The sequence below is a fragment of the Notothenia rossii genome (assembly GCF_949606895.1).
Source record: "Notothenia rossii genome assembly, chromosome: 6".
Classification (NCBI taxonomy): domain Eukaryota; kingdom Metazoa; phylum Chordata; class Actinopteri; order Perciformes; family Nototheniidae; genus Notothenia; species Notothenia rossii.
Genome location: NC_136909.1, coordinates 43,759,519 through 43,831,607, shown reverse-complemented (window position 1 = coordinate 43,831,607; position 72,089 = coordinate 43,759,519). Strand labels below are relative to the sequence as shown.

The window sequence follows — 72,089 nt, the reverse complement described above, 5'->3', positions numbered from 1 at the left end:
GTGGATTTGAAGGCATCTCCCATTGACTTCAATGTTAAAAAAAGAGTTTAAAAAGCTGAATATTTAAAAAGGTGTGAAATATTTTGAAAAAGTTGAAAGTTTCCAATCAATTGCTGAAAAGGCTGAATAGTTTAATAGTTGAATGGTTTCTGTAGCTGAAAGTAAGCTGAAGTTATGGAGAGCTAAAGTATTGGCTGATTTGAAGGTTCTTTCCATTGACTTCAATGTTAGAAAAAATGGTTTAAAAAGCTGAATATTTCAAAAAGTATAAAATATTTTGAAAAAGTTGAAGGTTTCCCATCGATTCCTGAACAGGCTGAATAGTTTAATATTTGAATGGTTTCTGTAGCTGAAAATAAGCTGAAGTTATGGAGAGCCAAAGTATTGGCTGAAATAATAATAATAAGGGGAACCAGAAAATGCATTTCCTGCAGAAAATGCGTGTGAATGCTGTAAACTGTGAACATTTATGGCTGAATTTAGCTGAAAATGCAGAAAAAGCTGAATATATTATTAGCTGAATGGTAGCTGCTTTTAGCTACAAAAATGCAGAAAAAGCTTCATATTTAAAAGAAAAGGTTTAAAAAAAGGTATAAACAACAACACTTATAGCCTTGATGTCCTGAAATAGCTGAATAATGTAATAGTTGAATGGTTTCTGCAGCTGAAAATAGGCTGAAGGAGTTAAATATCAAATGTAAGTAGTAGTGAATGAATTTGTATTAAGATGAGAAAAGAAAGTAAAAAGGCTTGGGCAAGCAGCAGAATATTTTGACTGCAAACTTTTCGACTAAAACCATACGTCAAAAATAATGTATAAAATATGTGGAACCTGTTGAAGTCTGTATGAAGTCTCCATCAGACAGAAAATAATAGGCTGAGACAGTCTGTTAAAGTCCAGTCTGTCAGTGTTTGTTTCTATTCCTGAGCACCTACTCATAACACCCAATCATAACACCTGTGTGTGTGTCCAGAGATCAAAGACAACCAACTGCAGCACTGCGTCCCATAAGAATGCGTTGAGTTGTATATCTGACTAAAACTATGGAGAGAGAGAGAGAGTCTGTGCGAGAGAGAGAGTCTGTGTGTGTGTGTCTGTGTCTGTGTGTGTGTTTGAGAGTGTGTCTGTCTGTCTGTCTGTCTGTCTGTCTGTCTGTCTGTCTGTCTGTCTGTCTGTCTGTCTGTCTGTCTGTCTGTCTGTCTGTCTGTCTGTCTGTCTGTCTGTCTGTCTGTCTGTCTGTCTGTCTGTCTGTCTGAGAGAGAGAGAGAGAGAGAGAGAGAGAGAGAGAGAGAGAGAGAGAGAGAGAGAGAGAGAGAGAGAGAGAGAGAGAGAGAGAGAGAGAGAGAGAGAGAGAGAGAGAGAGAGAGAGAGAGAGAGAGAATATTTGGAAAAAGTAAAAAGTTTCCCATCATGTGCTGAAAAGGCTGAATAGTTTGATATTTGAATGGTTCCTGCAGCTGTAATTAGGCTGAAGGAGTTAAATAAAGATATCAAATGTAAGTAGTAGTGATTGAATGTTTACAAACATCTGTGTGTGTAAACCCGGAGATCAAAGGGTTCCATGGTGTCTGCCCTGATTGGATGATGACTCACGTGTGGGTGTGTTTAGTTTAGTTTTTATTAGGATCCCCATTAGCACTAGCATGAGCATTGGCTATTCTTCCTGGGGTCCTCACCCACACAAAACATACATAATACAAACCAGAACGGAACAACTCATCATTTCATGAAAAGTGCATGGTAAGGAAGTGAAAGCAAAAACAAAACAGAAAAAAATAGTCATCACATTTTAACCATCATCAAGTCAAAACCTAAACAAAATTTTACCAACAATATAATTTACATGATAATACTAATTACTAATTACTAATTGACCCACAAGTACAGTTCAAATTTAATTTGTAGTTCTCAGATATTGTTTTAGCAAATGTTTGAAATGTATGTTTGAGTTGTCTTGAATGATATGGACCGGTAACGAATTCCAGCTGACCATTGCTCTGTATAGTACTGTTTTCTGTCTAATATTTGATCTTGATTTGGGTAAAATGAACCTTTTTTCTATTGCATGTCTGGTTTGATAGTTATGTGTAGAGTACTGTGCTATGAACTTTTGTGACAATATATGTGGTAAGTGTGTCACTGTAATATTCTTTACAAAATTTAACAGAGAATAAATGGACCTCTGTCTAACACTCATCCATTTCAGTGTCTCCAGCATTTCAGTCACTCTGGTTCTGTAGGAGCACTGCAGAACACATCGTGCTGCCTTATTCTGTGCTACTTGTAGTTTATTTAAATCGTTTTCTGAAGCACTAGACCAAACAACAAAACAGTAATCAAGCTGTGATAGCACCAAAGCATCCAAGACTTGTCTCCTGACATCTATTGGCAAATGTTTTACAATTCTTTTAACGAGTGACACACCCCTTCCCATTTTACACACAACATTATCAATTTGTTTAGACCAAGACAGTGTTTGATCTAGAGTTATCCCTAACAACTTAGTTTCCTTGACTTGTTTAATGTCAATATGGTTTAAATGTAACTGCAATTTAGGTTCACATTTTAACTGATGATTTGACCCAATTATTAAAGATTTAGTTTTTCCTGCATTAAGTACCAACTTATTATTTATTACCCACTCTGAAATCATTTGTAGATCCTTATTTATACAGTGACTCAGCTCCCTTGTAGATGAACCTGCTCCATATATTGTCGAGTCATCTGCATACATAACAATTTTGGATTCCTGTAAGACCAATGGTAGATCATTTGTGAAAATAGAAAATAAAAGTGGTCCCAAACAACTCCCCTGAGGAACTCCACAACTGACTTTCTTAATAGTTGACAGACTTCCATTGAAAAAAACAGTTTGACATCGATTGGTCAAATAACTTTCTATCCACCTCAGTGCATTCAGATGAAAACCATATTGCTCTAGCTTGTTCAACAACAATGGATGATCGATGACATCAAAGGCAGAACTAAAATCAAGTAGTACCGTTCCCACTAACTTCCTATTATCTACCTCCACCTTCCAGTCATCGGTCATTTGTGTTAAAGCAGTGCATGTGGAATGGCCCGGTCTGTAGGCATGTTGATAAGCAGTATTAAGATTGTTACCTTCAAAGTATTTCTGTATTTGATTAAACATTATTCTCTCCATTATCTTTCCTAACGCTGGTAATAAACTTATCGGGCGACTATTTGTTCCAGAAAATGATCCAGCTGGATTTTTTGCAAGTGGAATAATTTTTGCTATTTTCCATGCCTGTGGGCAAATACACTTTTCAATACTTACATTGATGATATGGCATATAGGCTCCGCAACCAAATTAGCAACATATCTAAGAAATTTACCATCTAGATTATCAACACCCGGTGGTTTATCATTACATTTACCTAGTAGACATTCAACATCTGCAATTGACACTTTCTCTATTTTAAATTTACAATTCTTATTTTCCATGATTAAATCATTTATTAGAAAAGTGGAGTTCCTGTTAATAGGTTGCTTCATATCTCTCCTCAAAGTATCCACTTTATCAAGAAAATAATCATTTAAATAATTAGCAATTTGTACCGGTTTAGTCAAAAATGTCCCTTCCACTTCAAGATATGTTGAGGTGGATTTGGGCTTACGGCCCATCATGCCATTGACTAAATCCCACATCTTCTTCTTATCATCATTAATAGCTTTAATTTTATTTCCATAATACACTCGTTTTTTCTTTTTATTTAATGCTGTAACATAATTCCTCAATTTTCTATAAATGTGCCCGTCTGACTCATAACTTGATGAGATAGCTACAAGTTTTGCATCATCTCTTTGTTTCATTAGTTCTCTTAGCTCATCATCTAACCAGGGCGTTCTAAGGTTCCTTACAGTCTGCTTTCTAAGTGGTGCATGTTTATCAATCACTTGCTTGAATAAGAAATTAAAGCCATCAAGAGCATCATCTGGGTTTAGTTTCTCAAGAACTTGTTTCCAACATATCTTTTGAACATCCTTTATAAATGACTCTTCACAAAAATAGTTCATTGATCTTCTAACTATTACTTTTGGTCCTGGTTTTGGCACCTTTGTCTTTCTCACAATGATGATTAGATTATGATCAGTGCACCCTACCGGGATTGAAATTGCTTGTGAACATAAATGGCTGAAATTAGTAAATATATGATCAATACAAGTTGCACTATTTGATCCATCTTTCTTTCTAATTATCCTAGTAGGTTTACTCACCATTTGTACTAAGTTACATGTGTTAGTAATTGTCAGCAACTTATTTTTTAGGGCACAGTGCGACATATTCCAGTCTATGTTTAAATCACCTGTAAAATAAATCTCTCTATCAAGATCACAAACTTTATCTAACATTTGACATACTGTTTCTAAATAAGCAAGGTTAGCATTAGGAGGTCTGTAACAGCATCCCACCAACAAAGGTCTTAAGTGTGGCAAATGAATTTGCAACCAAAGTACTTCAATATCAGGAGACATTAAATCGTATCTCACTTTAGCTGGTATTTGCTTTTGAATATACACTGCCACCCCACCTCCATGTGCATTCCTGTCTTTTCTAAATATACTATAACCCTGAATGTCAACTGCTGCGTCATTAAATGTGTCATCTAAGTGAGTTTCTGATATAGCTAAACAATGAATACCCGATGATAGTATTTCCTCTATCTCAGTAACTTTATTCCTTAAACTACAAATATTGATATGAGCCAATTTAAACCCTTTCTTTGGTAACTTATTTGACATTAAGATGGCAATTTAAAATGTGTTTCTCTTTCACTACTTTTTAAATTGAGAGCTGAACCAAAACACACATGTAACACAACTAAAACCACACATACAACCCACCACCTAACTGCACATAAAGGATTACTATCCCTGTGCATACTCACTCACTCAATCACCTATACGAGCAGCATGTAGCTCCCAAACATTTTAGATCGTTGTCAATGTGTTAGATACATTCATGGTAATGTCTATTACACACGATCTTATTTATGAATCAATAAATCAAAAAAAATGAATAAATCAAAATGACATTTTAGGAGGAATGAACAACCCCAGAGACCAGTAAGAATTGGTCTCTATTCAACATCTTTAAACAAAAAAACAAACACCTTATATAGCCCAATAATAGCAATAAACTCATAATCGCAGTTGATGAAATAACTAATTTAAAATAAAATAGTAGATAACTCATAGACCAGAGGATATTGGTCTAAGAGAACAATCAAAAACACAATTCAACAAACCTGCAGCAATTCCCTTTGTATAATATAATTAATTTCAACTCCTAATGGGCTATAATAATCACAATAAACTCATAATCACAGTTGATGAAGTAAATCATTTTAAATAAAAAGTAGATCACTCATAGACCAATGGATATTGGTCTAAGAGAACAATCAAAAACACAATTCATCAAACCTGCAGCAATTCCCTTTGTATAATATAATTAATTTCATCTCCTAATGGGCTATAATAATCACAATAAACTCATAATCACAGTTGATAAGTAAATAATTTTAAATAAAAAGTAGATCACTCATAGGCCAGTGGATATTGGCCTAAAAGAAAACAATCAAATACACAATTCACCACAACTGCAGCAATTCCCTTTGCATAATATAATTAATTTCATCTCCTAATATTCATAACCATACCATCTGATACGTCATGTCCATCAGTCCTTTCCCACCTTCATTTCAGATCTTAGTTGAACTCGGGCTTATCACTGTTTTATAGAAATGTTCAGCTTCACTACAGTCCCGATACAGTTTTGTCTGTCCATTGAAGGTTACAATAAGTGTTGCGGGGAACAGTAGTCCATGCCTCACCTCAGCCTTACGCAGCTTCATCCTGAGTTCATTGAATAGGGCTCTCCTCGTGGCAATATCCGCAGTGATATCAGGAAATATCTTCAGTCGCATGTCTCGGAACATGATCTCTCCCTTGCTTCTTGCCAACTTCAAGATAGCTTCCTTTGCTTGATATCTCTGCATTATGACGATCATAGGTCTGGGTCTCAAATCAGTCCCCTGGCCAATCCTGTAGGCAATCTCTACTGCCGGCTCACACGAGAGCGCATTTCCGAATACCTCCTTTAAAAGGTTTGTCATAAAGGCAATGGGATCGCTCTTCTCTATATCCCGTCTCAGTCCAAAGACACGTAGATTACATTTTCTGGTTTGAATCTCCATCCTCTCCATTTTGTCTTTAATGTCTTTGTTTTCCTTCATTAGATTTTGGTTTGCAGTTTCGAGTATAGCAACCTTAGAATCCACATCAGTCAGTCCCACCTCCATATCACCGATCCTCTGACAACATGAGTCGAGTTCTCCCTTTAAAGTATCAAGCTGCGGCTGGAATCTCTCAAAAGCAGCCCCTATCTCCTCTCTCATTATGGAGCGTATTAGTGCCGACAGCTCCGAGTGGCTCACCTGTGAGGACCCGCTGTCCATGGCGCTCTCATCAGCTGTTTGTGTTTCATCCACTCCAGACAGATCGCTGCTCTCATTTAACGCCACTTTAGCCTTTCTTCTTGATTTCTTCGACGGCATTACATTCCCCACATTATACTCTCCTGTGGACTTTGACTGAACAACTTGATCATCCGTTCATAACCAGATTTTTTCAAAAAGTTTGAGACGGGAGCTACACGCTTTCAAAATTCACACACTACTTCCGCGCATGCGCATCAGGACAATTGTGTGTGTGGCTCCAATCTGCTCAGCAACACCATGACAACCAACTGCAGCACTGAGTCCCATAAGAATGCATTGAGGAGTATATCTGACAATTTTGCCACCTGTTCAAAAAATATGGCTCCTATCAAAAAATTACCAGGCTTTGAGCATCAGGGAACCCCAACGAACTGAAATATGTTTTTTTTTAGGGTTTTGTGTGGTAAATGTGAAGAGGAGAGCAGTTTGTCTAAAGTGCACTTCACTCTGTTCTGAAGAAAGATCTGGATGTTCTTAACATGGGAATCAATTGGGAGCTAGCTGGACTTTTTGTCTCTTCATGCCCTCAAGACGCATTTTGTTTAATTATTTTTCTAAATCTTTTTTTATTTTACAACCTAGGAGAGGTTTTCCTAAGTTTTTCATGAAAAAATATGTCTGAGGAGTGTAGGGTTTGGGAATTATGGCAAGTTTAAAACTTTTTTGGGGGAGAATTTTAAGCACTGCTCCACTCTGTTTTGAGATCAAAGCAATCTAGCTGCTCCATCCACTGTAATGTTAAAATCTGAAAAAGGCCTCTCTACCAAGCTCCAAACAAAATTCAATATCTCAAAAGATTTAAAATATATCAAAAATCTGAATAAGAATTTAATAGCTGAAGGTGTTGTGATCATTTGAAAGTTGGAATGAAGTGTCTAGCTGAAAGTATGTGGAAGGAGTAGCATTTGGCGCAAATTGTAGGAAAAGTGGATTTGAAGGCATCTCCCATTGACTTCAATGTTAAAAAAAAAAGAGTTTAAAAAGCTGAATATTTCAAAAAGTATGAAATATTTTGAAAAAGTTGAAAGTTTCCCATCGATTGCTGAAAAGGCTGAATAGTTTAATATTTGAATGGTTTCTGTAGCTGAAAGTAAACTGAAGATATGGAGAGCCAAAGTATTGGCTGAAATAATAATAATAATAATAATAATAATAATAATAAGGGGAAGAATAAAGATTTGAAGGACTATAGTGGAATGCTGTAAACAGCATTCGCACTAATAAAGATTTGAAGAACTATAGTGGAATGCGGTAAACAGCATTCGCACTAATAACTCTCAGAATAACGTTATTAGCACATCATTACAACTTGAGGAACGAATGTTGTCAATAAGGACTAAACAAGTGTTCATACTGGGTAGTTTATTTAGTTTAAAAAAAAATATCCAACGATTTACAGACCACTCTTTCCCCATGTAAGTCAATGGGAAAAAGTGTTTCCGGGCCTGGCAACCAAATGGAAGTGTAGTACCGCCATTTGGCCACCACGAATATTTTCATCTGAGTACGGCGCACTTCCTTGCCTCCTGCCACCGAGTTGAAAGTTCCAGAGCTAGCTGAAGCTACCAAGCTAAGCTAACATGCTCCCCATCTGCACACTGCCGTCGCATTTAACATTTCTAACGTAAGCGGACATTAAACTATTCAGCAAAACTATAAATAATAATCTAAGTTATTGAGTTTTTAGCATAATATTTCAGAATCTTAAAATCCCTGAACGTTTGTATGCAATTGTGCTAAATTCAACACTGGAATCAAGCAAATATTAATATGTTTGCATGACATTAATTATTTATATTTTGCTATCACTTAACTATAGGTTGTGGTGACACCATGTTGGACCATAATTCACCTTTCTTATTGTGTTGCCACACGGACCCTTTGGTGGGAACACGAGTAGCTTTAGCTGCCATTCCCGTTAGCTTGTTATACAGAGCAGTTCATGTACTAACCTCTTGGAGATTAATGGATAATAAAGATTGGAACTCCATTCATAATACACCGCATCCGACTCCCTTTCTTCGGCACCACAATGGTTACCCCGACGGCTTCGAGAAAGTTTCCGAAGTCTCAATGAACATGGCTAATTGCGATTTTTTCGTAAAGCTGCCGGAGTTTTGGGAGAATGTCGCGGCGGCGTGGTTTGCACATGTGGAGGCGTACTTCGCCTGCCGGCAGGTCCGTGACAGGGACCTGAAATACTACCATGTTATAGCAGCGCTGGGAAGCTCCACATCGTCCAGGTTGGTTGGATTTATCACAGACCCCCCACGCCATGGCAAATATGAGGCGATTAAGGCCCTTCTCCTTAAGACATTTAGCTTATCTGCTAAGGAGAGGGCCTGTCAGATACTTGACATTCAAGGCCTAGGAGACAGCAAGCCATCTCAGCTAATGGAGAAGATAATAAATCTGCTAATTTTATTCACAGAGATTTTCCTGCGTCACTTACCTTCCCGGGTCCAGACGGCGCTGGCCAACACGCCTGTCACGGAGCCCCGTGCCTTGGCTGAGGAAGCGGATCGTTTTTTCCTGGCTACACAACAGCCCGGTGCAGAAACGTTAGCCGCGACGCTCAGTGGCCCATCTGCAGGCAAGAAAGCATGGCGGAGGCCGAACACGGCAGTTTCGAGCCGGCGTGTGGACACCGGAGAGTGCTTTTACCACGCACGTTTCGGGACAATGGCTAAGAAATGCATCGCTCCGTGCAGCTACAAACCCCCCGGGAAACGGAGGGGCCGGCACTTAGTAGTGGCCCTGAGCGTCAGCAGCACGGGCAGGCTCCCCTTCGTCAGCGACAGCGTTTTGGGGGGCCTGTTTCTGTGTGACACGGGCGCTCAACGGAGCGTAGTTCCCGCGTCGAGTGAAGACATCGCCCGTGGTGGGCACGGACCGCGATTGACGACGGCTAACGGCGGTCCCATTCAGACGTACGGCGTGAGGCCTATGTGTTTGTGCATCGGAGGACAGCATTTCAGCTGGGATTTGTGACAACGGACATTTATTTTCCCCTCCTCGGAGCGAATTTTTGGTGTGCTCATGGACTCTTAGTGGACGTTAAGAATAGGCGTTTGGTTGATGCCTTAACATTTTCTTCCCTCGTGTGCACACTTGGCAGCGCAGCGTATGACGGGCTGTCGGGCTCGCTGTCGGGGGCAGACACGTTTCTCAGACTGTGGGCCGAGTTTCCAGACCTGTCGCTGCCCACCTTCTCTGCGCTTTCCACTAAGCATGGCGTGGAGCACCACGTCACTACCGAGGGGCCTCCTGTCTACGCCAGGGCCTGGCGGTTGAACCCTTCTAAGCTGGCTGTGGCAAGGGCGGAGTTCGTAATCATGGAGCGCCTGGGTATTGTCCGCCGCTCCGACAGTCCTTGGGCTTCCCCCCTGCACGTCGTCCCCAAACCGAACAGCGGGTTCCGCCCGTGCGGGGATTACCGCCGACTCAACGACGCCACTACGCCTGACCGCTATCCGGTGCCGCACATTCAGGATTTTTTGGCGCATCTGGTCGGTACGGTGGTGTTTTCCAAGGTGGACCTGGTGCGTGGATCGCACCAGGTGCCCATGCACCCCCTGGACATTCCCAAGACAGCGGTGATAACACCTTTTGGACTTTTTGAGTTCCTGCGGATGCCTTTTGGGCTCAAGAATGCCGCTCAGATGTTCCAGCGCCTGATGGATTCGGTGCTGCAGAACCTGCCGTTTCTGTTTGTCTACCTCGACGACATACTCGTCGCCAGCGTTTCAGTGCAGGAGCACCTGTCCCACCTCCGAGCCCTTTTCATGTGGCTCAACGAACACGGATTAATCATCAATCCTGCAAAGTGCCAGTTCGGGGTGTTTGACATTGATTTCCTGGGGCACCGCGTCACCAAGGGCGGTGCGACACCTCTGCCAGCGAAGGTGGAGGCTGTTGCGGCTTTTCCTCGCCCGCTCACAGCCCGGTCGCTCCGTGAGTTTCTGGGGATGGTGACCTTCTACCACCGTTTCATTGCCCGGGCCGCGCACATCATGCGGCCGCTGTATGAAGCGTTGAAAGGCAAGACCCCCGTCCACGCGATCGACTGGACAGCAGAGGCGGACGTCGCTTTTACCGGGGTCAAGACTGCGTTGGTTCAGGCGGCTTTGCTGGCACACCCATCATCTACGGCTCCCATCTCCATCACCACGGACGCGTCGGACTACACGGTCGGCGCAGTGCATGAGCAGTGGGTGGAGGGCGCTTGGCAGCCGCTCGCCTTTTTCAGCAGCCAGCTGACGCCCAGAGAACGCAGGTATAGTGCTTTTGACCGTGAGCTCCTGGGTCTTTATTTGGCCGTGCGGCACTTCCGTTTCATGCTGGAAGGCCGGGAGTTTACGGCGTTTGTCGACCACAAGCCGCTCACTTTCGCCATGTCTAAAGTGGCGGAGCCTTGGTCGGCGCGTCAGCAGCGGCAGCTTTCCTACATCTCTGAGTTCACCACAGACATTAAGCACGTGGCTGGCAAGTCGAACCTGTTTGCTGATTGCCTCTCCAGAGTCGTAATCGTTGCCGTCCAGCTGGGCCTGGACTATACTCGCATGGCGACGGACCAGGTCACAGACCCCGGCGTCCAGGCTTTGAAGGTGGAGGGCGTGGGGCTGCGCTTGGAGGACGTGGTGTTCGGCGACACGGGCGTTACCCTCCTGTGTGACGTCTCCACGGGCCTGTCGCGGCCAGTCGTTCCCGCCAGCTGGAGGCGTCCTGTGTTCGAGGCTGTGCACGGACTGTCACACCCCGGCGTTAAGCCTTCGGTGCACTTGGTGGCCGCGAAGTTCGTTTGGCATGGGCTGAAAAAGTACGTGAGGACTTGGGCTGGTGAGTGCGTGGCTTGTCAGCGCGCTAAGCTGCACCGGCACACGAAGGCCCCTTTGGAGCGTTTCCTGGTGCCTGAGAGGAGGTTTGACCACGTTAACATCGACCTGGTTGGTCCATTGCCCTCCTCTCAGGGCTTTTCCTACCTCCTCACCATGGTGGATAGGACGACCCGTTGGCCGGAGGCGGTCCCGCTCGTTTCGACATCGGCCGCAGATGTTGCCCGGGCCTTCATTGCAACGTGGGTGTGTCGTTTTGGCACCCCGTCGGACATTTCCTCAGAGAGGGGCTCTCAGTTCACGTCCAAACTCTGGAAGGCCTTGGCAGGCGGTTTGGGGGTTAAGCTGCACAGGACTACTGCTTACCACCCTCAGGCTAACGGCCTCTGCGAGCGCTTCCATCGCTCCATGAAGGTGGCCCTCAAGGCCGGACTTACGGATGGTAACTGGGTCGACAAGCTGCCCTGGGTGATGCTGGGCCTGAGGACCGCACCTAAGGAGGATCTGCAGTGCTCTAGAGCGGAGATGGTCTATGGTCAGCCGTTGAGAGTTCCAGGTGATTTCCTCCCAAACGCATCAGCTCCTTGGTCTGCCACGGCCCAGCGGGTTTTCCTATAGGACACGGCGGAGGCTTTCGCACCGGTTCCTACCACTCAGCACGGTGCGCCAAGGTCTCAAGTTCCCGCGGAGCTACGCTCTGCTGGGCACGTTTTCGTGCGTCACGACGCACACAGAGGCCCCCTGCAGCCCCCTTACGATGGACCTTTCCGGGTCTTGGAGCACGGTGACAAGCACCTGGTGCTCGACATGGGCGGCAAGGCTGAGCACATCTCGGTTGACCGGGTGAAGGCTGCTCACTTGGACGTGGACCAGCCGGTGGTGCTGGCTCGACCGCCGAGACGGGGCCGCCCCCCGGCTTTGATTCCTGTCAGCGAGTGCGAACCTGTTGTTCCGGTCCCTCCTCTGACGGGGTCTGCACAGGCGGACGTCGCTGTACCGGCTCCGTTGCGCAGGACACGTGGGGGTAGGCGTGTTAATCCTCCCTGCCATACGGATTTTGTTTATGAGTGAATTCTGGGGGGGCTTGTGTGGTGACACCATGTTGGACCATAATTCATCTTTCTTATTGTGTTGCCACACGGACCCTTTAGTGGGAACACGAGTAGCTTTAGCTGCCATTCCTGCTAGCTTGTTATACAGAGCAGTTCATGTACTAACCTCTTGGAGATTAATGGATAATAAAGATTGGAACTCCATTCTTAATACACCGCCTCCGACTCCCTTTCTTCTGCACCACAACGTTTAATACATTTAAGTCAAGCTAAGATACATGTGATGGTAGCTAGTTAGTGCTCTTACCTGTGAGGCCTCCTCCAAACAGCATAATAACCAGACTTTATAATTAAAACTAAGTACCAGTTCTAGATCCTTGACTTTAGACAAACAATTCAAAAGACAAAATGTATTTAAAGACCAATCTTTATTTGAATGTCCCTCTTAACCTGATATATTAGTTGTACAGTAATAGTATTGACAATCTAAAAAAACTGAGCAACTCAACAGTCAACTTTATATTTCTTATTGTCTAAAGCATTTGTTATTTTCATTTTTCCCCTCTCATATTCAGTGTGAACGGATTAAGACAGTGTGGTGTCCAGAGAGCTGCAGAGACTTCAGGGAGAAACCTCCGTGTGATGGACGTCCTGTCTGTTGGTTTGGCCGGAGTGGACTGAGGGTCATTCCTCTGCGAGGAGGACCAGGCCTGATGGAGGAGCCCATGCTGGGCAAAGCTGATACCAACTGCACAGGCCTAGTCTGTGTGCCTACTTTATTTGACTAAATGTGTTTACTTATACATTTAATAGGTTTACACCTTCTGTCCATATGTGCTTTTTATTGAAAACATTTTTGATTAACTTTTGGTTCACATTTCAATAAATTGTATTTGTATCTGCACTCCTTTTGTCCATTATTCTTACTAAAAATGTTAGATTACACATTCACATCTGACTGAAGATTGGCCCCATTTATTTGTGACGTTGCAAACTCTGCGGTACAAGGCACAAGTGATGTGAAGCTCATAAAGTGAGGCAAATAGAAATAATCAGCGGATGGAGTGTAGATGTGGAAATAGGTGCATTCGATCAGCTGACTGTGTTTTCACAATAAAAGTCGTTTCTTCGTGAATGTCCTGTACTGGTCTTAAAATCTCATAACATCAGCTTTTAATGTTCCTCTTGGATGTTCTACTTGACCCTCAGAGAAGGAGAAAATGTTGACTCGTGCCTTTCAGGCATGTCCTTGCCTAACAAAAATTACAGGAAACATAAAACATATTATTGCAGAACAAGTGTGTTATTTATGAAAGCGGTGTGTTTGTGTGTTTAGGGGCTGTAGATATAATTATTTTGTAATTGTAATGTTTTTTTTTATTTCAACAGTGAGCTACAGTACAAAGACAATCAGATTATGAATGAACAGTATGAAGTTCAAATATTTGTTATTATCAAAATAATATTTAATTGTTATCAAAACGTAGTGCAACTGTAGAAGCTTGCTCTGTTGTCTCACTGAAAGAATAACTTTTACCACGTTTTTTACAGACAATATTGAGAGATAAATAGTAGCAGTTCTCACTATGTGTTAAATATCTTTGCCTTCAGTACATTAAATTAGAAAGCTGACAAAATCATATTGCTTGTTCACATCTAATAGTAACTTTTTGCATGGAAAAAACCCTCAACTTAACTGATGTGTAGGTGATCTATTTTTTAATGGAATGTATATCAGTGTATTAAAGTCAATACTTCATTCATTTAAACCAATATCTTTCTTGATTCTTTGTACAGTATGAAAAAAAGAGTCTTTGTACCTGTGCTGAAGTTGAAGTATTATTTGAGTTATTTGAAGTATTAAAGTAACGTGTTATGGCAGGAAAGTTCAATCTGGTATATTCATTTTAATGTCACCTTATATAGAATATGTGTTAAACTTGTGATTTCTGCATTGAGTGACTTCTGCCTAGCAGATACCAAGAAGAGGCCCCTAGGGTCTCTCTGTTAATTATCAATAGTCCTTGCAATTAACAGGGGAAGTCCCAGATACATTTTCAGATAATGTAGTTAAAGTCTTGTAGAATTAATGATTTATCTCCTACACATCCTGCAGGCCTGGAGACTTGGGTCACCCAGCAGTAACCAAGATAAACGTCCTTTTGAGCTTATCAATAAAATGTATTCATTCCTAGTAAGCTGACTTTGGGGTGAAGGGAAGTTCAGGGAAGCCATTAAGCCACAAGAACAATTAAACTTCTGTTAATCAACCAAAACTCATGACTTTCAGGGGACAGGACATTCGGACCTATAACAAGGTTCACTTCCTAGAGAATATGTGTGTGTATTTCTTGCTGTGATCAGATGTCCTGTATAATCATTTATCAACTATTCCTGTATTGGTGTTTTATTTGATTCCTCTGCTTTTATTCTTTCATATGTGGGTACTGGAGGGCTACAAACAGTGTGGAGAAATTAGCTTAAACATGTTTTATTACTCTATGGGAAATGGAAGCAGCATGTCAAATGATCAGGGAAATCTACTTGTTTTAAATATATGTGTGTGGTTGATTACTTTGTATTAATAATAGCAGTATGTGTAAAGGAAGCTGGAAATATGCAATGTGAAACCTTTTATTTGAAATAAAGATTCTGCAGGGAATATTCTTAAAGAACAATAGCTCAAGTGTCTGGAAGAGCTGCAGGCTAAATGAGTGTGCGGTACTTTTTACTGCTTGAGATCAGAGCTGATGTTTTCCTCTTGTTATTATTGTTTGAGGTTAAGGTAACTCACATGTGTTATTTGTATAATCCAACTATAAAAAACTATATCTTAAAACTATCTTTATAAAATGCCAAAAGTATGTGAAACTTGCAAGGAGGGGTTTGTTATCTCGAATGTAAGGGTCGCCTCTGGCTCGCGCTGATTGGCTGTCTTTTCTAAGTGGAGGACCCCTCGGGGGGGGGGGGGGGGCAGCCGCATAGCTCCTCCTGGGGTTTTGGATATAAGCCGATGTTTTCTTTAGACCAGCCTCTTCTTTTCTTCAAACTGACCAGATCCGTGAGATTGGAGGAAGAGCAGGAAGTACTTCCTTTGTGTTTGTATTTGTATTTGTATTTGTATTTGTATTTGTATTGTTACTTTTTATCATTAAAACAAGATTATTGTTTAACTTGCATTCTGGTGTTTCTTAATCCCTTCCTTTTTACGAATTTACCCAGCTTATCAAACGACACGCGGAGACGAGGTTGGTTTTGAACATCCTCCAAATCTCCAACAAAGTTCACTGCTGTGAGGAGTCCAGTTCTGTCTCTCACTCTCTGGTCTAGCCTGTCTGCATCACCTGGACACCTTAAACAAACAGATATGTATGTCAAGTAACATGTGTACAAACAATATAACTGATTATCTTCTGTTGAACATGTTGGATTGTGTATTGTCCGAGTCAGGGTCCTTTTTATTTTACTGTAACTTTGGAAGTTGTGTTACCAATGCTTACTGTTTATTTGATACCCATTTGGTAATGCAATTAATAAAAACAACAAGGTTTGGGTTCGTTCTTCAGATATGACTGTGACGTTAACGTGTAAGCTGAATAACGAACTCCAGCTCAACCAACCATATTGTAATATCTAAGTAATCATCTTGAAATATGACATTAATAATTGTAATATACACACATGTTATTGTGAGGTTGATTTCACATACACTACTTTGACATTAGCTTGTCTACATACTTGAGCATAGCCAATTTAAATTAACCTTAGCGATGCACACCTACATAATAAAATATCTCTCTATAGGCCCAGGCCCCATGAGGACGTAAACGGTCGTTTGCGTTACTGTTTAGTGTCATATAGACCGTTCGGCCACACGAGGACGACCGAATATGACATTAAACAACTGCGGAAACGATAACGGGTCCCAAGGTGGATAGAACGACATACGCAACGCTCTGGGGGGTCCAACGGTTCCGTGTGTGCGCCCTATACGATCATTTTCTGATAATTACCTCTCAAACTACCTAAACTAGTTATAAATATGTTTATTTTTACTGTCGGATCACTCATTACTGGATCAGCTGCTGCATGAGACAGACACTGACGCTGTCACAAGAGAGGGAGGAAAAAGAAAGGCTCCGTGTATTTTATTATTATATAGAGTCGTTATTCATTTGTTTTAAAGCTCAATAAATAGCAAAGAAGAACTTTGACTGGCACTTTTATAATTTTGTCCGGAAAATTAAAACTTTTATACACGTTGACTGACGAAAAACTCTGCCCGGTTCCCTCGGCCCCCACCGCGGAGAATAAACAGAAGGGCAACCATGACAACCATGCTTCTTTGCTGCTTTTGTGGAGGAAGTTACAGCGCCACGTACAGGCTCCTGCATATGTACTGCAGCTTCTCCAGCGGTTGGCGCTAAACGGAGCTGTCTCCTGTGGACAGACACTATCCGGTGAATATTGCGTGTGGACGGAAGCTTTTTTGCGATTGCGTTTGCATTAATCCTATGGGTTTAGCCGTATGCGTCCTCGTGGGGCCGGGGCCTAAGTTACAAGGATGAGCTTATTTTATCAACCTCAAACAGAAGCCGTTTGTTCTACAGTATGATCCCACTTAACGCTTAACACTTGTCTATTTCGTTTTAACCTTTATATATACAGTCTATGATTTTAACTTGGAGGCTACGATTAGCATCGTTAGCACTGATGTAGCTACCACTCGCTTACACGCTAACCCCAGTGTCGCCAGCAGGGGGGGGGGGGGCAGGGGGGCCATGGCCACCCTGATATATTTGTTGGCCCCCCCACTGGCCCCTCCCACCACACAAACCGCCTCGCCACGTATGCGTAATAGTTTATCTGATATTTAACAACAAATACACAGCCAGCGAGTCGCTTTATTTGAGCTTCCAACGCTCTACTACAGCCCCTCCCTCTCCCTCTGCTTCCATGGTAACACTCTGATACTCGCGTGCACCACTCTGAGATTCGCACAGACAGCAGCAGGTTGCAGCAAAACGTTTCTTTCTACTGACTTGTCTGCGGACTTGACAAAAATCCACCAGACTTCTAGAATTTAAGTCGTATACGTTTGTTGCCTGTTAAGCTCCACAACACTTTAGGCTTTAGTGTGTTTGCTTTATGTAGCAAAAAACGGAGGTATGCTTACCTTTAGCTCTTATTCTGATCAAAATGTGTGTTCAATGGCATTAAAACGAGAAAAACGCTGGAAGACCTGCAAAACAGGCTCGGGGCTCAGTAAAGGCTGGCTTGACTTCAGGTATAATTCGTCTGTAAACACACTTTGGCGGCTATCCTAGTTAGCGTTAGTTTTGCTTACTAAGCTAACGTTAGCTGATGTCGGTATGCTGGGCTGGTGTAATGCGTAGGCTACTATTAATTACTGCTGTGTGTAATGTCAATTTGCAGAAAATGAAGAGAAAGTCAACATACTTCTCTTCTTATTTTAATAATAATAAATAATAATAATAGATTTAATTTGTTAGCGCTTTTACAGGTGCTCAAAGACGCTTTACAGATAATAGTGAAGAGAAAAGAAAAGAGAAGAAAGGAACAACAAATAAATATGAAGTTAAAGTTAAAGTCAAATAATACAAAAACAATCACACATTAAAAGCCAGATTAAAGAGGTGAGTTTTTGTGAAGAAGAAGAAGATGAGTAAAGGAGAGACAGAGCTGGCAGGGGAGCAGCAGCATAGGGCTAGTGAGGAGATGGCCATACATGCTAGAAAGTACATGTGGAACTCTGTTTTTTAAAAGTGAAACTAAAACCTAAGTACAGTTTTATTAATGGGATTGTGACCTTTTTAATCATTTAAGTCTTCTACACACTTTAGGTCTGCAGCTCCTTCAAAATGAAACGAGAATCTATGCAGTTTTTCCTCTTCTGTGTTCTGAGGTTATGAGTCGACCATTAGTCAAGTTTGTTTTCATAATGTTCTGTATGCTAATTTAAAAAAAGGGTAACCAGTTTGTTTATAAAGTATAAGTATACATTTTCAAAACAAATGGAATACAAGCTACTGTATATGTATTACTCTCACCACAGTGGCCTAATCTAAAAAAAATAGAAATATGTCTTGTCACCTATTTTCTGTCTAATACTAAAAGGTGGTGTTTTGTACCATTTATAATGTTTTGAATTTGCTATATATAGGTCAATAATAGATGTTGTTTGTGTGTTCAATCACAGTATGTATTTACTCTTTTATACCCCTTGTGTTTTTGGGTCCTGTTGAAATAAAATACTCATTTTTTAAAACTTGATTTAATAAAGTCATGTTAATCATCTTTGATCCCAGTGTGACACAAACAGCTATGTTCAGTCTAAAACAATGTATAACCTAGAGACATAATATAACTGAAGAACATGTTGTGTTGCTGTTGTGTATTGTATGTGTTCAGAATGCTGAACATTTTGTGCCTTACAATAAAGGAACTTATTTAAATTAAGCTGTATTTGTCTTTTTAAAAGGAAAGAACAACTAGCATATATAAAAAACAAAACAATAAATCACCAACACATATACATATATACACGTATACATAACACAAAACAAAGTTCTTTTAAATGTTGTTTGAAGTAAAATGTTAACTATCCGTATTATATTCATTTCAGATGAAAAGTATCAGAAAATTTAAAATAAGAAACCAAAGTATATCAGTAGGTGATTCTCTTTGCCATTGTTTTAATCTAGTCTATACTTTTACAACAATTAAATTATTGGTTTTGGTGGGCCACCCCAAGATTTTCAGTGGCCCCATTTGGCCACCCCTATGAAACATTTCTGGAGGCGCCACTGGCTAACTCAAGCCTTAACGTCTTTGAGTTGTGAAAAGCGCTATATAAATAAAATGCATTATTATTAACATTCATTACGTAGCTGATTAAAATCATTAACACATACATAAGTACTCAATTTTCACTTACTGCAAAACCGCATGCATGCACCGTCTGTTTCAACCGCAGAGCGAGTCACAATAGTCCGATAAATAAGCATGAAGAACAAACAAACACGGCCGGGTTCAAGTTGTGTTCCCTGGATGAACTGAGCAGGCAGAGTCCCTGTAGCTAGCTTCACGGAGCAGCTAGCAGAGAGACAAGAAACTAGCAGCAGCAGTCACATGACAGAGCCGTCACTCAATGTGACCACACCCTAATTTATGCAACAACTTTAAGACCTAATATAAATAAAAGGGTCGTGTTAGAAAACAATTCACTCACAGATCCATAATCATGAAGGTGGAATCTAAATATATTCATAATAATATGTATTGCATCCATGGGTAGACATTTTTTTTTTATGCTGTAAAGTTGGGCATTTTAACATGGGGGTCTATGGAAATTGCTCCTTTCTGCAGTCAGTCCGTATCGGCCAATATATTAACTGCAGTGTGTGGCACTTCCGTATTGGCGTCCCGGCTGTTCCCCAGAGTTTGCCGCTTGGTTCTGACTGCAGTGTTTTAAGCACAAGCATGGCTCTGGTACAGTAATAAGAGCAAGAGGGTTTCTGGTTCAGATTGTGGAGCAAGGGCCATCTCTGATGGTGGAGCTCGAGTGAGGTGTTTTAGGGCTGAAGCAAGGGTGCACTTAGGTGTCTGAGGGGTGGAGTGTGGTGCTATGGCTGAAGCCAGGCTATGCTTTATTGCTGTCAGTGAAGGTTGGGCTCCAGGGGATGAAGCAAGGGTGGAGTCAGGTTTGTTTGCAGTATATTGCCTTCTCAGATCACGTTATGTCTCCATGTGCATTTATTAACATTTTAATGAAGATTATGCCCTCGGGCCTTCTTCAAGATGAACAAATTATCATACATTAGCTGATTGAAGGGTGACGTAGACATTCTCTCGGGGTGTAGGTAGTCAGATCATTCGCCCTCACTTGATTTGTTCAGGCCGTGTTGTGTTTGTGTGTGTCTCTCTCCTCCTGATTGTCTCCCTCCAGGTGCAGCCTCTCCCTCTGGTGTTCTCGATCCCCAATCAGGGCCTCCATAAAGGCCTGAGGAAGGCTGCAATCTCTCTTCCTTCTCCTCTGGGTTAGTTGATGTGTGACATGTGCAGCATGTGCAGCATGGTGTCTCTGGGTGTTTCTCAATGTGGAGTACGCTTGCTTGGTAGCACAAGTCTTCCGAGTCACTTGCTTCAGAAGCGAGGCAAGAATACTTCCTGGCATTCGGAAAACGAAGAGTGGAACAGGCGAGCAAGTGTGCAGGTGTGCTTCATATGAGAGGCCACGCCTTACATTTACTGCCACAGATTTGGGGAAATTGGTCCATGCGCAAAGCATTGTGGGGATTTTAAGACCGCGGAGTCTACACATGTGCAGCCTCGAAATTTCTCGCTACGAAGTACGCCGGGCTCGGTAGAATTCCAAGTATGCTGGAAATTGGAACAGTCTTTCGGCGGCACTCGATGACGTAGCATGCTTGAAATAGTGGCTCTGCAGCAGCTTTACTCGACATTGAGAAACACCCTCTGTGTGAGACCTGTTAGTTCAACTTGTGTTTGTTAATTTTTAGGAGACGTGCACCAGTTTATCTTTGTGTATGAATTACTTTAGTCACTTTCTTTTAAGAGAAAGTTGTTCTTAGTTTATCTAAAGTTTGCTTTGTAAATTGGCTGGTGAGCCTTCTTCCCTTCAAGTAATTAAACATTATCTACTAAGTTTGCCAAATCGGTTTCCTCTCTCTTTTTTTCTCTGCCGGTTATTTTTATATGTTTTACTTCCCTTTGTACCCCTATAGTAGGGGTCACCAACCTTTTTTAGGGTATTTCAAAAAATAAAACCAGTCGGGGGCTACTTTTACTCTTCTTTTTTTGCAGTGTATACATTTAGCAGATTTTAACATTATTATATGCTTACCTTTAAACTTTGTGTGTTGTTTGGGTCTGTGGGACCCATTTTCAGTGTTTACTAAAATAACATGTATGCAATTTAATTATTTTAACCTGCTTTAATTGGGTGTGGGCCTCACCTCCTGTAGGGGGGTCCGGGGGCATGCTCCCCCGGGAAGATGTTTTTTTTAAATGTTGAAGTTAAATGCATCAATCTGATGCACTTTGAGCACAACATGAATTGATGGATACAGCTCTCAACACTCAGATGAAAGGGAGCTGTATACTTTTCAATGATCCAAACATCTTTAGAATATGATCACAAACAATAAGAAATCATTTATACTTGTCTTATCTTATCTTAATATTTTACTAATCACTCCCCTTTTAAACAGTTTTTTTGTACTGTCCTATAGTACACATTGGAATGATTTCTTACTTTATCTATATTAAATAGATAAAGGTGTGCTTGTAGTGCTGTGAAAAGGGAGTCGGAGGCGGTGTATTAAGAATTGGCTTCCACACTTTAAATGTCAGACACCCCGAACTGGCACTTTGCAGGATTGATGATTAATCCGTGTTCGTTGAGCCGCGTGAAAAGGGCTCGGAGGTGGGACAGGTGCTCCTGCACTGAAGCGCTGGCGACGAGTATGTCGTCGAGGTAGACAAACACAAACGGCAGGTCCCGCAGCACCGAATCCATCAGGCGCTGGAACGTCTGAGCGGCATTCTTGAGTCCAAAAGGCATCCGCAGGAACTCAAAAAGTCCAAAAGGCGTTATCACTGCCGTCTTGCATCGTCCAGGAGGTGCATGGGCACCTGGTGGTATCCACGCACCAGGTCCACCTTGGAAAACACCCCCGTACCGGCCAGATGCGCCGAAAAGTCCTGAATGTGCGGCACCGGATAGCGGTCAGGCGTAGTAGCGTCGTTGAGTCGGCGGTAATCCCCGCACGGGCGGAACCCGCCGTTCGGTTTGGGGACGACGTGCAGGGGGGAAGCCCAAGGACTGTCGGAGCGGCGACAATGCCCAGGCGCTCCATGGTTGTGAACTCCGCCCTCGCTACAGCCAGCTTAGAAGGGTTCAACCGCCGGGCCCTGGCGTAGACAGGAGGCCCCTCGGTAGTGACGTGGTACTCCATGCCATGCTTAGTGGTAAGGGCAGAGAAGGTGGGCAGCGACAGGTCTGGAAACTCGGTCAACAGTCTGAGAAACGTGTCTGCCCCCGACAGCGAGCCCGACGGCCCGTCGTACGCTGTGCTGCCAAGTGTGCACACGAGGGAAGAAAAGGTTAAGGCATCAACCAAACGCCTATTCTTAACGTCCACTAAGAGTCCATGAGCACAAAAAAAAATCCGCTCCGAGGATGGGAAAAGAAATGTCCGCTGTCGCAAAATCCCAGCTGAAATGCTGTCCTCCGATGCACAAACACATAGGCCTCACGCCGTAAATGCGAATGGGACCGCCGTTAGCCGTCGTCAATCGCGGTCCGTGCCCACCACGGGTGACGTCTTCACTCAACGCTTGAACTACGCTCCGTTGAGCGCCCGTGTCACACAGAAACAGGCCCCCTTAAACGCTGTCGCTGACGAAGAGGAGCCTGCACGTCGCGCCGACGCAGGGCCACTACTGAGCCCCTCCTTTTCCCGGGGGTTTGTAGCTGCACGGAGCGATGCATTTCTTCGTCATTGTCCAGAAACGTGTGTGGTAAAAGCAGTCTCCGGTGTCTCCACGCCGGCTCGATACAGCCACGCTTCCTTGACTGCAGATGGGCTGCTGAGCGTCGCGGCTAACGTCTCTCCACCGGGCTGTTGTGTAGCCAGGAAAAAACGATCCGCTTCCTCAGCCAAGGCACGGGGCTCCGTGACAGGCGTGTTGGCCAGCGCAGTCTGGACCCGGGGAGGCAAGTGACGCAGGAAAATCTCTGTGAATAAAATCCGGGGATCTTCCCCCCCTAGCAGATTTAGCATTTTCTCCATTAGCTGAGATGGCTTGCTGTCTCCTAGGCCTTGAATGACAAGTATCTGGCGGGCCCTCTCCTTAGCAAATAAGCTAAATGTCTTAAGGAGAAGGGCCTTAATCGCCTCATATTTGCCATGGTGTGGGGGGTCTGCGATAAATCCAACCAACCTGGACGACGTGGAACTTCCCAGCGCTGCTACAACATGGTAGTATTTCAGGTCCCCGTCTCGGACCTGTCGAGAGGCGAAGTGCGCCTCCACATGTGCGAACCATGCCTCCGCGACGTGCTCCCAGAATTCCGGCAGCTTCACGAAAACATCGCGCTCAGCCATGTTTGTTAAGTTTCCGGAAACTTTCTCGGAAACATCGGGGTCACCAGTGTAGTGCCGTGAAAAGGGAGTCGGAGGCGGTGTATTAAGAATTGACTTCCACACTTTATTATCCATTAAACTCTCGGAGGTTAATACATGAACTGCTCTGCATGACAAGTTAGCAGGAATGATTAGCTACAGCTCAGTGTTCCCACTAAAGGGTCCGTGTGGAAACACAATACAAGAGGTGAATTATGGTCCAACATGGTGTCACCACATGCTCTCTCGCTCTCTCTCTCTCTCTCTGTCACACTCGCTCACAGAGGCTGTGTGCTCCTCCGTGGCGATGACGGCTTGCGTTAAAAAATTATAATAAACATATTTGTAAAGTGGGGGGACACAAACGGGATTTCGAAAAGTGCGGGGGACATGACCCCATGTCCCCAGGGGAAATTACGCCATAAGTGTGTGTGCGTCAAGTGCAATAAATATAGGCTATATGCAAGTTGCAACACACAGAGTAAAACTCTGCCCCTCATGTGCTGTCTAGGCTGGCATGATAGGCTGTTCAATGGGGATAATGTGTTGTGTAGATTCTGCTAGAAGGAAAATCAGCAGGGAGGTGCCACATTGCTTTTCTTCCCGACTGTAACGCTGGTCCCGCAAATCAAGCAAGAACGTGATTGGTCGATATTTATTGTGGGGGTGGGGGGAGGAGGGGTGTTAGATAGATATAGAGTTGTAGTAAGTAGATAGAGTTCGCTATGATTTAGGTTTCGTTTGTGCATAGGGTAGATTCTTTTAATTACATTTCCTTTTTTGTTTTGTGTATTTTATACATTTTGGATTTGCTTGGCGAGCTATTTTTAGAACATGCCCCGCGGGCGACTCACGTTGCCCCTGCGGGCGACTAAGTGCCCACGGGCACCATGTTGGCTACCCCTGCCCTATAGTTTAGGAGGGTAGCTGCACTATTCATGAATTCATACAGAAAGATAAAAAAAAAAACATTTTAAAAGAATAAAATAATACTTAATTCCGAGTGTTATTGCTTTTCTCTTTGAAAGTCATCACATAACGGCATTGTAATACACGGTTCGGCTACATTACATATTACAGATCTGCCGTAGTTCTTTATTTATAGAGCCCTGATGAGAAGACCTTTGGAAAAACTGGAAGAAATGCCACCGAAACTGAATACTTGACGTGGATCATAAATATATCAACAATTAAACAACATCTTAAATTTCTCTTCACAGAATATGTCTCCTCGCAGTATCAACACTAATTCGGCTGACTTTTACATTTGATCTAATTCATAGATAGGTTATATTTACACCATAAAGGTGCACAGCTGATATAAAAGGACTTGTAGTTTTTAAAGATATTACTGATTTTCTGTAAATACTGAGTCTGCAATAGTATAGCAATATGCTGTAAAATTATGTGAAAGCATGAATAAAACTACAAATCTTCAGATGTTGTACGTACATAAGAGGCAAAGCACAGTCCATGATGGGTGTCTCGGGCGGACGACCCAGGGGCAAGGCAGAGTCCATGATGGGTGTCTCGGGCGGACGACCCAGGGGCAAGGCAGAGTCCATAATGGATCTCTCGGGCGGGCGGCCCGGGGGCAAGGCAGAGCCCATGATGGAGTTCTCGAGCGGACGGCCCGGGGGCAAGGTAGAGTTCATGGTTGAGTCCTCGGGCGGACGGTCCGGGGGCAAGGCAGAGTTCATGGTGAAGACCTCGGCTGGGGAACTCAGGAGACCGGGATCTAGGGCGAAAGCCGCTGGGAACTCAGGTGGCCGGGCACAAGGACGGGCAGGAGCTGGTGGAACCCCTGGCGGGTCAGGCATAGACGAGACCCTGGACGGAACCTGGGCTGGTGTCAGTGGGACCCACGACGGAGCAAGGGCTGGTGTCGATGGGACCCAAAACAGGACAGGACACGGTGTTGGCAGGAAACACGGCGGAGCAGGCCTTTGCGGGACCCCCAACGGAACAGGACATGGAGCCGGCAGGACCCCCGACGAAACAGGTGACGGCTGGTCCTCCAACGGCACAGGACATAGGATTGGCAGGACCCCGGCAGAAGAGTAGTCGGTGGGGCCTCCAACGGCACAGAACATAGGATTGGCAGGACCCCCCGGCAGAAGAGTAGTCGGCGGGGCCTCCAACGGCACAGGGCATAGGGTTGGCAGGACCCCCGGCAGAACAGTAGTCGTCGGGGCCTCCAACGGCACAGGACATAGATTTGGCAGGACCCCCGGCAGAGGAGTAGTCGGCGGGGTCTCCAACGGCACAGGACAGAGGATTGGCAGGACCCCCGGCAGAGGAGTAGTGGCCGGGGCCTCTAACGGCACAGGGCATAGGGTTGGCAGGACCCCCGGCAGAACAGTAGTCGTCGGGGCCTCCAACGGCACAGGACATAGGTTTGGCAGGACCCCCGGCAGAGGAGTAGTCGGCGGGGTCTCCAACGGCACAGGACATAGGATTGGCAGGACCCCCGGCAGAAGAGTAGTCGGCGGGGTCTCCAACGGCACAGAACATAGGATTGGCAGGACCCCCGGCAGAAGAGTAGTCGGCGGGGCCTCCAACGGCGCAGGGCATAGGGTTGGCAGGACCCCCGGCAGAATAATAGTCGTCGGGGCCTCCAACGGCACAGAACATAGGGTTGGCAGGATCCCCGACAGAACAGTAGTCGACGGGGCCTCCAACGGCACAGGACATAGGGTTGGCAGGACCCCCGGCAGAAGAGTAGTCGGCGGGGCCTCCAACGGCACAGGGTTGGCAGGACCCCCGGCAGAACAGTAGTCGTCGGGGCCTCCAACGGCACAGGACATAGGGTTGGCACGACCCCCGGCAGAGGAGTAGTCGGCGGGGTCTCCAACGGCACAGAACATAGGATTGGCAGGAAATTAAAACGCTCACGTAGTGAGGATCAAAACTTTTACAAGAGCACATAGAGAGCATAGACCTGACTGTGGCAAGAGACAAGACCTTCCATGGCAAAAGACAAAAAGCATAGACCTGACCATGACCATAGACAAAAACGAACTGACACTGAACACTGGGAGACAGGGGAATTTAAACACAGGGCAACAAGACACAGGTGGGAATAATCAGGGGCGGGACTGACGCTGATTAGCACAGGAGACACAGAAGGGGTGACAGGTGAAAACAATCAGGAAATTAGACACACCAGGGAAACTAACGACAGACAGGAAAACACAGGGAAAAAAGACCAGACAATACACAGGGAGGAAAACATGACAAGGAGAAAAGCAAAACACCCACTACCAGACACACAAAACTAAAAACGTGACACAACACAAGAATCGTGACAAAGAAAATAACTTCCAATATTTCAGTCCACCAAAATACCTGGGACCTCATTTATAAAAGGGATATACGCTCAAAAAATGGCGTACGGCAGTTTCTACGCAATGTTTGCGATTTATAAAATACTGTAGCGTTCGCGGCTCCGCCGCACGGGTGGCTAGCTACTTAAATGAGGAGGACACGATGGCTGTAATTTATCCGGGTTTTATTACCCTACAAACAGACTAAACCCCGGGGTTGGAAGACTGCCCAAAACAACAAAGATAGGTAGCGGTATTGTCTCTTAGCTCTCTCAGGATCCCTCACTAGCTCTCCCGCCGTAGCTTGACCCTCTTCCGGTCACTTGTAAACCCCACCCCCTTTTTCTCCCCGCCCTATCCGGCTAACTAGGGCAACGTCTTCCCCCCAACAATCCCCTTGTGAGTCTCTCCCAGTTCAGCACTGCAGGGTCGCTACATTGCCCCCCCCGGTAATTCCTCGTCCCCGAGGTAGAGCAACACTTTGAAAGCGAGCCGGCATCCGTCGCTCCCTCTGCGACCTCCTTACTCCATGATTCACTTGTGGAGTAGTATTCCGTGGCACTATTGCTCCCAGCGGGGTCACCACCTCCCCTTGAAGGACATCCAGTGGCTGCATCGGTGGGTCTCTCCTTCGGCGGGGGGGCCCGCGCCGTGCTCTAGTAGGGGTCACAGGAAAGGCTGGCTGTTGGTCCCCTTTGTAAGGTGCCATCCTATCCCGGTGCAGTACCACTGTGCGCCCTCTGGGAACCAGTTTGACCCTATAAACCACCTCCCCCACTCTCTCGACCACGTAGCAAGGGCCAACCCATGTGCTATCCAGCTTGGGGCAACGGCCCTTCACTCTCTTTGGTCCATACACCCAGGCAAGGTCCCCAGCCTGGAAATCCTGACCTTTGACGTGCACGTCATAGACCCGCTTTTGGCGGACACCTGCCTGTTGAGACTGGTTTCTGGCGAAGCTGTGGGCCTTTTCTAGACGATCCTGCAGCCGCCTGGCATACTCCGGACCAGCCAAGGCATCAGGTGCATCCGGAGGCCGTCCATACATCAACTCCGGTGGCGTTCTGAGCTCCCGGCCCAACATCAACAACGCCGGAGTACAGCCGGTTGAGTCTTGGACTGCACTGCGGTAAGCCATGAGGATGAGGGGTATCTGCAGGTCCCAGTCACTTTGATCCGGGGCAGTGGTGAGGGCCAGCTGAGCACCCAAGGTCCTCATGAACCGTTCCACTAAACCGTCGCTTTGTGGGTGAAGTGGGGTGGTCCTAGTTTTCTTAATGCCAAGCTGGCTACACATTGCTGCGAAAACCTGTGACTCAAAGTTCCGTCCTTGGTCGGAATGAAGCTCAGAGGGGGTGCCAAAGCGGCTGAACATCCCTTGCACCAAGGCCTCTGCTACGGTGGTTGCCTCCTGGTCAGGCAGGGGATACGCTTCCGGCCATTTTGTGAAGTAGTCAATGGCGACTAGCACATACCGATTCCCTCCAGTAGTACGGGGGAGTGGCCCCAGTATATCGACGGCTACTCGGTCCATCGGTGCCCCCACACAATGTTGCTGCAAGGGTGCACGGGACTGGCCCTGGGGTCCTTTACGAGCCGTACAGGCATCACAGCGGCGGCAGTAGTCCTCAACATCCCTCCGGCTCAGGCCCCAATAGAATGTCTGTCTTAGTCGCCGCAACGTCTTTGTTACTCCGAAGTGTCCAACTCCAGGGGATCCATGATGCACCTGGAGCACTTCTTTGCGGAGGTCTTTAGGTACAACGACTTGCCAGCGTTCCTCTCCGGTGGCGGGTTCCCGCCAGCACCTCTTCAGGACTCCTTCCTGGAGTTCCACTCCCGGCCATTGAGACCAGAGTCCTCGGACGGTGGCAGAGAGGGCAACCACCTCATCCCAAGGCGGCCGCACGTCGGACTCCAGCCATCCCATGACCATTTTAAGGTTAGGGAATGTTCCGGTATTTGGACAACATTAACATGGGATCACTCCGGTCAATGTACGTACTTCGTCTCACTGGAATATTAATGGCCAGATTGAATACAAAATCGACCCAAATTCTCCGGTCAATGACAGGAGAGTTTTGAAAGTGACAAAACACTGTTCCACACATTTAAAAACACTTAATCAATGTTTACCCAGGATCCATGCACCTTTCCTGGCTTGTAAAATGTGGTGATGCGCCCTGGAGGTAGCGGGTAGGCTCTGTGCGTGGTGCTGAACCCCAGCCTGTCTATGTGGAATACAAAAACAAACAAAGACAAACACCTTTAAGGTCACCAGGGTCGTGAGGTTCTGGTTCTGGCGGTGTGCATGGAGGGGTTTAGTCCGAGTGAGGAGTGCTCGAGCGTGGGAGGATGTGTAAGGCAGAGGAGGGGAACAAAAGGTGTGTGCAGGAGCAGGGAGAAAAGAGAAAATAAAAAGACTCAAAGTGTTCCACCTTCCAGCAGCAGCAGCAGCAGCAGCGGGCCCGCGGTGCTGAACACCTGCCTGTCTATGTGGAGTACAAAAACAAACAAAGACAAACACCTTTAAGGTCACCAGGGTCGTGAGGTTCTGGTTCTGGCGGTGTGCATGGAGGGGTTTGACCTGGCTCCCCGACACAATGCACATAGTCTGGAGCAGCGGAGCAGCGGCTGGGCCGTGTTCCCCCTTCTGTCCATTTGCCTATCAGTTTGTTAACGAAGTGGACAGAGGCTGTTTTTTGCCCCTAAAAGTGACTTTTAATGGTGTTTTTTGTATTTAAATGATGGGTTTTATCATTATCCAGGGTCCCCGACACAATGAAACTAGTCTGGAGCTCGCTGGGGTCCCGCAAAATGCTTTAATCACGATTTGGTCCTTTTCCCCATCACTTTGTTAACGAAGTGGACAGAGGCTGTTTTTTGCCCCTAAAAGTGACTTTTAATGGTGTTTTTGGCATTTAAATGATGGGTTTTATATTTCTCCAGGGTCCCCGACACAATGAAACTAGTCTGGAGCTCGCTGGGGTCCCGCAAAATGCTTTAATCACGATTTTGTCCTTTTCCCCATCACTTTGTTAACGAAGTGGACAGAGGCTGTTTTTTGCCCCTAAAAGTGACTTTTAATGGTGTTTTTTGTATTTAAATGATGGGTCTTATCATTGTGGAGGGTCCCCAAGACAATGCACATAGTCTGGAGCTCGCTGGGGTCCCGGAAATGCTTTAATCACGATTTGGTCCATTTCCCCATCAGTTTGTTAACGAAGTGGACAGAGGCTGTTTTTTGCCCCTAAAAGTGACTTTTAATGGTGTTTTTGGCATTTAAATGATGGGTCTTATCATTATCCAGGGTCCCCGACACAATGAAACTAGTCTGGAGCTCGCTGGGGTCCCGCAAAATGCTTTAATCACGATTTTGTCCTTTTCCCCATCACTTTGTTAACGAAGTGGACAGAGGCTGTTTTTTGCCCCTAAAAGTGACTTTTAATGGTGTTTTTGGCATTTAAATGATGTGTTTTATATTTCTCCAGGGTCCCCGACACAATGAAACTAGTCTGGAGCTCGCTGGGGTCCCGCAAATGCTTTAATCACGATTTTGTCCATTTCCCCATCAGTTTGTTAACGAAGTGGACAGAGGCTGTTTTGTGCCCCTAAAAGTGACTTTTAATGGTGTTTTTGGCATTTAAATGATGTGTTTTATCATTATCCAGGGTCCCCGACACAATGAAACTAGTCTGGAGCTCGCTGGGGTCCCGCAAAATGCTTTAATCACGATTTTGTACTTTTCCCCATCAGTTTGTTAACGAAGTGGACAGAGGCTGTTTTTTGCCCCTAAAAGTGACTTTTAATGGTGTTTTTTGTATTTAAATGATGTGTTTTATCTTTCTCCAGGGTCCCCGACGCAATGCACATAGTCTGGAGCTCGCTGGGGTCCCGCAAAATGCTTTAATCACGATTTTGTCCTTTTCCCCATCACTTTGTTAACGAAGTGGACAGAGGCTGTTTTTTGCCCCTAAAAGTGACTTTTAATGGTGTTTTTGGCATTTAAATGATGTGTTTTATCGTTCTCCAGGGTCCCCGACACAATGCACATAGTCTGGAGCTCGCTGGGGTCCCGGAAATGCTTTAATCACGATTTGGTCCATTTCCCCATCAGTTTGTTAACGAAGTGGACAGAGGCTGTTTTTTGCCCCTAAAAGTGACTTTTAATGGTGTTTTTTGTATTTAAATGATGTGTTTTATCTTTCTCCAGGGTCCCCGACGCAATGCACATAGTCTGGAGCTCGCTGGGGTCCCGCAAAATGCTTTAATCACGATGTTGTCCTTTTCCCCATCACTTTGTTAACGAAGTGGACAGAGGCTGTTTTTTGCCCCTAAAAGTGACTTTTAATGGTGTTTTTTGTATTTAAATGATGGGTTTTATATTTCTCCAGGGTCCCCGACACAATGAAACTAGTCTGGAGCTCGCTGGGGTCCCGCAAAATGCTTTAATCACGATTTTGTCCTTTTCCCCATCACTTTGTTAACGAAGTGGACAGAGGCTGTTTTTTGCCCCTAAAAGTGACTTTTAATGGTGTTTTTTGTATTTAAATGATGTGTTTTATCATTATCCAGGGTCCCCGACACAATGAAACTAGTCTGGAGCTCGCTGGGGTCCCGCAAAATGCTTTAATCACGATTTTGTACTTTTCCCCATCACTTTGTTAACGAAGTGGACAGAGGCTGTTTTTTGCCCCTAAAAGTGACTTTTAATGGTGTTTTTGGCATTTAAATGATGTGTTTTATCATTCTCCAGGGTCCCCGACACAATGCACATAGTCTGGAGCTCGCTGGGGTCCCGCAAATGCTTTAATCACGATTTGGTCCATTTCCCCATCAGTTTGTTAACGAAGTGGACAGAGGCTGTTTTGTGCCCCTAAAAGTGACTTTTAATGGTGTTTTTGGCATTTAAATGATGTGTTTTATCATTATCCAGGGTCCCCGACACAATGCACATAGTCTGGAGCTCGCTGGGGTCCCGCAAATGCTTTAATCAGGCGTTTTAACACTTTTCCCCACGAAAATGATTTTTAATTATTTTTTGGGGGCTATATAAATCAAATTCCGGTTAATGCCGAGCACAATTGTACCTTTTACTATTTTAATGTATTTGCATGATATATCTTTGGGCGATAAAAGCGACATATTTGGATGACTTTGTCAGTTTATGGAGCTTATCCCACAAATCCCGGATGATCCGGGCCAAATTTGGGAGCTCATAGGCAGCCTGCCATAGGCCCCCACCCGTGGAATGAAAAAAAAATGAAAGAAAACGGTCAATTATATGTTAAAATAATCAAAAAATGAACTTTTAAAATTACATGGGAGAGGGGATCTGAAAAATTGGAGAAGGGGAAAAGTGTTCGGCGCTTCGGGACGAAGCGCCGAACACTTTTCCCCTACCCCGTTGCAAGGTACAACGGAGAGGGGAATCCAGACTTCCCCTCCTCCGTTGTAAAAAACCGTTCATGTTTTACAAGCTACCTTCTGCACGAAATCGGAAACCCGGTTTTTGAGAGGACTCAGAAAAAAAACGGCTGTGTAACTTCATGGAGGAATTCATCCGCTGTATGTGCACTTTGGCTCGGATACATTTTGTTGCCTGGAGACCCCCCAGCATGGTTCTTACCAAACTTAAAGTTTTTGAACTGGGCTCTGGAGGAAGGTAAGGGGAGTTGACAGGGGACTCAATCCGCCTCATGAGGCACTATTTTCGGATACATTTCAACACTTTTAGCCCTTTTTGATGGTTCTCCAAAAAATAACTCTGACTTTTTCAGAGTGTGGAGGAAGGTGAGGGGAGTTGACAGGGGACTTTATCCGCCTTATGGGGCACTATTCTCGGATACATTTCAACACTTTTAGCCCTTTTTGATGGTTCTCCAAAAAATAACTCTGACTTTTTCAGAGTGTGGAGGAAGGTGAGGGGAGTTGACAGGGGACTTTATCCGCCTTATGGGGCACTATTCTCGGATACATTTCAACACTTTTAGCCCTTTTTGATGGTTCTCCAAAAAATAACTCTGACTTTTTCAGAGTGTGGAGGAAGGTGAGGGGAGTTGACAGGGGACTTTATCCGCCTTATGGGGCACTATTCCCGGATACATTTCAACACTTTTAGCCCTTTTTGATGGTTCTCCAAAAAATAACTCTGACTTTTTCAGAGTGTGGAGGAAGGTGAGGGGAGTTGACAGGGGACTTTATCCGCCTTATGGGGCACTATTCCCGGATACATTTCAACACTTTTAGCCCTTTTTGATGGTTCTCCAAAAAATAACTCTGACTTTTTCAGAGTGTGGAGGAAGGTGAGGGGAGTTGACAGGGGACTTTATCCGCCTTATGGGGCACTATTCCCGGATACATTTCAACACTTTTAGCCCTTTTTGATGGTTCTCCAAAAAATAACTCTGACTTTTTCAGAGTGTGGAGGAAGGTGAGGGGAGTTGACAGGGGACTTTATCCGCCTTATGGGGCACTATTCCCGGATACATTTCAACACTTTTAGCCCTTTTTGATGGTTCTCCAAAAAATAACTCTGACTTTTTCAGAGTGTGGAGGAAGGTGAGGGGAGTTGACAGGGGACTTTATCCGCCTTATGGGGCACTATTCCCGGATACATTTCAACACTTTTAGCCCTTTTTGATGGTTCTCCAAAAAATAACTCTGACTTTTTCAGAGTGTGGAGGAAGGTGAGGGGAGTTGACAGGGGACTTTATCCGCCTTATGGGGCACTATTCCCGGATACATTTCAACACTTTTAGCCCTTTTTGATGGTTCTCCAAAAAATAACTCTGACTTTTTCAGAGTGTGGAGGAAGGTGAGGGGAGTTGACAGGGGACTTTACCCGCCTTATGGGGCACTATTCCCGGATACATTTCAACACTTTTAGCCCTTTTTGATGGTTCTCCAAAAAATAACTCTGACTTTTTCAGAGTGTGGAGGAAGGTGAGGGGAGTTGACAGGGGACTTTACCCGCCTTATGGGGCACTATTCCCGGATACATTTCAACACTTTTAGCCCTTTTTGATGGTTCTCCAAAAAATAACTCTGACTTTTTCAGAGTGTGGAGGAAGGTGAGGGGAGTTGACAGGGGACTTTACCCGCCTTATGGGGCACTATTCCCGGATACATTTCAACACTTTTAGCCCTTTTTGATGGTTCTCCAAAAAATAACTCTGACTTTTTCAGAGTGTGGAGGAAGGTGAGGGGAGTTGACAGGGGACTTTACCCGCCTTATGGGGCACTATTCCCGGATACATTTCAACACTTTTAGCCCTTTTTGATGGTTCTCCAAAAAATAACTCTGACTTTTTCAGAGTGTGGAGGAAGGTGAGGGGAGTTGACAGGGGACTTTACCCGCCTTATGGGGCACTATTCCCGGATACATTTCAACACTTTTAGCCCTTTTTGATGGTTCTCCAAAAAATAACTCTGACTTTTTCAGAGTGTGGAGGAAGGTGAGGGGAGTTGACAGGGGACTTTACCCGCCTTATGGGGCACTATTCCCGGATACATTTCAACACTTTTAGCCCTTTTTGATGGTTCTCCAAAAAATAACTCTGACTTTTTCAGAGTGTGGAGGAAGGTGAGGGGAGTTGACAGGGGACTTTATCCGCCTTATGGGGCACTATTCCCGGATACATTTCAACACTTTTAGCCCTTTTTGATGGTTCTCCAAAAAATAACTCTGACTTTTTCAGAGTGTGGAGGAAGGTGAGGGGAGTTGACAGGGGACTTTATCCGCCTTATGGGGCACTATTCCCGGATACATTTCAACACTTTTCACCCATTTTTGATGGTTCTCCAAAAAGACAAGTTAGTCTTTTTTCTTCCCCCTTCCTCTTCTGATTTCTCACTGATCGAATGGCAAACGCGACCCGCCATCGGAGGGCCTCCGCCGGCCCGGCCTCGTGCCGGTGCTCTGGCGGTCGGTTCCTCCGAACTGCGGGTTCGACTCTGATGGCCGGGAGGGACGAGGGAAACGTCGGGGGGGTCTGCTGGAGGCTCCTGCTGGAGTCTTGCGTTCACTGGGACCTGGCTCGAAAAACTCGAAACCCTGACTCCAGTGCGGTGTTGCGGCCATGCGCCTCCGGGTACCAGACTCCCCTGCCTCCTCCGTGTTGCGTGGGCTGCGTGGGGGTAACCCTGCGTGTCCGTTACCCTGCGTGTCTCTTACCTCCCAGGCCGACCGATATGAAGCGTTTCCAAGACGAACCGTCTGACTCAGGGGTCCCACCACAGGTTCCGTAGCGGGGTGGAAGTTCCACCTCCCCTCTTTGCCGCGGAATGCAAAACAAACACCTGTTTCTCTCATCCTCCACTGTGGCATAGCGGCCTTAGTCGGCTGTGGCATTCAGCAATTGGCCTTGCTCCGGGCACAGGACCCTACTTCATCAAACTACCTATTTGATCCTGTGTAACAACCACATATATGCTTGTCTGCAAAGACATTGATCGAATGGCAAACGTGACCCGCCATCGGAGGGCCTCCGCCGGCCCGGCCTCGTGCCGGTGCTCTGGCGGTCGGTTCCTCCGAACTGCGGGTTCGACTCTGATGGCCGGGAGGGACGAGGGAAACGTCGGGGGGGTCTGCTGGAGGCTCCGGGCACAGGACCCTACTTCATCAAACTACCTATTTGATCCTGCGTAACAACCACATATATGCTTGTCTGCAAAGACATTGATCGAATGGCAAACGTGACCCGCCATCGGAGGGCCTCCGCCGGCCCGGCCTCGTGCCGGTGCTCTGGCGGTCGGTTCCTCCGAACTGCGGGTTCGACTCTGATGGCCGGGAGGGACGGGGGAAACGTCGGGGGGGGTCTGCTGGAGGCTCCTGCTGGAGTCTTGCGTTCACTGGGACCTGGCTCGAAAAACTCGAAACCCTGACTCCAGTGCGGTGTTGCGGCCATGCGCCTCCGGGTACCAGACTCCCCTGCCTCCTCCGTGTTGCGTGGGCTGCGTGGGGGTAACCCTGCGTGTCCGTTACCCTGCGTGTCTCTTACCTCCCAGGCCGACCGATATGAAGCGTTTCCAAGACGAACCGTCTGACTCAGGGGTCCCACCACAGGTTCCGTAGCGGGGTGGAAGTTCCACCTCCCCTCTTTGCCGCGGAATGCAAAACAAACACCTGTTTCTCTCATCCTCCACTGTGGCATAGCGGCCTTAGTCGGCTGCGGCATTCAGCAATTGGCCTTGCTCCGGGCACAGGACCCTACTTCATCAAACTACCTATTTGATCCTGCGTAACAACCACATATATGCTTGTCTGCAAAGACATTGATCGAATGGCAAACGTGACCCGCCATCGGAGGGCCTCCGCCGGCCCGGCCTCGTGCCGGTGCTCTGGCGGTCGGTTCCTCCGAACTGCGGGTTCGACTCTGATGGCCGGGAGGGACGAGGGAAACGTCGGGGGGGTCTGCTGGAGGCTCCGGGCACAGGACCCTACTTCATCAAACTACCTATTTGATCCTGCGTAACAACCACATATATGCTTGTCTGCAAAGACATTGATCGAATGGCAAACGTGACCCGCCATCGGAGGGCCTCCGCCGGCCCGGCCTCGTGCCGGTGCTCTGGCGGTCGGTTCCTCCGAACTGCGGGTTCGACTCTGATGGCCGGGAGGGACGGGGGAAACGTCGGGGGGGTCTGCTGGAGGCTCCTGCTGGAGTCTTGCGTTCACTGGGACCTGGCTCGAAAAACTCGAAACCCTGACTCCAGTGCGGTGTTGCGGCCATGCGCCTCCGGGTACCAGACTCCCCTGCCTCCTCCGTGTTGCGTGGGCTGCGTGGGGGTAACCCTGCGTGTCCGTTACCCTGCGTGTCTCTTACCTCCCAGGCCGACCGATATGAAGCGTTTCCAAGACGAACCGTCTGACTCAGGGGTCCCACCACAGGTTCCGTAGCGGGGTGGAAGTTCCACCTCCCCTCTTTGCCGCGGAATGCAAAACAAACACCTGTTTCTCTCATCCTCCACTGTGGCATAGCGGCCTTAGTCGGCTGCGGCATTCAGCAATTGGCCTTGCTCCGGGCACAGGACCCTACTTCATCAAACTACCTATTTGATCCTGCGTAACAACCACATATATGCTTGTCTGCAAAGACATTGATCGAATGGCAAACGTGACCCGCCATCGGAAGGCCTCCGCCGGCCCGGCTTCGTGCCGGTGCTCTGGCGGTCGGTTCTTCCAAACTGCGGGTTTGACTCTGCTCCTGGGAGCACATATGCTTGTCTGCAAAGAGGGACATGCCTGGTCCCGCCCAGGTGTTCTTCTACGGCTAGTGTCCAGCCAGCTGCGGTATCATCAACTTTGACCCGCCATCGGAGGGCCTCCTCCCCGGGTCCAGCTTCCGGTGCTAGGCGGTCGGTTCCTCCAAACTGTGTGATTGACTCTGCTCCTGGGAGCACATATGCTTGTCTGCAAAGAGGGACATGCCTGGTCCCGCCCAGGTGTTCTTCTACGGCTAGTGTCCAGCCAGCTGCGGTATCATCAACTTTGACCCGCCATCGGAGGGCCTCCTCCCCGGGTCCAGCTTCCGGTGCTAGGCGGTCGGTTCCTCCAAACTGTGTGATTGACTTTGCTCCTGGGAGCACATATGCTTGTCTGCAAAGAGGGACATGCCTGGTCCCGCCCAGGTGTTCTTCTACGGCTAGTGTCCAGCCAGCTGCGGTATCATCAACTTTGACCCGCCATCGGAGGGCCTCCTCCCCGGGTCCAGCTTCCGGTGCTAGGCGGTCGGTTCCTCCAAACTGTGTGATTGACTCTGCTCCTGGGAGCACATATGCTTGTCTGCAAAGAGGGACATGCCTGGTCCCGCCCAGGTGTTCTTCTACGGCTAGTGTCCAGCCAGCTGCGGTATCATCAACTTTGACCCGCCATCGGAGGGCCTCCTCCCCGGGTCCAGCTTCCGGTGCTTGGCGGTCGGTTCATCCAAACTACGGGTAATCCTGGAGCGGACATAAACAAAGAATGATATTTTACAGGACATGATGGATATGTGTTTTTTCCAGGCTTTTTGGAAATAAACCAAATGTGATTTTGCAGTGCATGATATAGCTCATTTTACCCATGTGATGTTGTGCAGTACATTACTGAGCTCATTTAACGATATTGGTCTACCAGGTGAAGTGGGATGCTGCCATTTCCCAACTGGTCTCCGGAGGAATATAAGGAGAGTTGACAGGGGACTCTGCCCAGTGCTCATGAACCAAATGAGGGGTGTGTTAGAGGGGAAAGGCTCTGGCTGTTTCTGCAGCCTCTGCATCTACCTTCTCTCCCCACCCCGATACCAGCGCGTGCCTGCTGTAAAAGGCAGGTGCACGGGCTCTCACTTCCACTAACTCTGAGCCTGGCTCCCGAGCAGCACGTTCTCCCCGGCAGTCCGCCAGCAGATGAAAAACACCCACCTCTCCGCCTCTTCCGAGGGACGAGGGAACCGCGCGGGGGGGTCTGCTGGAGGTTCCTGCCGGGTGCTCCGTACTGCGTTTCACCGGGACCTGGCTCGAAAAACTCGGAACTCTGACTCCAGTGCGGTGTGGCGGTCTCGCCCTGGCCGTCCACCGTGCGCCTCCGGGTACCTGACTCCCCTGCCTCCTCCGGGGGCAGGTGCGAGGGGTTCAATGCCTCCTCCCCCCGCTGCGGCGAAAGCCGGAGCGGGACGGAGCGCCCGGAGGTACTGTTACCCCCACGTTTTGTACCCAAAACTGTCTTGTGAGTTCGTGGCAGAACCATGAAACAAAAAACAATCAATGTATCGGACCCATCGCCAGTCGCGTTGGTGCGGAGGTGGGACCATTTTAACCAGGTGGTAACCCAAGTCCTCCCCTTGGTCCGTGTTCCCTGCATTGAAGCATCGGACCCATGGTTGCAATCAGCAGTTGGCTAACGCATATAAACGGAGAAACAGAAAACCATTTAAATATAATTCATTGTGTGTGTTTTTGGAAGGATGTTGACCGAATGCCCGGTGTGCAGCCTCCGCTATCTGGCTTTGAATAAGCACCTTAAGCACAAACATGCAGTGCGGAACCTGGATGAAAGAGGCATCATTCTTAAAATGGCCAGTGGTAGAATAAATGTTCGGACCAAACCCTGTCCCATCACAGGGTGTTCGTATGCTGGGAGGAAACTACACCGTCATGTAACTCGTGACCACCCTGAGTTCTCCCGAGATGAGGCACATCAGGTCATGGCAAGGCTGAAGCATAGTGTGGCCCTGCAGTTGCTCCATGACCTCCGAGAGACTAATCCCATCATTGGAATGGCTACATCATTGGATATAGACAATGAGGAGGAATACCCGGTGCACCCTCCACCCTTCTCCCCACATACCGAGTGTGACGAAGAGGACTGCATGCAGGTGAGGCTGGACAATGTGGCATTGAGGGCTCAGAAGGATGCCCTCATTGATGAGGTGAAGACCCTGCGCTCCAGGCTAAAACAGGGTCTAAAACCCAGGAAGCAGAATGCCACTGCTGCTCTGCTTGAGGAAGACGAAGAATGTATACGATTTAAGGGCGTAGCAATCCCAAGTACCCCCGACATGAACTCAGTAGCCTCCGGCAGCAATACCCCTCTCAAGACCCCGGTGAAGACTGTCATGCAGTCCATAGAAGCCTCTGCGAGTGAGACCCCCCTCAAGTCTGTGATGCGGTCCCCAGAAGCCTCCGGAAGCAAGACCCCGGTGAAGACTGTCATGCGGTCCGACAAAGCCTCCGGTAGTGAGACCCCGGTGAACACTGTCATGCGGTCCCCAGAAGCCTCCGGAAGCAAGACCCCGGTGAAGACTGTCATGCGGTCCAACAAAGCCTCCGGTAGAGAGACCCCTCTCAAGTCTGTGATGCGGTCCCCAGAAGCCTCCGGAAGCAAGACCCCAGTGAAGACTGTCATGTGGTCCCCAGAAGCCTCCGGTAGTGAGACCCCAGTGAAGACTGTCATGCGGTCCATAGAAGCCTCTGCGAGTGAGATCCCTCTCAAGTCTGTGATGCGGTCCCCAGAAGCCTCCGGAAGCAAGACCCCGATGCAGACTGTCATGCGGTCCGTAGAAGCCTCCTGTAGTGAGACCCCTGTATGCCAGAAGACCCGTGCGTCTGTCTCCAATAAGCTGAAAGCTAATCTGGCTAAGGACTGGCCCTCTTCCCAAAATCAATGGTGCACTGGGAAGGGACTGCGGAATACCATGCGTGAAATCACGTTGCCTAAAAGCATGGAGACGTACATTCAGACATACAGAGGTCATTGTGAGGGTCTTGCACCGACAGTAAAACGGAAAGAGAATTGTATGTCCAATGTCAGCCGGATAAAGAACTTCATAGTATTCATGGCCCATGGTTTTGACCGGCTGTCAGACTGGCTGTTTCTAAAAGACACAAAGAGGGTCCGTGGCTGGAGCAAGTATATTTCAGAGTCGGGCCGGACAGTCACAACATCGCTGTTGTTCCTGAAGACTGTGAACCATTTCCTGAGGTACTTGTCTGCATCAAAGCTCCGGGGGTGCAGGCTCACCCAGTCTGATATGACCCACATCATCAGAGAGGTGAAAGCCAACATTAACGATTTGAAAAAGTCTGTCACTCTCCACCAGTTTAAGGTGAAGAGGGACAAGCTGGATCGTCTGCCGAGCCAGGCGGAGCTTCTCGCCGCCATGGCGGCCGCTGAGAAGCGCATCCCTGATCTCCTTGACCTGATGGCTAGCAATCCGACCACAATCACCCAGTACCTGCTATATGGCTATCTAACCCTCCATTGGAGCCTCCTGTATGGCCACCGTCCGGGTGTGTATGCAAACATGACCAACACGGAGGTCTTTGAGGCGGACAGAAGGGGCACTGCTGAGGGCTACATCATCCACGTGCAGGATCACAAGACTGCCAAGACATTTGGTGAAGCACAGCTGGTGCTTACAATAAAGGAGTTTAGCTGGGTCATGCGGTGGATGGGGATAAAAGAGGGCTTGTCGGGTCCTCAGAATGAATTCTTCCTTTTCACATCGGGGAAGCAGGCTTCCAAGAACCTGAACGCTCACTTGAAGAGGGCTTGGGCTGATGCTGGGCTAGAAACAGCCGTCACCTTCACCATCTTGCGCACTGCCCTGGCTGACAATATCAAGCATCACCAAGATCCAGAAAGCAGGTCGATTCTGGCTAGGTTTATGTGCCACGACGTAAGCACTGCAGACCGGTTCTACGCGAATACGCCTGGAATAAAGGAGGCATTGAAGATCCGCTCCATGTTCAGGGCGGCGGCAGCAGCTGCAGCAGCATCATCATCAGAAGGAGGTCTACCACCGTCAGCTACCTCCGAAGAGGATTCAGGGGCGGAGAGCAGCGATACCTCTTCTTCAGGACCGATTGGTACTCCTGATGAGGGGAAAGGGGCCGTGGACTCAACCTTTTTTCCCCGGTGCACTGTACAAGTTAGACGGCTAATATGGCCCCAAGGCCCCTGTTAATCATGTTGTTATTATGTTTATTTTGTATACTGTTTTTGTAAAATTGGTGTGATAATTAAATAAAAAATAAAAAAAAAACATTAGTATAACCTTGAAGGTTCCCAGGGGCAAATACAGTGCCTGTCATTTTGCAGGATATAATTTAACATGTAACCTCTCCTGGAAATGGACATACTCTGTGCATTTCCAGGAGAGGTTCCATGTTAAATTATATCCTGCAATATCCTCCAAAGAAGGGGTGGTAGTGTCATGAATAAGGCCGAATATGTATGCCGATGTGCGGACGGTAAAGCACCGCAAAATCCACCCCTTTAGGGTAACCAGGGGCATGAAGTTCTGTAGGGTGTGAACATCTGGGTTTAGTCCGAGTGAGGAGTGCTCGAGCGTGGGAGGATGTGTAAGGCAGAGGAGGGTAACAAAAGGTGTGTGCAGGAGCAGGGAGAAAAGAGAAAATAAAAAGACTCAAAGTGTTCCACCTTCCAGCAGCAGCAGCAGCGGGCCCGCTCTGTCCGTGGTGCTGAACACCTGCCTGTCTATGTGGAGTACAAAAACAAACAAAGACAAACACCTTTAAGGTCACCAGGGGCGTGAGGTTCTGGTTCTGGCGGTGTGCATGGAGGGGTTTAGTCCGAGTGAGGAGTGCTCGAGCGTGGGAGGATGTGTAAGGCAGAGGAGGGGAACAAAAAAAAACGAATACAAATAAGTTAAAGTGTGAACCTCCAGCAGGGCAGGTGCTGCTGCTGCTGCTGCTGCTGCTGCTGCTGCTGCTGCTGCTGCTGTGAAGGAGGACGAATATTGATGCTTGTGTTCGGACGGTAAAGCACCGCAAAATCCACCCCCCCTTAAAGGTGACCAGGGGCATGAGATTCTGCAGGGTGTGAACATCTGGGTTTAGTCCGTGGGGGAGTGCTTAAGTCCGGGGGCCCGGGGTCTCACGGTGCACGAGGTTATGGAAGTGCAGCAGGGCAGGTGCTGCTGCTGCTGCTGCTGCTGCTGCTGCTGCTGCTGCTGCTGCTGCTGCTGCTGCTGTGAAGGAGGACGAATATTGATGCTTGTGTTCGGACGGTAAAGCACCGCAAAATCCACCCCCCCTTAAAGGTGACCAGGGGCATGAGATTCTGCAGGGTGTGAACATCTGGGTTTAGTCCGTGGGGGAGTGCTTAAGTCCGGGGGCCCGGGGTCTCACGGTGCACGAGGTTATGGAAGTGCCACTGTTGCCGGAGGTCCTTAGTCCGTCCTTTGGGGCTCTGTCAGGGGCTACAGAGAGGTGGTTTTCCCGGTCCCTCTCCTGGAGGTATGAAATAAGCTCCATGTGAGGGAGCCGTGCTGGAGCTGCTTAGTCCGTCCTTTGGTGGTCTTTGAGGGGCTAATGAGAGGTGTTTTCCCCGGTCTATTTGATGGAAGTCTGACACGAGCAGAGTGTGCATGCTTTGAAACTAATCCACCCACACTTAGCATGCTATTTTAGGGTATAAATCGTACCTTGTCACCATGTACTGTGCTCCCTGGGACGACGCGCCCTCCTGTGGGGACACATGAGAACTGCACTCAAATCACTTTGTGCTTTTTAAACAGTTTAACATATTTTTTTCCACATTTAAAAAACGCTTTCTGCCCTGGAAATCATTTCTAATCATTATTACCGTTATGGAGGGGCTGCAGGAACACTTTCCCCGCCTTGCAAACATTTATTCCTGGTTCAAATAATCAATTTGTTCCGCCTGCTTTGCGTCAGCACCTCTGCGGCTGTCGGATTAACACAGATGAATGCACTTTTAACACTCACGCAGCCAGAATTCCTGCTCTTTTCCTGGGTTACAAAGTGAGGTGACGCAGCCTGTCCTCTGAGTCTCCCCGCCTCTCATAGACTTATTTCTGGGTAAAAAAAGCCATGTGCTCCGCCCCCTGGATCTCTGCATGTGTGTGTGTGCCTGTGAGTCTGTGGCTACTGTCCACATGCCCGCATTAGGAGGCACTATTTTCGGATACATTTTCTCATTTTCACCACTTTTCATGTTTTTATTATGTATATTGTTATATTATTATTATTATTATTATTGTATATATGTATACTGTGTATACTGTTTTTGTAAAAATCATGTGATTATTAAATAAATAATAAAACATGAATATAACCTTGAAGTTTCCCAGGGGCAAATACAGTGCCAGGTGTCAGACTATTTAAACAATGTTTACCCAGGATTCCGACACCTTCCCTGGCTTGTAAAATGCGGTGATGCGCCCTGGAGGTATCAGAGTATTTTAAACAACTTTTCCCCGCCTTTCAAACACTTTTTCCTGGCTTATAGCCTGTCATTTTGCAGGATATAATTTAACATGGAACCTCTCCCAGGGGCAAATACAGTGCAAGGTGTCAGACTATTTAAACAATGTTTACCCAGGATTCCGACACCTTCCCTGGCTTGTAAAATGCGGTGATGCGCCCTGGAGGTATCAGAGTATTTTAAACAACTTTTCCCCGCCTTTCAAACACTTTTTCCTGGCTTATAGCCTGTCATTTTGCAGGATATAATTTAACATGGAACCTCTCCTGGAAATGGACATACTCTGCGCATTTCCAGGAGAGGTTCCATGTTAAATTATATCCTGCAAAATGACAGGCAACAACTCTCTTCCAGACGTTTAAAAACACTTTTCCGACTATTTTAAACAACTTTTCCCCGCCTTTCAAACACTTGTTCCTGGCTTATAGCCTGTCATTTTGCAGGATATAATTTAACATGGAACCTCTCCTGGAAATGGACATACTCTGCGCATTTCCAGGAGAGGTTCCATGTTAAATGATATCCTGCAAAATGACAGGCAACAACTCTCTTCCAGACGTTTAAAAACACTTTTCCGACTATTTTAAACAACTTTTCCCCGCCTTTCAAACACTTTTTCCTGGCTTATAGCCTGTCATTTTGCAGGATATAATTTAACATGGAACCTCTCCTGGAAATGGACATACTCTGCGCATTTCCAGGAGAGGTTCCATGTTAAATTATATCCTGCAAAATGACAGGCAACAACTCTCTTCCAGACGTTTAAAAACACTTTTCCGACTATTTTAAACAACTTTTCCCCGCCTTTCAAACACTTTTTCCTGGCTTATAGCCTGTCATTTTGCAGGATATAATTTAACATGGAACCTCTCCTGGAAATGGACATATTCTGTGCATTTCCAGGAGAGGTTACATGTTAAATGATATCCTGCAAAATGACAGGCTACAACTCTCTTCCAGACGTTTAAAAACACTTTCCCCGACCATTTAAACATTATTTATGGCTTGTAAAGTGCGGTGATGAGCCCTGACAGTATCAGACTATTTAAAGGGTTACCAGGAGCATGAGAATATCCTCCACAGAAGGGGTGGTGGTGCCGTGAATAAGGCCGAATATGGATACCGATGTGCCGACGGTAAAGCACCGCAAAATCCACCCCCTTTAGGTTAACCAGGGGCATGGAGTTCTGTAGGGTGTGAACATCTGGGTTTAGTCCGTGGGGGAGTGCTTAAGTCCGGGAGTCCGGGGACTCACGGTGTGCAAGGTTATGGAGGTGCCCATGTCAGGGACACATGCTGGAGGTCTGTGGTCCGTCCTTTGGGGGTCTTGGAGGGGCCACAGAGAGGAGATTTCCCCGGTCTCTGTCCTGGATGAGTGAAATAAACAGAGTCTCCATGTCAGGGACACATGCTGGAGGTCTCTCTCCCGAGAGTGGACGTCCATTGCCTGTAAATTGGTCTAACATTAGGTCTGTCACTTTGGCTAACCGCACCACTGTCTGTCGTCTCCCGCAAGTGGACATCCATTGTCACTTTGGCTAACCGCACCACTGTCTGTCGTCTCCCGCAAGTGGACATCCATTGCGCCTAAATAGGGTCAGGGTCTTCAAGCTGCATCTCTCTCCACCTATTCGCATTGTTGGGTAAGAGGGCCCGACAGACCACCATCCCCGGGTTCAGGTTCACCGCTTCCCGCTCATCAGCACGGTCACAGTGGGAACAACCTGGGGCGCACGGCCGGCGAGAGAGACTGTCTGCGTTCGTGTGAATTTCTCCAGCCCTATGTTGTATGGTGAACTGAAAAGCCTGGAGCTGTTCGATCCACCTTGCTACTTGTCCTTCCGGTTCCTTAAAGGACATAAGCCACTTCAACGCAGCATGGTCGGTTCTGATGATGAATGGGAGGCCACAGAGGACATGCTTGAAATGCCCCACAGCATCAATCACCGCCAGCAGTTCTTTGCGAGTTACACAGTAGTTCTTCTCCGGTTTATCAAGGGTGCGACTGTGATACGCAACAACCCGCTCTCCTTCTGGGGTTAACTGCGAGAGTACAGCGCCAATGCCCGTGTTGCTGGCATCCGTGTCAAGGAGGAATGGCAGCTCTGGGTTAGGGGCAACCAGCACCGGGTCTTCGCATAATACGCGCTTCAGCTGTTGGAACGCTGCATCCTGGTCAGGTCCCCACTTAAAGGGTGTGTCCTTGCGCATCAAGCTGAACATAGGCGCAGCGACCGTCGAGAATCCCGCCACAAAACGCCGGTAGTAGGACGCTAATCCTAAAAAGGACCTCAGCTGGTGGATATCTGTGGGGGTGGGCCAGTCCCGGACGGCTCCAACCTTGTCCGGTTCCGTCCTGATGCCGGCTCCACTGACTCGGTGCCCCAGGAAGGAGACCTCACGTCGCAGCAACATGCACTTCCCAGGATGAAGCTTTAGGCCTGCACCCTTGATCCGCTCTAAAACCTCCCTCAGGTTCTCGAGCGCGGAGTCAAAGCTGGGTCCATGTGCGAGGAGATCATCCAAGTAGATGAGACAACGCTCCGGGGGCACACCAGCGAGGACCTTCTCCATTAGCCTTTCGAATGTTGCTGGGGCATTACACAACCCGAATGGCATGGTTGTAAACTGCCACAGGCCACGTCCTGTGGTGAAGGCAGTCTTGGCTTTGTCCTCTGGGGCCATGGCCACCTGCCAATAACCGCTCCGGAGGTCCAAAGAGGAAAACCATGCAGAGCCGGCCACATAGTCAAGAGACTCATCTATCCGAGGCAGTGGATAGGAGTCTTTTACAGTCTTGTCGTTCAACGGCCGATAGTCGACACAAAACCTCCAGCCTCCGGCATTTCTTGGGGCCATTACGACCGAGGAAGCCCAGGGGCTTTCTGAAGGTTCGATAATGCCAGCCTCTTTCATCTCTTGTATCATTTGGTTAGCAGCTGCTTTGCGGGCGTAGGGGACTCGCCTAGGCCGTTGCCGGATTGGCTGTGCGTCCCCTGTATCGATAGAGTGCTGGACCAAGTGTGTGCAGCCTACATTGTTGGGGTGGGTGGAAAAACTGTGTCGATACTTATACAAAAGGTCCCAGAGCTTATCCTGTTGATCTGAGGTCAGGCCCTCCCGATTCTCCTCCCAAAGGTCTGCGACCGTTGAATTCGCTGCGGCTTCCATTTCAGCCTCGGGGGTTACAGTTGCGGTCTGTACAATGGCCGGTACCGGTGGCTGGCCGTGTACCACCGAGTCTGATGGTGGGTGGTTTTCATCCAGTGGGGGAATAGGGCTCTCTGCGAAAGGGGGCCCCCACTGTGGAGGATCCAGCCAACCTGGTGGGTCTCCCTGCACTACAACGTCCCCGGCGCCCTCCTTGAGGAAGGGGATAGACTCCCCGCCTGGAAAGGTAATAGCTTGTGCGTTAAAATCCAATGTTGCTCTTGCCCTAAACAGAAAGTCTTGTCCAATCACACAGTTCTCTCTGAGTTTTGCAACCCAGACCGGTTGCCGCACTGAATATGCTCCTACTTGGATGTGTGCTTCACACCTCCCCAGCATGGGAGCCTCTCCCCCGGTGATGGTAATGAGAGGGACCTCGGTGGCTTGGGGTTGAGTTCCGGCTGGCAGGAGATCCGGGTGTAGAACAGTTGCAGTGGAGCCTGAGTCCAGCAGGGCATGGGTCCCTTGACCATTGACCAGTACAGGTATTCTGCAGCAGTCTGTGGGGAAGGTGTCAAGGGAGCAAAGGGCGTGAGCAGAGGGGAGGTGGAGTATTCTAATCACCGGTTGAGTGTCACAGTCTCTGGGGGGCAAGGGTTGGCTCGGTCGACTCCCCTCTACACCGAGCCCCGCCCGTTTCCCGGCGCTGAACCCTCCGGAGCGGTGACAGGAGCTGGACAAAAGCGCCATGTATGGCCTTTTTGGTGGCAATTATAGCAGGCTTGACTCTGTCGACCCTCTGGGGGCAACGGTGGGCTCTCTGTGCCGAGCGGAGGAGGGTTGGGTCTAGGAGGCTTATACGTTTGAGCCTTAGGTCGTGTCAATGTCTGCGTGGAGCCATTTTCAAAACCCTCCAGGAAGATGTCCTCCACCACCAGTGCTTTCTCTAGAGCTGCTCCCAAGGTCTGTGGGTCTGCGAGCCGGACTTGCTGCCGTAATGGGATGGGCTGCAGGCCACGGATGAATGCCTCCTTCGTTAGCACCAAGCGGGTTGCATCATCGAAATCGGGGAATCCTCTTTGAGCCAGGTAGCGCAGTTCCGCTGCAAAAACTCCTAGCTTCTCTCCAGGACCCCGCATCCGCTCATTAAACCTCTGCCGCATCACAACTGCAGGGGCAGTGTTTCCAAAACGTCTCTCCAGTGCTCTGGAAATAGCTAGTGGGTTCTCAAGATCAGCAGCAGTCACATCAAGTAGTACTTTTCTAGCTTCACCCTCCAGGGCGGATATTAAATGGACTGCTCTCTTTGTAGGGGACCAGCCATTCGCAGTCGCTAGGAGGTTGAACTGGGCCCAGTACGTTTCCCATGAAGTGAGCCCATCATAGCGTCCGACCTTTAGCTGGCCTTCCCTGGGGAAAGGTGTCGGTCCCTGCACATTCATCAATGCCGTGGTGAGGGCGGTGGTCAGAGCAGCTACCACATCGCTGGTTTGGCTATTGGTAGTAGAGGGACTAGCCGAGCCCGCAGTCAGGGAGCTACCTTGGCCGAGTCCATTGGCGGTGTAGGTATTTGCTTTGGGGCATGTACTTGGGTGGGGGGTTGTTGTTGGGCATGGGACATCAACAGTGATATGAGCATCCTTAACGTTAGCAGGTTCGGAGCTCACACTGGCATTGTCAGTAGCATGGTTAGAATTTACATTGCAATAGGGCTCATGAGGTTTAGCCCCAACATCTTGTGCTTCCCCTCCCCTCATGGATTTAATGTCACTTTTTGAGTTATTGAGAACATTTCCCAAAGCACGCTCCATTGCAATGCTCATTTTCTGCATAAAACGTTCCTCTAGACTTTCTGTAATGTCTTTCTCCAACTCAGGGATAGATTTTGGTTGGCCACCCCATTTCCCTGCCGTTATGTCTCTCTCCAACTCCGGGATAGATTTTTGTTGGCCACCCCATTTACTTGCCGTTATGTCTCTCTCCAACTCCGGGATAGATTTTGGTTGGGCATCCACCGGAGCCGGTCCACACGTGTCTTTGTTTACATCTGCTCTTTCAGTCAGCAATCCGGTGGCTGCAGCAAACTTAACCGGACTTCCTTTTATTTCCTCCGGAAGGTCCGTCAGCAGTGTAGCAAGGGGTGAGTAGGTTGTTTTTTTTTCCTTTCTCCTTACCACCTGTGCATCGCTGGTTGGCTTCCTCCGTGGTGTTTCTGGGGGGTGTATGGGGCATATAAGTCCGTGTTCTCACCGTGTTCAGCCATTTCGGTCCTCCGGCGGTGGCTAGCGATGCTAGCGTAGTTAGCCAACTGTAGTGCGGGGACTGGGGGCTGGGGAGATCCCACTTCTGACACCAATGTAGCGTTCGCGGCTCCGCCGCACGGGTGGCTAGCTACTTAAATGAGGAGGACACGATGGCTGTAATTTATCCGGGTTTTATTACCCTACAAACAGACTAAACCCCGGGGTTGGAAGACTGCCCAAAACAACAAAGATAGGTAGCGGTATTGTCTCTTAGCTCTCTCAGGATCCCTCACTAGCTCTCCCGCCGTAGCTTGACCCTCTTCCGGTCACTTGTAAACCCCACCCCCTTTTTCTCCCTGCCCTATCCGGCTAACTAGGGCAACGTCTTCCCCCCAACAATCCCCTTGTGAGTCTCTCCCAGTTCAGCACTGCAGGGTCGCTACAATACTAACTTGACGGGAAAACGTGCGGTCCTCCACGCAAACTCTAACCCATGCGTACGCACTAAGCACAAAAACGGGAGAGACGAGAAACTGCGACACCGTTGGCAGAAGGAAGAATGGAGAGAAATATGTGGAAATAATACCATAAATAAAATGTTACCTCTCATTTATCATATATGAAGAATTCATTTTCAAACATTGATTAAAGCCAATCTTAAAATTATTTAACAAACGCCTGTTTGAGACTCCTCAGTGCACACAAAAACATAACTGGTAGAAATAAATAAATACGGATATGTTATTTAAAACCACCTCAAATATGTTGTGTTAATGTTATGAAATGTTTTCTCATAGCCTAAATGATGCGGTAAGCAGGAGGACAGAATTACGTCTAAACTGACGCCGTTTTGCATTTCTATAGGTTGTAGATACGAGCATGGTTTTATATATGTTTAATACATGTTTAATCGTGTTTTATGCCGTTTGCCAAGACTTGATAAGTCGCTCGTAAAACACAGGAGGTATTGAAACTAAGAGCACCAGATGTGGTAAATTGTACAGCTAATATAACACAACACATTAGTTGTATTTCCTTTAACTGGTGGATATAGAGTTGCTGCGGGGGGGTTGAGATGCACAGGCTGCAGTGGAGACACTGCGCACAGCTGATCGATAGCTGGGACACAAACCGCCAAATACAAAAACATAATTCAGATCCAGTCGTCATGACTCCACTCCGAAGGGATTCCCCGATCATTTCTTACAGTTTCTCATCAAGGGGGTGTCTCCTGTCCCCGGTACAAACACACTGCCTGAGGAAGGCTATGTGTATTTTTTTTGTCATTAACCTTTTACGGACCACTTATTTATTTATTTTGGTGACGATCCGACCTCCATGCTGCTACTCTGGTTCAAACTGCATCCACCAAACAATATGATTTATCTCGACCTCTCTAAAATAACCAAAATCTGACACGATGTGAGATGTTTTTTTTAGCTGTTCTATCGCCATTTCCTGCAATCTTCTCCATTCAGGCCCATTCCCAAACCACCCCCTACACCCTACCCCTACACCCTACCCCTCCGTTTGCGCGTTCACGCGGAGGGTCCGCCATATTAAGGGCTGTTCCAAACCAACGGGTGTGGAGGGGGAGTGGGCTATCAAGCCCTCAAACAGCGAGTCTGCAGCGGTGCTGACTTGAGACCGGTCTCTACCTGACCGGAGTCACGCTGTGTGTGTCCGTCAGGAAACAAGCTGTTAAGAAGTAGTTCCAGCAAACATCCACTGATAAACTACGATGATAATAACCTCATGATAACCTAATATGTTTTAACTTAGGATCATACCTGTGTTTAGTCTAGATAAAGGTAAATGTGTGCATTTTATTATAAAGTTGTGCATATTTAGTACAGACCGTTGCAAAAACTAAGAAGCTTATAAACATCAGGTTTAAAACTAAAAGAGCTTTACAAAAAAGTAACACAATGAAAGATGTTTGGAGTTTTATTTGAGTTATTAATTTAAATGTTTAGTCCAAGAGAGGCTGATTTGAAACCGTTGTTACATACAGTTACGGCATTTCTTGTTTCTGCCGGAGAGAGGGGAGACCGTCCCAAAGCTTGCTGCTGTATTTACTCCCTCCATCTGACAGGAGGGAGCCTCGTTGAGCTGCGAGTGTGGCTACAGACGGAGTTCACTCCGTCACGGAGGGGTAGGGTCGAGGGAGTGGTTTGGGATTGGGCCGCAGTCAGTCAAAAATGAATGAATGAAAGGGCGTTTCTTTGACTATTTATAGGCAAACATGGGCGTTACGTGAAGCCCGCAAAAGCTGCGCCGCATTTCGAGTCGGTTGTGATTTATAAAGGGAAACAGGCGTAGGAAGTGCCATACGCACTTTCCTCGACAGTACGCAATGTTGGTGAATCGGAAAGTGGCGGAAAATGTATGGACCTATTTTTCGGATTTGTACTACGTAAGCAACCTTCCCACGTGAATCCTACGCACGGCGTTATAAATGACGCCCCTGATGTCGATATATGGATGCCAACACGAAATTCATAAATATGTATACTATTTGTGACTTTTTGTTGGGAAAATCCATAAAGGTCAGTATGATAAAGCTTAACCCCAAACCCAAAACGAAACCTAGATTAGAACCGTAACCTAACCCGAAACATTTACCGAAATCCTTGGCCCTGATCAAACTCTCACAAAACGTACTAAATCGGTAAAAGAAATGTATGTTTTTGTGAGATATCTGCAGAAAGTAGTAATATTGTCAATAAAAGTCATATAATTGGGGATGTATTACAGCTTCTATATAGGCCTACTTGCTGTATTCTGTGGTAGCAACAAGCTTGCTGACCTTCCACAAACCAACCCTTTTGCTCAGTTTTCAAACTGTAAACACCTTATTACGGAGGCCCCCCTAGGCTAGGGGACATGGAGAAGAAAAAAAAAATGATTTGAAAAAACAAAACAATGTTTAGCTCAATGTACTTCCTACCACAACAATGGAGCGGTTCATCGATTTTATTTTGAGCTTGGCCTTAAATATAAAGATATAACATCAATAGGCACGGGTTTCACTTAAGTGAAAGACACCAAGAGAACACTCAGAGCGAGGGGACATGAAGGTCGCAAAGCATACTCTGAGCTGAGTTATTGACAGATTCGAATTTCGCGGATCTAACAACATGACTTTACAATCGTAGCAAGGTAGACAACAAGCTACAGAGTCGTTTTTATCAGAACAGTTCCATACGCGCAGTCATCCGAGCTAAACTTCAATAATTGGTCACAATCTGCAGCTTGAGGAGGGAGAGGAGTGCCTCGGGACCATCTTCAAACTGCAACGGGGTTTTGCGAGATCTCGCAAAAGTATTGCGAGATCTCGCGATGGGGTTTTGCGATATTTCGCAAAACATTATTTATTTATTTTGTTCAAACTCCGTACCTTGTAAGTGTGAGTAATGTGGCCCAGGACTTTTCTTCCAATAAAAGTTTCCTGTAGGCCTATGTCTCTAAAAATGTAGGCTATGATACTGTGAAAAGGCATTTGATGATCTTGGACCTGCACAAGCACAAACTAGCAACATTAGTTCAACTTATGTCCTACATAGGCCTACGTGTTCCCTCACCGTCACTCAGAAGCATCTGGCCCAGCAACCTTTGGCATTCCTTTGTACCGACTGAGAAATCCTGCAGTTACAGTACAACGGACATTATTTTCTATGTAACCCTGGTCCTGGTCTGGTTCCTGTTGAGTATTTCATTTCATTGAGACACCCAACAACAACTGCTTCCTCACTGCTAACTTACTGTATATTCGGCTGCACCACTCTTCACTCACTAAACAATGCAAACAGTAGAGCACAGCGGAGTTGCTATAGCAACACACTCCCATTTGCCTCCCGGATGCCAGATCCATCTGGAATGGTACTCAGATAAGCTCAGACCTTGAGCTGCAGGATGAGTATTATGGTATGGATCAGAAGCACATGTGGTATGCAACATACATACTGTTGGAGATTTGGAGGATGTTTAAAACCAACCTCGTCTCCGCGTGTCGTTTGATAAGCTGGGTAAATTCGTAAAAAGGAAGGGATTAAGAAACACCAGAATGCAAGTGAAACAATAATCTTGTTTTAATGATACAAGGTAACAATACAAATACAAAGAAATCACGAAGCACTCTGCAGAGTACTCCGGGCTCAGGTTCTACCACGTGTGAGACAGGTCTCAGGAACGGCCGGTGAAAAACAAGAGCGCGAACCAAAGGAAAACACAGGCTTTCATACTAAAACACAGGAGGAGGAGGTGTACGTGCTTTCCCCCAGAGGTCATCTTATTGGCAGAGACCAACACATGGCCTGTCGCACCCAATCAGTGCGACACAGCAGCTTGTAGCCAGCACACACACATCCCGTTTATGGCCCTTTGTCCCTGAGTCCATCTTCCCCCCTTCAGGTTACCACACACAAGTTAAAAGTATGTTTTAATATATAGTTTTTATTGTTGGCTAAATATACGTAATACATGTTAATTACTTTCATATCAATAATAACGAGGAACACATTACCTATGCTCTTAAGCAGTATTAGAGATGCTTTTCAAATAGTCAAACTTCACACAGGCCTAATATAGAGAACACACTCATTTGTCCTACAGCCTTTCCATTTGTTTGAGCTATTGTTCACATCTTTACTTCAAATAAAAGGTTTCACATTGTATATTTCCAGCTTCCTTTACACATACTGTTATTATTAATACAAAGTAACCAACCACACATATCTATTGAAAACAAGTCGATTTCCCTGATAATTGACATGCTGAAACTCTTCGGAATGTGTCCCCTCCCCCAGCTCTCTCGTCCCTGTCATAAAAGCTGCTTCCATTTCATATAGAATAAGAAAACATGTTTAAGCTAATTTCTCCACAATGTTTGTAGCCATTTAGTACCCGCACATGAAAGAATAAGAACAGAGGTATAGTTGACCAGTAATCATGTAGCACATATATTTACTGCAATGAAAACACACACACATTTGCTCCAAGCATGTGTAACGCACACCCTTCTTTTACGAGGGAAACATTCCAGCGTCTTGGCACTATCCCCAAATAAGGGTGTCCCCTGCTCCCATCTCTCTCTAAACACAAGGACTTCACCTCAATATATTGGGGGAGGGAAAAGATACTTTGTCCCTTCTAATTTAACACACATGAATATATATAAGGTGACATTAAAAGGAATATACCAGATTTAACTTTCCTGCCATAACACGTTACTTTAATCCTTCAAATAATTCAAATAATCCTTCAATTCCCCCTTTTTGGTCTCGCATTAACGAGACCAACACACATAAGACATTTGAAACAAAACTACTGTCCTTCTTTAATACTGTGTCTGTCCCCCTTCATTAAACCTTTGGGAACAGAAAACAACCTCCAATGACAGTGAAGAAACTATCAGAGTGAGAGCCTGAGTGCCAGAAAGCAGCATCCTTGCGTGTTGTTGAATCATCAGGCCCCCCCCCCCCCGCCCTTCAGCGGAATACGCCAACAAGGGCAGCTGATAGGGAGGGGGAGATGCGGCCTTTCCTTCAAAGGTGGAACTGATGAATCTGATCAGAGAGAAGTAGACTCCTCTGCTGCCTCGAGAAGTCCCCCAGCCCGCTGATGCCAGCTTCCAAGTCGTCTGCTGTAGGGATGTCCGCGAGGTCCTTCTCCTCCAGTCCGCTGATGCCTGCTTCCAAGTCGTCTGCTGTAGGGATGTCCGCGTTGACGATAGCCAGGTCCATCCTGATGTCCTCCAAGGTCCTAGCCGGAGTGTTCCTCGCCGCACACTGGCTCCAGTAGTACCAGATGTCCCCCTTTGCTCCTCGGCGGACGGCATGAGATGTCCTCTGGGTCACTCTGTAGAGGCCGGATAACCTGGGGTTGAGTCACGTAGGCCTGACAACCTTCAGCCAGACGAACTCCGCTGTGTCGGCCTCCTGCTCCTCGGGTCCCCCTTTTGGCGTCAGCAACCTGTGTGGAGAAATCTGATACCCACCCCTCAAGTCTACGCTCAGGGCTTCTGGGCCCTCAGGTGTTTGACCCACCACTGGTAGGCCACTTCAGAATTCTAATACTTGGTCTGTGTCATCACAATAAACCCCAACATTTTCAGGTGAACTAAATAAAATATCTCAATAGCTCTGAATTCCTGACAAGCATCTGTGTTATTATAAATGAAATCCTTGAGATCCCATTTAAAATCTAAATATAATATGAACTGCTAATGTTTCTGGTAATGGAACACACTAATGTTATGGATTAAAAACAACTAAAATCATGATACTGACAAAGTGAATAATTTCCAGGCGAGACTGCTTCTACCTGTCACTGCTTGGATATTATCAAGCTGAAAAATGAATACAGAAATCCAACATACTGTCATCAAATGTCTTTCTATTATTACTTTAAATTAAATGTACATCCCCATAATGATCTAAACAGTCTATGGCTTTTACTTCTTTACCAGGCTAGTTACAAGATGTTGTCTAAATTAAATTCTATCTCATTACATTACTATGTTTTAACTTAGCTGTAATATGTTCTTTCTACATTTCAAACATCAGTTACTTTAATACCTGTTGAAATATTACAAAATTGTTTTCATTATCACAGTTCACCTTCTCCTTCTCATTCTGGAATTACCTCTCTCAGTAGCCCCTTGGCCACTGATTCTGCATCTGTGTTACCTGTTATAACTCAATCAACATTAGAAACATGTCAACATTAATCAAACAGTATCTTATCCCCAGATATGGAGCAGGTTAAATCTAAAACTGTCAATCAATGGTCAGATTGAACATCTGAGTTGGGGCGGCAGGTTTCTTCCAGTACCTAAATGAAAATATCCCACAATACATATCATGAAGGCCTCAATATAGCAGCATGCAGGGAAAAACATCATCAAAAATATGTTTTACACACACATTATGTAATACTTCAGAATTATGATTGTGGGATCACTTCAAGGAAGTCAGATGCCTTAAGAGACACAACAGACGATCAGAAATGTAGCCACCCCGGGTTAGTTTACATTTAGAAAGGAAAACAAGAGTGAACAGTAAAATTACCATCCATGGGATATTGCTAGCAAATTAGGAGAATAGAAGCATCTTATAAAACAAATCCTACTTCTATTTTTGTATTGAACGCTGCTATGATCAATAGTTTTACTTACACAATTTCATCAAATGACGATGTATAATATGGCTATGTGAGTCACTTTTGGAAATCACAAAGGTTCAAAACAGCTCTGCGCTGAGATTTCCGTTGTTTCTATGGAAAGAGCTGTTCGTCCCGAGTAGGTGAAGCGTGTCGCTTGAAGCTCAAATCTTTTGCAGAGCGCTTGCTCAAATGTCTAATTATTTCTACTTTGACCTGTACCTCGCTGACCATTCAACACGTAACCAATCAGAAGACAGCTGTATGTAGCGTGCAAGTTAGCTTGTGGGGTAACCATAGAACCAGACCATAACTTGTTGTTTTTACAGCAAGGCTCTGCGCCCAACCACAATAATAATAATAATAATAGATTTATTTTGTAAGCGCTTTTACAGGTGCTCAAAGTCAAGTGAGCAAAGAGCAAGTGGTGTGTCATGTGAAAGCAGAATTATAACCCACGCTGCAGTTCCCTTTAGCTCCTTTGAGCTTTTCAGCATCTTTCACTTCACTGTTTGCTTCACTAAATGCTGTTTATCAAATAGTAGAGACTAGCTTGTGAACATAAGTGAATTTAGCAGCAAAAGAGACAGATATTAAAGATATTCATTCATCAGGTGGCTACTCCAAAATAATGCTTATGTTCCTCTGTGTGTGCTGGATGTTAATATGCAACACTTTGATAACATGTTACAACAACTTGTGGTTTTCCACCACAGCCTGTCCATCTTCAACCAGAGGCCTGTATTACGAAGCTGGATTTTCCTAACCTGGATATGTTTGAGTTAGCCGGTTGGCCTAATCCAAAACATACGCGCTCTCGCTAAACTGTACTACGACGCTGGTTATCAAGTGGATCGCTCAAGCCAGCAGTGCCCTATCTAGTTAGGTGCGCGTTCACATGAAAGGGGTGGTATTTGGAGCATTCGACCAATCACAAACATGGAGAAGCGTACTGACAGCGCAGCGTCATACTTCCTGAATGAAAAGTTAACTATAATATTAGACAAATATGAAGAAGTTAAACTTTAAACATCCATGACTTAAACACTTTATCCAGGATAAAAGCCACATAGCTGCACCTGCAAGGTGAATACAGCTGGTAAAAGAAAAAGTGCATGCGTACATTAACAGGTCTATGATATCAATGGCCTGTCTAAGACACCCCATCATACCATGTGTTGGAGATTCGGAGGATGTTGAAAACCAACCTCGTCTCCGCGTGTCGTTTGATAAGCTGGGTAAATTCGTGAAAAGGAAGGGATTAAGAAACACCAGAATACAAGTTAAACAATAATCTTGCTTTAATGATAAACAGTAACGATACAAATACAAAGAAATCACGAAGCACTCTGCAGAGTACTCCGGGCTCAGGTTCTACCACCGTGTGAGACAGGTCTCAGGAACAGCCGGTGAAAAACAAGAGCGCGAACCAAAGGAAAACACAGGCTTTCATACTAAAACACAGGAGGAGGTGTGTGCCTGCTTTCCCCCAGAGGTCATCTTATTGGGAGAGACCAACACATGGCCTGTCGCACCCAATCAGTGCGACACAGCAGAAGAAACCCGGAAACAAAAAGTCTCATTCAGTTTGACGAAGACCAGACACCTTTTGGTGTCTGGTACGAACCGGCTCTCAACAACAAGTTTCCTTATCTTATTTCACATCTTGTAGCCAGCACACACACATCTCCTTTATGGCCCTTTGTCCCTGAGTCCATCTTCCCGCCTCAGGCTGCCACACACAAGTTAAAAGTATGTTTTAAGATATAGTTGTTATAGTTGGCTAAATATACGTAATACATGTTAATTACTTTCATATCAATAACAACGAGGAACACATTACCTATGCTCTTAAGCAGTATTAGAGATGCTTTTCAAATAGTCAAACTTCACACAGGCCTAATTACAGAGAACACACTCATTTGTCCTATAGCCCCTCCATTTGTTTGAGCTATTGTTCACATCTTTACTTCAAATAAAAGGTTTCACATTGTATATTTCCAGCTTCCTTTACACATACTGTTATTATTAATACAAAGTAACCAACCACACATATCTATTGAAAACGAGTCGATTCCCCTGATAATTGACATGCTGAAACTCTTCGGAATGTGTCCCCTCCCCCAACTCTCTCTAAACACAAGGACTTCACCTCAATATATTGGGGGAGGGAAAAGATACTTTGTCCCTTCTAATTTAACACACATGAATATATATAAGGTGACATTAAAAGGAATATACCAGATTGAACTTTCCTGCCATAACACGTTACTTTAATCCTTCAAATAATTCAAATAATCCTTCACATGGTACCTCAGATGTTACCATAGTGTACCATAGTACGTACCATGGTATACCATGGTACCTCAGATGCTACCATGATGCATACCATGGTATAACCCTGGGACATACCGTTGTACCACAGCTGTTACCGTGGTACGTACCATGGTACCTCTGATACTATAGTACATGCCGCGGTACCTCAGATAACTGTTACTCCATAGAGAATTCAAATGGTACTACAGACATTACCATGGTATGTATCATGATAATCACTCAAGTCCCATTGTATGCATTTTTTTATTTTTTTTATGTGAATGCAAGTCTTATACCTTGTTTAGTATTTTTCATTGCTGGTTTTAGTTGGTTTCCCTTTCGGTAACATATATTTTCATCTTCTTTTTCAACACATCTTCACACAAAATAGCCAAAGAATTACACTTTAGATAAAGATGTTCTCAATGTTGTTATTGAATGAGACAACTGAGTTCATACAGCGCTTCAATGTGGCGTTTTACTCACATATTTAGAAATATCCATACAGATTTACCCAGTCACAGACACAAATGCATTACAAAATACAGTTAATGATCAAACAGTGAGTTATAAAAAAACAATAATAGCATAAATAAAAACACATTTAAATCATCATATATGTGCAGACAAATTGAGTCTCAACAGTTTGTGCTAGCCCTCAACATTTGACTTGTCTCAAACCAAGGCATTTTCATCACATATAGCTTACCCCCATGTTCAATTGCAATACATTTAGCTATGATGTCCTCACATGTCAATACACACAATTTATTGGAGATCTTTACTTTTACAAGAAATTTTGCAACACCCTTTTGTCTTTCTGGAACAAAGTGGACCTGCACAAATTATACCATTTCATGGTTTGGATCTTCCCCTCCGTCCTCTGATGACTCTCCAGACTGAGAGACAGCAAAAGGCTATAAGATAAGATGGATCTTTATTGATGGCCATAGGGAACAGGTGTTAGCATGCAGCAACAAAATATATGTAAATGGAAAGGTAGCATTGCGGGTGAAAGTCATATGTGCATACAGTGAAAATAATGTTAACTATAAGTTATAAAATAACTCCTGATACATTTTGTTAAATATTTGTAACCCAACTTCTTTTGTGTCGGATAAATCTGTATTCTTATCATCATAGAAAACTGTGTTGTCTCTTACTGCTACCTGTAATGTAGCAAAGGTCATGGATTTTAACAGAATACATTTTTTTTTTAAATAAGTAAAACAATCCCTGCATGTTTATGTTGTACCATTTCATGTTGTTGATCTGTTCCTTCGTCTGCAGCCATCTCTACCTCATCGTCACTCTGGGAGACAGAAAAGTTGAAATCAAATTAATTCAATAAAAAAAAGAGGGGCAGGCATCATAAAAAGGGGCAGGCATCATAAAAAGAGCATACAAACAGGATACAAAGACAGTACATGACGGACGAACGATGACCTTGTGACAATGCACAGTGGCAATACATAAAAAAAAAAAATCAGTGACCAAGTAGCAGAGTCATAGTTAACTCCACCAGTGAGTCCAATTTCTTAAGTCTGTGGATCAGTCAATGCAAAAAACTACCATTTCATGATGTGGATCCTCCCCTTTGTCATCTGATGTCCCGCCAGAATGGTGATCAGCCTGAGTTAAAGCAAAAGGCTAAACAATAACTATCCTGATAATATGATTTTAATGAATCGAACACAACCTCATCGTCACTGTACATTATACTCTCACCCACCATTGAATCTTCATTTGAAGTTTCATCACTGGATGAGTCAGAGTCTGTAAATTGATAAAATCACACAGCTGTTGCACAGACATTTATACACACATTGATTGTGGGCATTTTAATTTGGCATCTCAGCAAAAAGTGTTAGAAATTAAAATCAATGTTTTAATGGGGAAATGTAGTTTAAACATGCCGTCAGTTTTAATGCTCTTTTATACTGAAAAACCAGAAATTCTTGTGTACAAGCAGTTAAGCTTTTATTCTGAAAATCCTTCATCTCCGGTTAGCATTTAGCATGTGGCTAATATACGATTTCCTAAAGAGGTGAATTTAGTAGCGAAATGATATGGAGTGGTGCAAACCGAAGCCTACTGATTTAACACTACAACTATAGATGTCGAGATACTACCATGCTGAATATTAAATGAAGGTACTATTTGAATACATTATTGTTTACAGACGAGAGTAGCATGTGACAACATCCGGAAACCAAACGAGCCGAGAAGTATTGTTTAGAGTATTGATTACAGCGTTTAGAATGTGTTAAATGAAAAGTGATGAAAGAGAATATGAGGAGAAACGGCGTGTTAAGCATATATTGAATGTGAAAAGAACCTATCCTCGGTTTAAATGCAATTACGGACATTGGAGACGAGGTGAGCCGGCTGGCGGGGAGGAGCCAGCAGAGGATATATAAACAGCACCGGAGGAGAGATCCATTCTCTTCTCTTCCCTATCGGAGAAGAGCCAGATCACAGCTGTTTTTCTGCCGGAACAATATTCTGTCTGTAACACTACCGCGCCTTTTTAAATTAAAGTACCCAATTGAACTTTCACAGAGACTCCATTTAGTCTCCTATTTTAAAGCTTCTCTCCTGGTCGGGAGAATAACGAACACAGTTAACAAAAGCTAGGGTTGGTTTATACTGTATGTCTCAGCTTTTTTAGAGTCAATATTGATTTTATATGTTTTATAACGTAATTTACATATTGCCCTACTGCTATCAAAATAGGAATAATAGCAGTATACACGAAGTGAATCTATACATGTACATCTAAAAAACGTTTCAAAATGTTGTAGTATACTCTGCTATAATTCGTTGAATACAGTAATGTGAGACAAAAACCACCAAATGAAATACGTCTTATATTGGCAGTTCATCCCGTTCGTCCAATATGAAGAGAAAACCCGTCCTTACCTGTCACAAGTTGTGCCTCCATACGGGTCCTCTGGTACCGTTTTGCAGTCCTGGGAATATCTACCTAAATCTGACAAATATTAGACCCTCCAGAAAAACGCGGGCAAAAATCCTTGATTATGCGGGCTAAATTCCTTGATTATGCGGGCTAAAATCCTTGATTATGCGATTAAATATGCGGGGTTTTTATGGGATTTTATGCGGTGAAATTGCGGGAAGTTGCGAAATATGCGGAAAGTTGCGAAATATGCTAAATATGCGGGGAAAAAGAATAAAACATTTTTTAAATATTGAGCTGTCTTATTTATTCTCTCTCACACACAACCTGCCACTAACGTTAAACCCCTTTACTATTCAATTCAACACATTCAATGTTTATTTATTGTAAAAGCAATTGGGCTATTTTAATCTCACACACACACACACACCCCCCCCCCCCACACACACACACACACACACACACACACACACACACACACACACACACACACACACACACTTCTCCGCCTTATTCTGTTTTCATTTACTCATTCGTTATCTGACCAGCTTCAATCTTGTAGGCTACTCACTTCGTTTCTTGTAGCCCTCGAAAGGGTTTTGGAGGTTGATGCCTCGGTGAGCGTGAGTCGTTTGGCTTTCTTGTCCGCAGCAGCAGAAAGCATTTTCGAATGTTTGAATGAATCAAAGTGGGTCGTCACCGTCGATTTTCTCTTATGCTCCAACACACAGTTGCACAGGGTGCAGAATAGTTTCCCCCCACTTTTTGCCCGGTCTTTAGAAGAAATGTTTGTCGGTAAATGAGATCGATTAGATTTTTTCATCTTGGTGTTTTCTCTACCGTGTGAGCTCCACACGTTCACTCTGTCTATACAGTGTTGTTTACATTCTGTGATGCTCGAGCTGATGACGTCACGTCAAGACGAGTTAACTTTTTTTTTTCTCAACTTTGTGTGGAAAAATGCGGGGATTATGCGGCCTTTTGATAAATATGCGGCCTTTTAAAAATCTGCGCCATTTTGCTGATTATGCGGTAAATTCTGCGATCGCAGAATCGCGTTTTTCTGGAGGGTCTAAAATATCTTTTGTACATTCTCAGGTTTTCTCTTTTTTTGTGAATGAGAATCAAAATTAAAGAACTTTTTCCAGGCACGGATTATTCTGCCGCTGAGGGTAGCTGGTGAGTGGCTACGTGCGCGTGCCCAACTTTCGCCTCGCGCTTCCCGCCTCTCTAGCGTTGCTAGGATACAGACCGCAGTGCCAACTGCAATCTCCGGATTGTTATCACTTTGTTGCCACTACTTAGAGCTACTTTTGAACACAACAATGTACGGTTTCTATGAATTTAGCAATGATACAATCGAAGTTGGCCGGTTAAATTTAATTGAGGGGGAGTACGATCCTGAATTGGACAAGGAGTATCTTGTCTGGTGGCCCCAAAATGGGAAAAAGATGGCTTGGACTGCGAAAGTGTTATCAACTGGCGGTACATTTGCATATTTAAATAGATCATACATGTACAGCTTATCATTATTATTATTATTAACAGTTGTCAGGCCTATGTTTTATTTGTTAATATATAGCAGTGGCTGCTGGTCAATAGAGGTGCTATGGAAAGTTTTATATTTATAATAAGTACAATACTGTTTAGGGGCAGAACCTCTGCTCCGCGCGTTCCTCTATGAGTTTGTTTTAAAAGAAGGAAAAGTCAAAGCACCAGGATAAGGGTTAAACAATAATCTGCTTTAATGGTAAAATATACAATACAACACAAAACAATTCAAAAGGGGCCCCCCTTCGGGTGCCCCTGCTCTGGTCCTCCCGCGGGAGGGTCTTACCACCTCGGCCGTATGAAGAAAAAGAGAGCGAACCAAAGGAAAACACAGGCTTTCATACTAAAAAACACAGGAAGAGGTGTGTGGATGCTTCCCCCAGAGGTCATCTCATTGGGAGAGACCAACAAATGGCCTGTCGTACCCAATCAGTGCGAGCCAGAGGCGAACCTTAAGTTTGAAGCAAAACAACCCCATCTGGTTTTTATTGTTCCGCATTTTTGCATAGAGTTTCTATCCTATCCTCCCCCCCCTCAGTTGTTAAAGCACATTTCGTTTCAAATACTTTTGCCATCTTTTAAGATATAGTTGGATTATACAAATATCATATGTGAGTTACCTTAATATCCACAATACCGAGGAAAACATTACTGCTATTCTTGATACAAAGTAATTAAACACACACATATATTTATCATGTAGACTTCCCTAATATTTGACATGCTGGAGATCTTTTAAGAAGAATGTCCCCTCCCCCAGCTCTCTCGTCCCTGTCATAAAAGCTGCTTCCATTTCATATAGAGTAATTAAACATGTTTAAGCTAACCACTGCACAAATGTTGTAGCAATTCAGTACCCACACATGAAAGAACAAAACAAAGAAATCAAATAAAACACCAACACAGATATGGTTCAGCAATAATCAAATCTAGCTGCTGCAATAGACACCCTTCTTAATGGGTCTACAGGAAATGAATCATTAATTTAACAAGACTTTAACTGCATTATATCTAAGGAAAATGTCTCTGGGAATTCCCCTGTTAATTGCAAGGACTATTGATAATTAACAGAGAGACCCTAGGGGCCTCTTCTTGGTATCTGCTAGGCAGAAGTCACTCAATGCAGAAATCACAAGTTTAACACACATTCTATATAAGGTGACATTAAAATGAACATACCAGAAATACACTGTATCATACTTTCTGCCATAATACTTTAATACTTCAAATAATTAAAATAATACTTCAGTATAAACCGTTATATGTTTCATTAGAATCATTACCCTCTCTCGTCTGGGAATTGAGGACCCCAGCACAGCAGACATTCTACCAGTCTTAGAAGAAGACTGTGTCAAAGAATCTCACAGACTCTTGTTTGCCTCTTTAATATCTGAAAGTTGACCAAAACATGTCATGTTTTATACTAATAATGGCCAAAGTTTAACATAATAGTTAGTATAAATAGTGTTAATTAAAGTGGTTCAAATCTAAAATGGCACTTTCCCGGTTTTAATGGGTTTGATGTTTTTATGTGCCTTATGTCCGTTCTCACTCACGGCCCAAATAAGTATAGAAATGTATAAATATATATAAATATTCTAACCACTATTCACATTAGAAAATACCATGCATCTTGTTCCATATGTTCCATATGTTTGAACTGAATTAGTCCTGGACTTTGAAGAAATGCATTTTAACAATTTTGCCTCTGTTTGAATACAAGAGAAACCCATTTTGCCTCTGTTTGAATACAAGAGAAAACCACTCTCAAACTGAAATCTCTCAAACTGTGAATCTCTCTCTGAATGTGACTAATGGGGAAGACAAACAAAATCTAATGTAAAAGAAGAATACATATATGTAAACTAACAGGCGGGTGTCTAAAATTAGCTAAAATGTATTAAAAAAAGAATTTTAACATGTTTATATTGTTGTTTATAAAGCAATTTTGCTCAAGTGTTTTACACGAAGGTATTCAAAATGTTTATTTGATGCAGTGTTTTACATAAAATATGTTTGATACATTGATACTTTACATAATGCACTTTACCGTATTCCCCTGCATTTGAAATAAAATGTATTTGCACTGTTTGAATTGTGTTGTACTAATATGATCATATCATGTATCTAGAATAATGAACATGACTGAATAAGGTTGCCAGAACATGATTATAACATTTGTAAATCAATGGAATGAAGTTAAAATAACATGACTGAATCATGTTGCCAGAACGTGATTTAAACATTTATAAATCAATGGAATTAAGTTAAAATAACATGACTGAATCATGTTGCCAGAACGTGATTGAAACATGTATGAATAACTTTGTTCAATTACATTAGGTTAAGTTAATATTTATGTGTTTAACCTAGACAACTGGATCGAGTGCTGCCAAAGCAAACGATTAATGTGCAACCAAAGTCCACTATTCAATCACTTAGATCCAACGACTTATTTGTTTCAGTGAGCAACATATTGTCATGTAAGCAGACAATGTGACTCACATACAAATGTTGATGTACCCTATATATATATATATATATATATATATATATATATATATGGATTGTACAAATTAATAGGCTGAATATCTTTGTTGCTTCCAATAGATGACAAAGGTGCACTCCTCAAGATGAGGAACCGGCTGGTTGAAGGTAAAGAACCTTTGGAAGAATCCGGGCCGATGGGAAAAGGCAAGAGGGCAAAGAAAAGGAGGCCTTTTCTGGAGGAGGACGACGATGTGGAACAGTCAGAGGTGAGTTATTCAAAATCGAAACACCACCACTTTATGAAGACACACACACAACCACACACAAAAACAAATATTTATATATGTTGTTGTCTGTTCTCAGGAGAGACCAAGCAAAAAACCAAGGCCGGAGTCATCGTCATCCACAGACATTACTCAGATCTTGTACTTGAGTAAAAGTAGAAGTACCAGAGTGTCAGAATACTCTGTTACAGTAAAAGTCCTGCATTCAAAATGTTCCTCAAGTAAAAGTAGAAAAGTATTCTCATCAAAATATAGTTAAAGTAACGACTGTAAAAGTAGTCATTGTGCAGATTGGTCCATTTCAGAATAATATGATATGTTTTATAATGATAGATTATGAAAGTGTTCTCAAAGCTGGTAAAGGTGCAGCTAGTTTGAATTACTTTGTATACTGCAGGGTAGCTTGTGAATTTACTCCAGGTGGAACTAAAGTCTGATTTAACACTTGATTATATTTCACATCATTCATCCACATCAGTATAGTAACTAAAGGTATTAAATACATGTAGTGGATTAAAAGTAAACCATTTACCTCTGAATTGTAGAGGAGTAGAAGTACAAAGTAGCAAAACATTGAAATACTTAAGTAAAGTACAAGTATCTCAAAATTGTACCCAAGTATAGTACTTGTTGAGTTTATGAACTTAGTTACTTTAGACCAGTGGCTATACAGATAGAAAGACTAAGCCTTGCACAGAGGCATGAAAATACATTTTCAAAATGCTCAACAGTGCTGCCAAAATTATAAACTGACTGCTGCACAATTAAAATAAATGCTTTTATATATTTCTATTAGATGTGACTCTTTTGCGTTTCTGTTATTATTACAACTGCTGCTTTGGTTGTTCTGACCGCTAAAATCATCTGTTATTCCTAAATTTAAAGCCGATTTTCCGTGGGGTGGGGTGGTCGGGGGGCTTGAATCCTTGTCACCTTTTTCATACCTGATGAGTTTGCATCCCTGCTGTCTACCTGACTGTCTGTCTGTTTTTGTAATTTGTCTCTTCATCTGTTAATTCCCCTTTTCTTTATTTCTTTCTCTCTTTAGGTGAAGTTAAATCTGTCTTCAAAGAAAAGACAGAGGCGGAGATCAAGGGCTACATACGCCAGAAACTCTCCAATTCGCCGAAGATCCTCAAAAGGAAAACATTTTTTAAAAATCAATTTGTTCGGCCACGTTAGGCCATTATGTTTTTTCATGCAATATTGTATGTTCGGTAGTATAAATTAAAAATGTTAATACATGTAAATACATGTTGAGTCCATGTATTATTTGTATTTGCCTCAGTCCATTATTTTTATTTGATATAGCCTACCATTGTACATTCTACAGTATCTACAGTTTGGTACAGGTGTGACACAAATACAAGAACATATGTATTTACCATGGTAATTGTTATGGTGCCAGGGGTAGTGGGTTATCAAGCCCTCCAACAGCCATATGAAATGTTACCATAGTACTCGTACCATAGTACTGTAGCGATCTGCATTTATTGTTCAAGTGTTCTGTTAACTGTTTGTGTCAGGCTTCTGTGAGGAGAGCAGGTAGGGGCGGGGTTGGGGAGCAGAGGGTTTGGTGTGTGTGTGTCTGTGTGGGCGCGTGCAGGTGAGTGAGAGGTTGGCGCGAGAGGAGAGAGAGTGAGAAAGGACGGATGAGAGCCGTTGGTTGTTAATAAACCTGTTTAACTTGAGAACGCTTCACTCGTCATTCCGACACGTCCGGGTGGACGTTACATTGGTGTCAGAAGTAAAAAAAACAACAACAAAAAAACAGAGTTTTATCCGCTAATCGCCGGTAGCCGCAGCTAGCACTGACTCGGCTAACGTTAGCTCTGCTTCATCGGCCGGTAAATAATGGAAGCACAGATGAACCGGACCGGAGCTCGTCCGAAAGTCAAGGAGGAGATGGATGGCTTATGGCGTGACTCAGAAGACAATTTATGGCGTGAATTAAATGCTGCTGCCGGTTTCGACTCGGCCGGCGGGAAGCGGCACGTCGGCGCAGGGACCTCCCCCGGGAGTGGCGCGGCGCCGGTTGTAAACAATGATGGCGGCGCCCGGCTCCAAGTTAAAACACCGAAATACAACGGTAAAGCCGACTGGGAAGCCTTCCATGCCCAATTTGAACTGTTATCACGGGCTGTGGGCTGGTCTGAGGACAATAAGGCGCTCCAGCTGGCCCTGTGTATTACAGATGAAGCTTTATCCTGTTTGCTACTGCTCAGCCCGGCTGAAAGAACTGACTATGGGGCCTTGGTTGGGGCTCTGAAGCGGCGGTTTGGACAATGCAGCCAGCCTGGGGTGCTGCGTTCGGAGCTGTCAAGCAGACAGAGACAGCCGGGTGAGCCGCTCCGCATATTGGCTAATGACATTGAAACCCTGGCGAGAAGGGCATACAGCCACATGTCCCCTGAGGTGCAGAGCGAGCTGGCTAGGGACCAGTTTATCCGGGCCATAACCCCCAGGGAGCTGCGCGTCCAGACACAACTGGCACATCCCCGCTCTCTGCAGGAAGCACTGGAGCTGGCGTTGGAGAGAGAGGTTGTAGGAGGGGCGGCAGAGAGCACGCACACGGGAGGCGGCCCGGTTGTGAGAACGGTGAGACAGGAGGAGCCAGGACAAGAGAAACCAGCATGGGCGGCTGAGTTGACTGAGCTAATCCGTGCTATGGCACTGCAATCGCCGCAGGGCAGCAACCGTCCTCGTCGGGGTCCTCTGGTGTGTTGGGGGTGCGGCCAGGTCGGCCATATTAGCACAAGGTGCCCCATGAATGCTGATATTCAGGGAAACGCCCCCGGGTCTGTGTAAATGGGATGTCACAGACCCCCGCCGTTGGGTCCCATCCTGCCTGGTCTCCAGTGGACAGAGCCCAGCTGCACGGAGGGGGGAGCGGGGCTCCGCTTCCCCCAGAAGCAAACGACATCGCAGAGTCTGTGAGGGTGGTGGGCTGGACTCACGCGGGGGATTTCTGCCATGTCCCCGTCACCCTGGCAGGGGCCCCATGGACGGCCCTTGTTGACACCGGCTCCACAGCGACACTGATGAGACCGGACGTGGTCCCAGCGGGGACACGGTTGACACCCACTCTGGTGAAACTGCGAACAGTAACCGGTGAGCTAGCCCCTATGCTTGGGAGAGGGGTGGTGGTTATACAGGTGGGGGGGCTGTCAGTGTCTGTTAAGGTGTGGGTTGCGGCAGTACAGGACTCCTGCATATTAGGACTTGACTTTCTGCGGGTTGCACGCTGTGTGCTAGACCTGGGGAGGAACACGCTGGCCTTTCCAGGGGGTCCCACAGTTGAAATGGTGCACCCCACACTTGCCACGACACCACACCCACCTACATCAAGAGTGACTGAAACACTTCCCCCACCCCAAACCCCCCCCCCGCAGCCATGCCCCCTGTCATCAATGCTAACCCCAGCCCCAACCCCACACCCCGTACTCCAGTTGATGTACGGCCCCCGGCCCCGGAACAACAACCTGCAGCTCTAAAGGGGGACAGACGGGCGGCAGTGAAGGAGGTGTGGAAACGCAGCTGTGATGACTTAAAACCCGAGCAGCGGGAGGAACTGTGGCAAGTGCTGTGGGAGTTTAAGGACATTTTTGCTCTGACAGAAGAGGAAGTGGGCCTGACACACCTGGTGCAGCACGATATCGACACGGGCGACGCACGGCCCGTCAAGACACGCCCCCGCCGCCTTCCCCTGGCCCATCAGACAGCAGCAGACAGCGCTATTGATGAGATGCTGTCAGCTGGCATTATTGAGCCCTCTGACAGCCCCTGGGCCTCGGGGGTTGTGATGGTCAATAAGAAGAAGAGTTCAAAGATGAGGTTTTGTGTGGACTACAGACCGCTGAACAGTGTGACCAAGAAAGACTCATACCCGCTGCCCCGCATAGATGAGTGTTTGGACTTGGTGTCTGGCTCATCCTGGTTCTCCTCTTTAGACCTGCGCAGCGGGTATTGGCAAGTTCCCCTCAGCCCAGAAGCCAGACCAAAGACAGCTTTTTGCACTGGGAGGGGGCTGTGGCAGTTTCGAGTCCTCTCCTTCGGCCTGTGCAACGCTCCGGCCACGTTTGAGCGGCTGATGGAAAGGGTGCTCGCTGACGTTCCCCGACAGGAGTGCCTGGTCTACCTGGACGATATCCTGGTCCATGGTAGCTCCTTCCAGGCGGCTTTAGGAGCCCTGCGGCGGGTTCTACAGAGGATAGCAGCAGCGGGGTTGAAGCTCCACCCCGACAAGTGCTGTTTCTTGAGGAGAGAGTTGGAGTTCCTGGGGCACCGAGTCGGAGGAGAGGGCATCAGCACGCTGGAGGAGAAGGTGCGGGCAGTAAAGGACTGGCCAGCCCCCATCAATCTGCGGGAGCTGAAGAGCTTCATTGGGTTAGCGTCGTACTACAGGCGGTTCGTGCGTGGCTTCTCTTGCATAGCTGCACCCCTGTTCCGCCTGCAACAGAAAGACTGTGATTTTGCTTGGACTCCAGAGTGTGAGCTGGCCTTCAGCTCTTTAAAGAAGGCCTTGACGGAGTCTCCCATCCTCACTCCCCCAGACCTCAGCCTACCGTTCGTCCTGGATACAGACGCCAGTGACGTCGGGATGGGGGCGGTGTTGAGCCAGGTGGGGCCTGGGGGGGAAAAAGTGGTGGCGTATTTCAGCAAAACCTTCAACAAAGCTGAACGGCGCTATTGTGTGACACGCAGAGAGTTGCTGGCAATTGTGAGAGCAATCAGCCATTTCAGGTACTACCTGTGTGGCCTGTCCTTCACAGTGAGGACTGACCACACAGCCCTCCAGTGGCTGATGTCCTTCAAGGAGCCCGAGGGACAGATTGCACGCTGGCTAGAAGGACTGGCGCCGTACGTCTTCACAGTGGAGCACAGGGCGGGGGTTCGCCATACCAACGCTGACGCCCTGTCCCGGCGCCCCTGTGCTCCCAGCGGCTGTCGGTACTGTGAAAAGAGAGAGGACCAAGAAAAGGAGCTCTGTGCAGAGGAGGAGCGAGACCACAGGCATAAACCAGCCGAGCCGGTCTGCAGAGGTGCACGGATCATCGACTCACCCGAATGGAGAGCGCGGCAGGAAGAGGATGCTGACCTACAGCCAGTGCTGAGGTGGGTGGAGTCAGGACAAAAGCCACTGTGGAATGAAGTTGCTGGGTGCTCGCTTGCCACCAAAGGACTGGTTGCAAAGTTTGAGGCTCTCCGGACGAAGGATGGAGTGCTGCAGAGAGCCTGGAAAGAGCCTGCAACGGGGGAGGAGAGGTGGCAGGTGGTGGTCCCCAGGGCGCTGAGGGAAGAAGTGCTTAAGGCCTCCCATGGAACTACTGGGGCAGGACACTTTGGGGTCTCCAAAACCTTGCGTCGACTCCGCCAAAGCTGTTACTGGGGCCAGCTCAGGAGAGATGTTGAGGACTTCTGCCGCCGCTGTGACCTTTGTACGGCGTACAAAGGTCCCACTGATCAGTCACGTGCCCAGCTTCAGCAGCTAGCGGTGGGGGCCCCGATGGAGAGGGTGGCGGTGGACATAATGGGCCCATTCCCGTGCACAGAGAAGGGGAACCGTTACGTCCTGGCCGCCATGGACTATTTTACAAAATGGCCAGAGGCGTATGCTATACCAGACCAGGAGGCGGTGACCGTTGCAGGTGCCCTGGTGGAGGGCATGTTTGCCAGATTTGGAGCGGCCGAGGTCATTCACAGCGACCAAGGAAGAAACTTTGAGTCGAGGGTGTTCGCCGCTATGTGTGACCGGCTGGGCATGCAAAAGACGCGGACTACTCCTCTGCACCCGCAGAGTGACGGACTGGTCGAACGGTTCAATAGGACTCTGGGAAAACAACTCGCTATCCTCACCGCGGAGCATCAGCGTGATTGGGACATGCACCTCCCTCTTGTTCTTTGGGCCTACAGATCGGCTGTGCAGGAGTCCACCTCATGCACACCGGCCCTGCTCATGCTGGGGCGAGAGCTGCGGACACCAGCAGAAATGGCTTTTGGCCGACCCCCCGACACACCAGCGGTTCCTCCGGGACCGGAATATGCCAGGAGGCTCCAGGATAGAATGGAGTCAGCACATGCCTTTGCCCGCGATCAGCTGCAGAAGGCGGGCATGAGACAGAAAAGAAACTATGACACGAGGGCTAGAGGGGGGGACTTCAAGGCCGGGGACCTGGTGTGGGTGTATAGTCCAAGAAGAAAGAAGGGCCGGTGCCCTAAGTTGGACTGTCACTGGGTGGGCCCTTGTGAGGTGCTGGAAAAGCTGGGAGAGGTGGTCTATAGGGTCCAGCTGCCGCCTAGAGGGAGACGGGTGGCCCTCCACAGGGACCGGC

At 46.1% G+C, this 72,089-nt stretch overlaps 1 long non-coding RNA gene across 1 annotated transcript; it reads left to right on the top strand.

Moving 5' to 3' along the window:
* The first annotated feature begins 48,110 nt into the window (after positions 1-48,110).
* LOC307042575 lies at positions 48,111-67,164 on the top strand. The gene is made up of 3 exons (XR_013809165.1): positions 48,111-48,932; positions 65,594-65,739; positions 66,806-67,164. It is a non-coding gene; the product is annotated as an uncharacterized lncRNA (long non-coding RNA).
* Positions 67,165-72,089: the final 4,925 nt, after the last annotated feature.